Source organism: Microcaecilia unicolor, chromosome 5, assembly GCF_901765095.1.
Source record: "Microcaecilia unicolor chromosome 5, aMicUni1.1, whole genome shotgun sequence".
Lineage (NCBI taxonomy): Eukaryota > Metazoa > Chordata > Amphibia > Gymnophiona > Siphonopidae > Microcaecilia > Microcaecilia unicolor.
In genome coordinates, this window is record NC_044035.1 from 792669 (window position 1) to 856840 (window position 64172).

The window sequence follows — 64172 nt, forward strand, 5'->3', positions numbered from 1 at the left end:
TTAGAGGATCTCTGGAACCAAGAGGCACCATGTTGATTGTGATTTATGATTGTGACAAAACAGTGGGTTTGTAAAGCCTGTATTCATTATTAATTAACTGTATTATTTTTTGAAGTGTATTTCTCTAGTTTGGCCAGCAGGTGGTGCATGTTTTATGTTTAAAGCTGTTACAGGGAAATGACTGTTCCTTCTTTAGTTTAACACAAAGAGGCATATTTTCAAAGCACTTTGGGAGGCTAAGTTCCATAGGTTTCTATGGAACTTTGGGAGGCTAAGTGCTTTGAAAATGAGCTTGAAAGAGAAGTATCCTGCAGTGATATGACCAGCTACTTTAAATAAAATATTGTTCTGGGCTCTGATTGGCCCAGGAGCTCAAATTCAATCTGGAAATGCTGTATTTTTCTCCAGTCTCAGTTTGTAAGTAGAAAGAAAAAGACCTCTTTACTGAGACCCTGTGAGCAGCTATATTTCCTGTATTTCCCAGGCACTATCCAGGTAATGATAAAATATTTAGATAGTTTTATAATTGATCCTTATTCAGCTACCTGTTATTTTTCATCTGTTTTTACAGTTTAATATTTTTTATGACAATAAACCTTTTTTAATTTATTGACTCTGCTTGTCTGCACTACTAAGAATCCTGGTGGGTCTGTGAGTGCTTTCTAGGAACTGGGGCACCACTGGGAGTGTGGCCCTTGTAACCTAGAATTCACCAGGGAACTTGAGAGTGGGAGACTCGCCCAGAGGTGGTTGGGAGCTAGTCGGAGGGTGCTAGTGTAGGTCACAGCCCAGGTGCAGGTAGACCTGAGCTGTGCTGGGGATAGACCCTCTAAGTAACTGCAGGGATAGCCCCAGGTGGGTGGCTAAGCATTTCGTGACTATGACATTTCTGTTCAAATGTTTCTTCTGTTGTATTGGACCCTCCACCAAAAAATACCTTTAAGCACAATTTTTTTAAAGTGCTTCTGTAAATATGACCTAGTTTTGAGTCATATCTTGTGGCTGGAATGAAAGATTAGCCCAATTCCAAGAGTGAGATTTGTGTTGTTGTGAGATTCTTGGAGGAAAAATTAAATACTGTAGTTATCGATTGGGAACCCGGTGGCGTCTTCTGGTTGTTTTCTGCAGAGGAACTGTTGACTCCTTCATTTCCATTTTGGGGAGGTGCAAAAAAAGATGCTAGCAGAACAGACTGGTCAGTTGTAAGATTGCTTTCTGCACTAACTGTAGAGATTTTGTCATCGGAGGAGTTGCTTGAAGAATTAATGAAACCAACTTTCTTATTGGACTTTCGATTTCTTTTTGATCTACGATTCTTGTCCATCCAAGGGTACACGTATTTGATAAGAATTTAAAATGGTAGGCCATTATAGTTTTTGTAAGTTTATAGAGGTGCAAACTAATATTACAATTTATCTATGAATGTTATTATTTATTTTATTTTACTCTGAATAGCACTAAGGTATTCTGCTGGCACTTATGTGGGTGTGTGTGCACATATGTGTAACTCCCCTTGTGTAAGTTACATGGATATTTGCAGAATAGCACTTTAGATACCCTGTTGGCACTTATGTGTTTAATTGCTACTATTCTAAACATTTAGATGCAGAAATGTGGGCACTTAGGTTATAGATCTGCCTTTAATTGTGCTTTTGCATGTCTTCATACTGTACCTGGCTCTGGAGGGAAGCTGTGTTGTTATTATTCAGGTGACACCAAAACTAATATTCATTAAAGTTAAATATTAAAAGTATGATGTTAATTATGTTTATTTATAGGACACTTTTGGAGGGATGATGATTAGTGCATTCGTAATTACAATCTTGTATGACAGCTGTACGGCCCTGATATTCAGGTAGTGGGAGGTAGCTTGCCAGGCTGTTTCCAGTGACCGGCATTCAAAATCCGGGTGTATTTGGGCTGGTTTAAATTTAAACCAGCCAATATTCAACACTGAATGTTGGTGGATAGCTGGTTATTACACGCGATATAACCTACTGTCTGCTAAGCGATGTTCAGTGGGAGAAAGCTGGATATCTCCTGCTCAATATCACCATATAGCCAGTTAAGTACATTTAAGTGGCCTGGTGCCATTCCTGGCCGGTTAAATATTTTTAAATATTGGCCGGGGAGTATCTATTTGGAAAGTGCTACATGGAAATCATATGGATGGGGACTCATCTTAATTTTTCTGCCAGTTGCCTATTCAGCCCTAGCTATACTACAGGTTTCAGGATAACACAAAATACTAAAACTAGATGAATAGCTAAAAATTACAGAGTCAACAACATTTTGAAAGATAGCCTGACATAGTGTTTATTACCTTGAAAATACTTTGTGTAATATTCCTATGAATACAGCTTAGGAAACTATTTCAAACCTGGCACCAGAGAATTAAAGAAAAGGGGACAAGGTAACCATGTAACTTGATCTGAAGTATCTTTGTGAATTAAGTTCAGGTATATTTGAAAACACTGATTCCAATGCCTGACCTCACAGCTGAAAGTCTACTGAAGCTACATCAGTGTACTTCTGTCACGGCTTTACTGGTTTAAGTGTGCTAAATGTTCATCGTTGTAGTTGCTCCAGGAGAATATCAACAGCCTCTGCCAGGTTTGTAACATAGCCATCAGCTTTTACTTCTGGATGCTGCTCATCGCAGGGCCTGCAAAGGACAGAAAGGTACAACCTGACATTATGTAACAAGAAAGAATCATAAATCACTGAGAGAAAAGATCAATACAGAATATTATAGGAGAATAAAATTGATACTGAAGAGACTGCGTTAACAAGATGGAAATAAGATACAGCCCATTAATCAGATGGCAATTCCCACACCCTTGTATAGCTTTGGAATTGTAAACTGGTCTCTTAAAGATTGTGAAAAACTGGATGAACGAATAAGAAAATGTCTCTGTGTCCATGAGGTCACTTTTAAGAATCAATGTAAACTAAGACCATACATTCATGAAGCAAGAAAAGGGAAACAACACTTAACCTCCCAAATCAAATGAAAACACCTAAGGTGTTTTTTTATATATTATAATAAAACCCTAAGGAACGCATTACTTTTAAAGTATGCACATTAGTCCACCAAATCATTCACGGTGAAGCCCCAGCCTACATGTCTGATTTAATAGACTTACCACCAAGAAACGCCAAAAGATCATCCCAAACTTTCCTCAACCTCCACTTCCCTAATTGCAAGGGCTTGAAATACAAGACACTGCACGCGTCAACCTTTTCCTACATGAGCAAGCAGTACTGGAATTCACTGCCACGCAACCTGAAAACGATCTACGAGCAAACCACCTTCCGCAAAGTACTGAAGACCCATCTTTTTGAGAAAATTTACGGAAAGAACCAAAACACATAAAGCCCACACTCACTGTTCAATAATGCATCATTACAGCCACTCTGAATTCCCATCCCCTACCTCACCTTCTCATCTCCCGCAAACTCACCACACTCATACCTTACTCACAGAAAATGTATACCAAATGCTTTCCTGTTATTATATACCGCCCCTTTTCGTTTCCCGCTGGTTCCCTCCAATGTATTGCCCCTTTTAGTTTCCCGTTCTTTCCTTCCAATGTCTCAATGATCTTTTCCATTGTTATATTCCTTATTGTTACTAGACTTTGTCTCGCATAACACCTCATAATGTAATCCATAACTGAGTTGTAACAAACTGTACTTCCAGTTTTCATAACGTATTGTAAGCCACACTGAACCCGGTGGGAAAATGTGGGATACAAATGCAATAAATAAATAAATAACACAGTTATTTCAGATCCCCATCTCACTGATGAAATCCTACCATCTGTCCCGCCTAAGAATTCAAAAACTATGTGCCAACACTATGATAAATAATAGTTGTGCTCAGATAAGCATCCTATTAGACTTGCATAAAGCTTCTATTTTGTTACAATCTATATAACTATGTGCCATTCCATTGCATCCCCAGATCCAGAGACTTGTGGGTTATGTCCCTCAACCAGCAGGTGGAGATAGAGAGAACTCCAAAGTTTGCTATATGTGGACATGTGCAGCCAGCTTAACTTCAGTATTCTCTCTATCTAGCAGGTGGAGGGACATAATGTGCAGCTCTGCTGTTCTTTGGCTCCTATCCCGTTCCTTCGGGTGCTGTTGAGCCTTTAGTGGGGTTGAGGTGTTGTGAAGCTCTTTTGGGTTACACCTGGTGGTGCCAGATCCCTACTCTCCTCCCCCCGCCAGCCTCCCTAGTTTCCCTTCTGGGAGATTTGATTTGGATCTGTCTCTCCTGCCTCTTCTAAGGTAAAAAAAAAAAACCAAACAGCGCATTCAGCTGTGTTGCTGCAGATCCTTCCCTCAGTCCCTCAGACTCATAGGAGATACGCTGGGCAGGGACCATGTTCGTAGCAGGTGGGAGGCTTGGCAGCCATTTCTGTGAGGGCACGTCAGTCCCGTCAGAAACAGTGAAGCACTGTGGCACTCAGGCAACGTCCGGTGCCTGCGAAAATTGTGCAGGGCTCTCAGGCAAGCAGCGGGCGGACCCCCAGGATCGGCCAGCGGTGGGGGAATCGTTGGAAGCGACCGAAGCTCCGTTGGTGGGAAAGCCGCTTCATTCTGAGGCACGCGCCTCAGCTGGCGCCATTTTTTCCTTCACCTTGCAGCCGCAAGGTCCCGCGGCAGAGGGAACACAGCTTTATTTGACTGCAAGCGCTGCGGAGGTAGGAGGGTCGAGCCCTTCCTCTATGAGTGATCCGGGGAAAGTTTCCTTCTCCCCTGAGTTTGTGCTGCTTATGCACAAAGCATTTCTGTTGAAAGCAGCAGGGGGGAGTTCAGCAGACGCCATTTTGGCTAGCCAGCATAGCCCCCGGCATGATCTGCCTCAGAGGCCGCGTTTAGAGTTTTCAGGGACTAGAGACGAGTTGTCTGTCCAGTCTGATTTGGATGAGGCCCATTTTTCAGGAGACTTCTTTCAGGACGCACTTGAAGAGGGGGAGCTGCTGTCAGGGGATGGAGATGACCCTACATCAGCGTGGCTGTTCTGTAAGGAGCAGTTCCCTTCTCTGATTTTTTGGGCATTGGAAGTTTTGAATATTTCAGCCCCGGAGTCTGCGCCTCTGGTGGCGGCTGCACCCTCCATCATGTTGGGGACCAGAACCCCCTCTAAGTCCTTTCATATCCATGAGGCCATGAAGGTCCTCATTAAAGCACAGTGGGCTATGCCAGAAGCTAGCCTTAGAGTGGCGTGGGCCATGGCGAAGCTTTGTCCACTGCGGCATGATGATTTGGATTCCAGCCGTTTGCCAGCTGTGGATTCTTTAATCACTGCGGTTACAAAGAAGACCACATTGCCAGTGGAGGACGGCACGGCTCTGCGAGATCCTCAAGACAGGAAGCTGGAGTCTTCCGTGAAGGCGTCCTTTGAGGTAGCCGCGTTGGGCTTACAAGCCTCGGTCTGCGGATCTTACGCTGTGCGGGCTTGCCTTTCCTGGGTTCAAAAGGCTTCTTCGCCAGATGAGCCGATTGAATGCTTGCCGGCGTTAGAGTTGGGTCTAGTGTATCTGGCTGATGTCCTCTATGATAATCTTAGGGCTTCAGCCAAGGGAATTTCCTTGGTGGTTACGGCCTGTCGATGGATTTGGTTGAAGCATTGGGCAGCGGACGTCGCCTCTAAGTCCCACTTGGTGTGCTTGCCATTTTGGGGTAAGCTCCTATTTGGTGAGGATCTCGCTCAGATAGTGAAGGAGCTCGGAGATTCTAAAGGTCAGCGCCTGCCGGAGGACAGGAGTAAGACTACATCGAAATCAGTTCGCCCCTGTTTTCGGGAGGCCAGGCATTATAGACCTGGTTGGTCGGGTGTTTTTCAGAAGCCCCGTTTTCAACAGAAGCAGCAGCCCTTTCGGCCTGACCGCCGAGCAGTCTCCTCGGCTCCTCAAGGTCAGCAGGGCAATAGGGGGGGCCCAATGATGGGGCCTTGGCCCATTCCCTCCCTTCTATAGGGGGACGGCTGTCTTTTTGGGAGGAGTGGGCCAGGGTTACTTCAGATGAATGGGTCTTGGAAATTATTCGGGATGGCTACAAGCTCGAATTTGCCCGTCCATTGGCAGACTGTTTCCTAGAGTCGCCTTGCAAGTCTGCCTTAAAGCGAGCGGCAGTTCAGGAGACACTGTCCAAACTACGCTTGGAGGCAGTCATTCCCGTCCTTTCTGCCAAGGTCGGCCAGGGTCGTTACTCTATTTACTTTGTAGTGCCAAAAAAAGGCGGCTCTTTTCGCCCTATTCTAGATCTCAAGGTGGTCAACAGAGCGCTATGGGTACGGCATTTCCGGACCACCTGCCTCCACCTACCCTCCTCCTTCCTGTACACAATAATTGACTTGATTTGCTTACTTTATTTCTTGTCTATTAGATTGTAAGCTCTTTGCAGTTCCTGCTCATTCTTCTATGTTTGTGCAGCGCTGCGTATGCCTTGTAGCGCTATAGAAATGCTAAATAGTAGTAGTAGATCGAGGGCGGATAGGAACTCCCCTGGCTGAACTGCCGCCAAGACGGAACGCAAAGAGGCCTATTTACATATTCTCATTTGGCCGCCCCATCAACGCTTTCTACACTTTGCAGTATTGGGTCAGCATTATCAATTCCGGGCCATACCGCTTGGTCTGGCCACGGCGCCTTGCACCTTTTCCAAGGTTATGGTGGTAGTCGTGGCCTTCTTATGGGCCAGGGGGGTGCAAGTGCACCTGGCAGAGGCTGTTGATATTCTCCTGAAGCAACTACAACGATGAACATTTAGCACACTTAAACCAGTAAAGCCGTGACAGAAGTACACTGATGTAGCTTCAAGCAGCTGTGAGATCTTAAGAGTATTTACAGGCATTGGAATCAGTGTTTTCAAATATACCTGAACGACTGGCTCACCTGCACGCCATCCTGGGTAGAGTGTGCCCGAGCGACGGATATAGTTCTTTGCTGCGTTCTCTAGGTTGGGTGGTCAATCTTCAGAAGTGTCATCTGGTGCCGACCCAGACTCTGGAGTACCTGGGAGTGTTCTTTGATACCCGACAGGGCAGAGTTTTTCTTCCAGAGGTGCGCCGGCTGAAGCTTCATCGGCACCTTTCCTCTTTCCTCTTTCCTGCAGGCTCCTGTGCCAAAGGCCTGGGACTATGTGCAAGTCCTAGGGTCGATGGCGGCGACTTTGGATGTGGTACCGTGGGCCAGAGGTCATATGGGTGCCGTTGCAGTGGTCCCTGCTCAGCCGTTGGTCTCCCCTGTCCAAGGACTATGCAATTCGGATTCCTTGGACGGCGCAAGCTCGCTTTGCCATGCGATGGTGGCTCCTTTCGGAGAATCTTCAACTAGGTATGCCTCTCACAGCTCCAGATTGGTGGGTGGTGATGACCAATGCCAGCCTTTCGGGCTGGGGGGCTCACTGCCTCGGCCAGACGGCTCAGGGTGTCTGGTCTCCGCTGGAATCGGGATTGCCAATCAATCTCTTGGAGTTATGGGCGATTCGTCTAGCACTACAAGCCTTCGAGGCACTAGTTTGGAATCAGTCGATCTGAGTCCTGTGCGACAATGTGACAGCGGTGGCCTATGTCAACCGTCAGGGGGGGGGGGGGCACAAGAAGTGCTCAGTTGGCGACGGAAGCCTCTATCCTCTGCCTTTGGGTGGAGAAAATCTCTTTCTCTTGACAGCGGCTCACATCGTGGGAGTCCTGAATTTGCAGGCGGACTTTCTCAGTCGGAACTAGCTGGATGTGGGGGAGTGGGAGCTCTCCCGAGCAGCTTTCGAACAGATCACATCCCGTTGGAGGGTTCCAGTGATAGATCTGATGGCACGTTTCTCAAATGCCAAAGTGCCCATTTTTTCAGCATGGACAGGGAGTTCGGGGCAGAGGGAATCGATGCCCTACTTCAGCCGCGGCCGCAGGACCTACTGTACGTCTTTCCTCCGTGACCCACGATCGGCTGGGTGGTTGGCAGGATTGCGCGACATGGCTTTGTACATCTGCAGGACGAATTCTGGAGGAAAACCCTGCTGGCAGAACTGACAAGCCCCCATAGCCTGCTCTGCTGAAGAAAGTGGCTGAGCGCCTGGCTGATTCATTGGTACTGAAGTCAAAATGGCAGCGCTTCCCACCAAAACTGAAGCCGGCGTTTTCTCCACTCCAGCTGCATCCTTAACCGAGGCCGCCAATGCTGAAATTGAGAGAGCGGGACCTGCCTCCAACAGAACTTCCACGGCCGTACAATACTTGCAACTGATGCTCGCTCCCAGACTCCACCGCTGACACACAGCACAGCGGCGGTTTCTCTGCCAACGTGGCAAAATGCAACAGTGGCGCTTTTCTTTCTTTTCAACAGGAGCTCCAGTAATACTTAAAAGAAAGTTTAAGGCCAGCCGCACCGCCAGAAGGGAAGGGAGCTGCCTTGCTTGCACCTCTGTACAAACTAGACAAGAAATAGAACTCTTGGTTTTTTTTGTAAAGTGGCTGCCTCTCCCTGCCTCAACTGCTCTTCCCTTGAAGAGACTGAGGCAATAAATCAATGTACCACGCTGAACATAGGGAGGACTTGGGGGGAGGGACTGGGTTTGACACCCCGAGGCTCTGAGACCTTCGCGGGCCTCGGCCTCCATAAGCAGGCAAATGAACAGAAGAGATGCACAGAATGATCAGAAAGGAATAAAAGCCCACTACTCAGTTCAACAATTGTATATATTAAATATTGAAAAAAGAAGAAAGAGACTGAAGGGCTCACCACCTTCCACCTGCTGAAGAATGAGAATACTGGATCTGGGGCTAGCTGGCCAGGAATCCTATTGGCTCTCTCCAGAGTCAGAGTTCTCAGTCTCCACCTGCTGGAAGGCGTGCACAACCCATCAATCACATTCTGGGCCGGTCCGGAGGGACACTAAGAAACAGGTGCACTACAGAGATTGGAATACCTATGTCTATGCTATCGTGAACATATGTCATCGAACCTGCAGTGCCTGGTGCTTCATAATACAGAAACCTTTGCTACAATTAAAACCCTGCAGAGTTATGCTTATTCTAAATAAAGCCTTTTTCATGCTTGTGTCCCTGTTGGACAATCAGGACAAATACTCCAGGTCATGTCGACCCCCGTCCCCTAGGAGCCAGAATTCCGGGAATAACCCTCAGAATACAAATCAAAGTCATTCCTATGGCCTTGTTAGTCACAGCATCAAGATACAGCCAATCAACTATCTTATTTTGGGAGACGGTAGTGGAATCAGAAATGGTATAAAGAGAAACTGCCAAGGCTAAAGATTGGACTCTCTGCAGTTTTTATCTGATTCATCATACCTGATGATCATCACTGGAACACACCAGTGCCAACACTGCATGCGACTGCACCCTGCAGTTCCAATCATCCCCAAGACGAAGAGACTTGCCTCACTGCCCCAGTTATAAGTCATATTCTGTAATCACTTCCACCAGGGTACAGACAGGTGACACTTATTTTTGCGTATCTCAGGGTAAAGTGTGTGTTTATTCCAAATCTGATTAGCCGTTATTCTTGCATTTAATGTGACTTTTCTTCTGCACTCTTTCAGTTAAAACAATTGAAGACAATTCGTCCTTATTTTTATGAGAGCCAATTTGCGGTTTTAGTGCAAGCTTTAATCATTTCTCACTCGGATAATGCAGGTGGGGGGAAGAGGGGTTGGTGGTTGGGAGGCGAGGATAGTGGTGGGCAGACTTATACGGTCTGTAACAGAGCCGGGGATGGGAGGCGGGACTGGTGGTTGGGAGGCGGGGAATCCTGCTGGGCAGATTTATACGGTCTGTGCCCTGAAAAGACAGGTACAAATCAAGGTAAGGTATACACATATGAATTTATCTTGTTGGGCAGACTGGATGGACCATGCAGATCTTTTTCTGCCGTCATCTACTATGATACTATGTAATGCATTATACTCTATCACACCTTTTCCCACCAAGTTCCCCATACAGACATGCATGAGTTTGCAGATGGGTGAAGGGGACACATACTACCATGTTACTCTATAAGTGTGTACTTTTTCAGCTTGCAACTTTCTAGGAGAGAGTTTCCTACAACAGTAAGCAATCTCCTGCAAGTAGGAAGGAAAACCACGCACAAGGAGCAATATTACCAACCTGGGTTATAGAAGGGCGCTGAGGAGTTGCATGCATTCTGTTCAGTGGCAAAGCCAGAAGACAATTTTTGGGTGGACACTAGGGTTGCCAAATTTTTTAAAGAAAAAAACCCATCACCTGATGCACCCATGCCCTGAGTCATCCCATGCTCCACCCCTACCCTGCTCCCAATAACTTCAATGAGGGTAGCAGTGCAGGCCACACTGAAGCTAGAGGGAAGTCCAAAAAACTGCACACATCAGTCCCCATTGAGCCATGGTCCCCCAACACAGATATGCTTCCTCTGTATCAGGGCTTGTCAATTCTTTTGTGGCCACAACCCAAAAGAAAGAAGGCATATGCCAGGGATGGTGTTAGCGGACTAGTCAAATTTTTTTTTTCATCCCAGGCTCTGGTTTCTGCTTCCCTCTCTTCTCTTAACTTTCTCGCTAGGGTCTTCTGTCCATTTAACATTTCTTCTCTCTCCATGCCCACCATCCATCTTCCATCTCTGTGTCCTTATCTTTACCCATACAGCTTCTCTCCCCTCCCTCTTTCTCCCCGCCTGCATCTGGCTTGCCTGCCCTCCCTCCTTTACTCACTTGTGCTACTACTACTGTTGATCATTTCTATAGCGCTACAAGGCATACGCAGCGCTATACACCATACACAAAAAGAGACAGTTCCTGCTCAAAGAGCTTTCAATCTAGATAAGACAGGAAAACAGGCAGAACAATTAAGGGTACGGGAATAAAGAGGTAAGGATTTATTTATTTATTTAAGGATAAAGGACAGAGCAAGTGAGTAATGGTTAGGAGTCAAAAGCAGTGGTAAAGAGGTGGGCTTTAAGTCTGGACTTGAAAACGGTCAAAGACGGGGCTAGACGTACAGGCTCGGGAAGTCTATTCCAGGCGTGAGGTGCAGCAAGATAAAAGGAACGGAGTCTAGAATTAGCAGTAGAGGAGAAGGGTTGTGCTGTGGGTTTAAGTATTTTACTCCCTGTTCTTTCATCCCATGGCTTCTGTACCTCTTTCCTTTCCCTTCCCTCTCCCCTCCCACAAGTTCAGCACCTCTCTCCCTTCCAGCCAACCCCCCCCCCCCCCCCACGGGTCCAACACCTCTCTCCATTCCTTCCAGCTCCCCCCATCATGGATCCAACATCTCTCTCCCTTCCCTCAACCCCCCCCCCCCTCCCCAAGTCCAGCACTTCTCTCCAGCCTATCCCAATAGGTCTAGCACCTCTCTCCCTCCCTCCAGCGCCCCCATGGGTCCAGCACTCAGCCAGCCAGCCCCCCTCCCAGAAAGGCACCTCTGTCTTTTTTCTTCCCTACTTCTGTTGCTCCTTTCCCTCCTCTCCCACCATCAACCCGCAAGTCCAGCACTTCTGTTTTTTTCTCCTTGCTTCTGCCGTGGTGCTTCCAACTTAGAGTACTGGTGTGCGCTACCTGCGATTCACACGTATGGGTCTGGCTCCTGGGTTCCTTCTGCCACATCCTGCCCTAAACAGGAAGTTGCATCGGAGAGAGTAGGACGTGGAAAAGGGAACCCTGGAGCTGGCCTATGGGTATGAATTGCTGCCAGGTGGCGCAGGCCAATAATCTAAGTTGGAAGCACCGGAGCAGAAGCAAGGAGAAAAAAAACAGAAGTGCAGGACTCACGGAATGGAAGTGGGAGCGGAGGGACAGGGGTGGGAGCAGAGGGAGGGGAGTCAGCCAGGGATGTGGTATTATGTTGATTGGGGACCTTGGGTGCACCATTCCTGGGTGGGCCTTGCGCAAAAGTAGGTGTGGGTGGGCCTGGGCCCACCCGTGGCTACGCCCCTGATTCTGTTACACAAAATAACCAGCAAAAAAATCAGTTGGGCCGCTGGATGACTGAGGGGTAAAAGCGGCAATCTAGGAAGACAAAGACGTAGCGGAGAGAAACTTACTCACCGGAACTTCCCTGTCCGAACTAGCAGCGCTCCAATACCACACTGCTGGGCTCCTCCTACATCATTCACGATATCATCTCCAATCATCAGTGCCTGAGAAATATATAATGGATAATCACTGAAATTCGATTTTCTGACATTACTCCTAAGTCTACCACCCCACAACCTCAATTCATGTCCTCTAGTTTTACCACTTTCCCTTCTCTGGAAAATATTTGTTTCTATATTAACATCTTTCAAGTATTTAAACTTCTGGATCATATCTCCCCTGTCCCTCCACTCCTCTAGGGTATACATATTCAGGTCTTCCAGGCTCTTCTCATATGTTTTTTGGTGCAAGCCCCATATTCTTGACACCTTCCTCTGGACTGCTTCAAGATTTCTTACATGTTTAGCAAGATCCAGCCTCCAAACCTGAACACAAAACTCTTGGTAGGGCCTAACCAATGACTTGTACAGGGGCATCAACACTTCCTTTCTTCTGCTGGTTACACCTCTCTCTATACAGCCTAGCATCCTTCTAGCTATGGCCATCGCCTTGTCACACTGTTTTGCCACTTTCAGAACCTCAGATACTATCACCCCAAGATCCCTCTCCCTCTCACTGCCTAGCACATATGTCTGCCTTGGATTTCTACTCTCTAAGTGCATCACTTTGCATTAAATTTTAATTAATATCAAAACAGCTCTAGTAGTAATTCAAAAAAATATACTTTTAATTGTTATAATTACATTAAAACATATTTCTCTAATCGGTATCACTGACTTCTTGCCCTATGCTGCTCTAAACAATATTTACGATAACATTAGTAGCAACATTGAAAACAGCACTCATTTGAGCATTATATGTTTTACAATTATACAACTGTCTTAGTTAATATCAGATTATTTAGTCTCTGTTAGATACTCAGTGGACACCTCGCCTTCCACGTGGTCACTATGTTGAAATTAGTCAGTTGTATTAATCCAAAAATGTGTCGCTACTTCATTGACCATCCATGCTTGTGTTTCTCATTGTGCAGCATTATATGGGACTTAACGAAGTCAGGGAAAAACTCCTTTTCAACTTCTAATGTTTGCCATATATGCCGGTTCCCCAATGCTGATCCGCATTTCATAAGATCTTCCTCAGGAGGAACCACCGTTTTATCCTGTATTCAGCTCCATGCCGGATAAAGGCTCCCTTAGGCGTGGGCCTTGTGACGCCGCATACAGGATAAAACGGTGGTTCCTCCTGAGGAAGATCTTATGAAATGCGGATCAGCATTGGGGAACCGGCATATATGGCAAACATTAGAAGTTGAAAAGGAGTTTTTCCCTGACTTCGTTAAGTCCCATATAATGCTGCACAATGAGAAACACAAGCATGGATGGTCAATGAAGTAGCGACACATTTTTGGATTAATACAACTGACTAATTTCAACATAGTGACCACGTGGAAGGCGAGGTGTCCACTGAGTATCTAACAGAGACTAAATAATCTGATATTAACTAAGACAGTTGTATAATTGTAAAACATATAATGCTCAAATGAGTGCTGTTTTCAATGTTGCTACTAATGTTATCGTAAATATTGTTTAGAGCAGCATAGGGCAAGAAGTCAGTGATACCGATTAGAGAAATATGTTTTAATGTAATTATAACAATTAAAAGTATATTTTTTTGAATTACTACTAGAGCTGTTTTGATATTAATTGTAAACTTGGCTCTGGGATTTACAATATATTCCCTATTTAGATATATTGTTATTAAATTTTAATTGCCAAATGTTAGACCATTCTTCTAACTTCTGCAGATCCTTTTTCATGTTTTCCACTCCCTCTGGAGTGTCCACTCTGTTACAAATCTTTGTATCATCTGGAAAAAGGCAAACCTTACTTTCCTAACCTTTGGCAATGTCGCTCACAAATATATTGAACAGAATCGGCTCCAGCACCAATCCTTGAGGCACTCCACTACTCGCCTTTCCTTCCTCCGAGTGAATTCCGTTAACAACCACCCTCTGGCATCTGTCAACCAGTTCCTAATCCACCACTTTGGGTCTTAACTTCAGCCTGTCAAGTTTATATAAGAGCCTCCTATGAGGAACCATGTCAAAGGAATTGCTGAAATCTAAGTAGATTACATCTACTGGGATTCCCTAAAAGTCCTGTTTCAATAGTATCCTTCAAGGATACTCCACACCAAACCATGCACTCCTGGGCAACTATCGGCTTCCCTCCCCCCCCCAATTCTAGTTTAAAAGTTGCTCTATCTCCTTTTTAAAAGTTAACACCAGCAGCCTGATTTCATCCCAGTTAAAGTGGAGCCTATCCTTTCGGGGAGACTGTTCCGAAAAGATGGACTCCATCTTAACCGGGATGGAACCAGGTTGCTAGCGCTAACTTTTAAAAAGGAGATAGAGCAGCTTTTAAACTAAAATGGGGGGGGGGGGGGGGGGGGGGGGAGCCAACAGTCACCCAGGAGTGCATGGTTCAGCGTGGTGTACCCTTGAAGGATACTATTGAAACAGGGCATTTAGGGAATCCCAGTAGAGAGGTTTCAACAATACTGAAAGTAAGCCAGCAGGCTTATTTTCTAAAGAGAAGGGCACCCATCTTTCGACACAAATTGGGAGATGGGCGTCCTTCTCCCAGGGTCTCCCAAATCGGCATAATCGAAAGCCGATTTTGGGCGTCCTCAACTGCTTTCCGTCTCAGGGATGACCAAAGTTCATGGGGGCGTGTCGGAAGCATACCAAAGGTGCGACTGGGGCGTGCTTAACACATGGGCGTACTCGGCCGATAATGGAAAAAAGAAGGGCGTCCCTGACAAGCACTTGAACGACTTTACGTGGTCCATTGTTTCTTGCGACCAAGCCTCAAAAAGGTGCCCAAACTGACCAGATGACCACCGGAGGGAATCGGTGATGACCTCCCCTTACTCCCCCAGTGGTCAAAACCCCCTCCCACCCTAAAAAAAAACCTTCAAAAATATTTTTTGCCAGCCTCAAATGTCATACCCAGCTCCCTGACAGCAGCATGCAGGTCCCTGGAGCAGTTTTAGTGGGTACTGCAGTGCACTTCAGACAGGCGACCCAGGCCCATACCACCCCCTACCTGTTACATTTGTGGAGGAAACAGCGAGCCCTCCAAACTCCACCAGAAACCCACTGTACCCACATGTAGGTGCCCCCATTCACCCGTAAGGGCTATAGTAGTGTTCTACAGTTGTGGGGAGTGGGTTTTGGGGGGCTCAGCACCCAAGGTAAGGGAGCTATGCACCTGGGACCAATTTCTGAAGTCCACTGCAGTGCCCCCTAGGGTGCCCGGTTGGTGTTCTGGCATGTCAGGGAGACCAGTGCACTACGAATGCTGGCTCCTCCCACGACCAAATGGCTTGGATTTGGTCATTTCTGAGATGGGCGTCCTCGGGTTCCATTATCGCTGAAAACCATGGACGACCATCTCTAAGGTCGACCTAAATGTTGAGATTTGGGCATCCCCGACCATATTATCGAAACGAAAGATGGACGTCCATCTTGTTTCGATAATACGGGTTTCCCCGCTCCTTCGCAGGGATGTCCTGCAAGGACGTCCTCAGCAAAACTTGGGCGCCCTGTTTGATTATGCCCCTCCAGGTGTGCTGAATGAGAAAGCAGGATAAAGGATGCACATTATCCCCTTCAAATTCTCAGCAGCTTGTAGATCAAAGGAAAAAACACAATTTGAAGTGCCTGTATACAAATGCTAGAAGCCTAAAAAAAAAAAAATAGGACAGTTAGAATATATACAGTGGGGGAAATAAGTATTTGATCCCTTGCTGATTTTGTAAGTTTGCCCACTGACAAAGACATGAGCAGCCCATAATTGAAGGGTAGGTTATTGGTAACAGTGAGAGATAGCACATCACAAATTAAATCCGGAAAATCACATTGTGGAAAGTATATGAATTTATTTGCATTCTGCAGAGGGAAATAAGTATTTGATCCCTCTGGCAAACAAGACCTAATACTTGGTGGCAAAACCCTTGTTGGCAAGCACAGCGGTCAGACGTCTTCTGTAGTTGATGATGAGGTTTGCACACATGTCAGGAGGAATTTTGGTCCACTCCTCTTTGCAGATCATCTCTAAATCATTAAGAGTTCTGGGCTGTCGCTTGGCAACTCGCAGCTTCAGCTCCCTCCATAAGTTTTCAATGGGATTAAGGTCTGGTGACTGGCTAGGCCACTCCATGACCCTAATGTGCTTCTTCCTGAGCCACTCCTTTGTTGCCTTGGCTGTATGTTTTGGGTCATTGTCGTGCTGGAAGACCCAGCCACGACCCATTTTTAAGGCCCTGGCGGAGGGAAGGAGGTTGTCACTCAGAATTGTACGGTACATGGCCCCATCCATTCTCCCATTGATGCGGTGAAGTAGTCCTGTGCCCTTAGCAGAGAAACACCCCCAAAACATAACATTTCCACCTCCATGCTTGACAGTGGGGACGGTGTTCTTTGGGTCATAGGCAGCATTTCTCTTCCTCCAAACACGGCGAGTTGAGTTCATGCCAAAGAGCTCAATTTTGTCTCATCTGACCACAGCACCTTCTCCCAATCACTCTCGGCATCATCCAGGTGTTCACTGGCAAACTTCAGACGGGCCGTCACATGTGCCTTCCAGAGCAGGGGGACCTTGCGGGCACTGCAGGATTGCAATCCGTTATGTCGTAATGTGTTACCAATGGTTTTCGTGGTGACAGTGGTCCCAGCTGCCTTGAGATCATTGACAAGTTCCCCCCTTGTAGTTGTAGGCTGATTTCTAACCTTCCTCATGATCAAGGATACCCACGAGGGTGAGATTTTGCGTGGAGCCCCAGATCTTTGTCGATTGACAGTCATTTTGTACTTCTTCCATTTTCTTACTATGGCACCAACAGTTGTCTCCTTCTCGCCCAGCGTCTTACTGATGGTTTTGTAGCCCATTCCAGCCTTGTGCAGGTGTATGATCTTGTCCCTGACATCCTTAGACAGCTCCTTGCTCTTGGCCATTTTGTAGAGGTTAGAGTCTGACTGATTCACTGAGTCTGTGGACAGGTGTCTTTCATACAGGTGACCATTGCCGACAGCTGTCTGTCATGCAGGTAACGAGTTGATTTGGAGCATCTACCTGGTCTGTAGGGGCCAGATCTCTTACTGGTTGGTGGGGGATCAAATACTTATTTCCCTCTGCAGAATGCAAATAAATTCATATACTTTCCACAATGTGATTTTCCGGATTTAATTTGTGATATGCTATCTCTCACTGTTACCAATAACCTACCCTTCAATTATGGGCTGCTCATGTCTTTGTCAGTGGGCAAACTTACAAAATCAGCAAGGGATCAAATACTTATTTCCCCCACTGTAGCACTAAATAATGAGGTAGATATAATAGGCATCTCAGAGAATTGGTGGAAAGAGGACAATCAATGGGACACTGTGTTAACAGGTACAAATTGTACCGCAGTGATAGAGAGGATCGAATTGGAGGGGGGGGAGGTTGCGCTATATGTTAAAGAGAGAATTGAGTCAAATAAAATAAAATGTTCATTTTTATTACTGCTGTGTGTGCAAAATGGTGTTCTCTGTGCTGGGCGTGCAGAACAATGTTCTTTCCCCTATGACTCCCCATCATGAGATTTGCAGTAAAACACAGAAGCTGGTCTATGCAAGTGCTGACAAAGCTGAATTACCTTGGAGGCACGCAGGCACTGCTGATCAATTTATAATATAAAAGAAAAAAGGCTTTCTATGGTCCTTGGAACTTTACTCCGGACCTGATGAGGTGCCAGAATGCCTGTATGGCCAACCTGTAGCTAGAACACACAGCCAGTCAGGTTTTCAGGATAGCCACATTGAATATGCATGATAGCTTTGGATACAATGTGACGCCGATTTTTAAAAAGGGTTCCAGGGGTGATCCAGGAAATTACAGACTGGTAAGCCTGACGTCATTGCCAGGTAAAATAGTGGTAACTGTTCTAAAGAATAAAATTACAGAACACATACACAAACATGTTTTAATGGGAGAGGGTCAGCATGGGTTCAGCCACTGGAAGTCTTGCCTCACCAATCTGCTTCATTTCTTTGAAGGCATAAATAAACATGTGAATAAAGGTGAGCCAGGTGATGTAGAGTGGAGGAGTAGCCTAGTGGTTGGTGCAGCAGACTTTGATCCTGGAGAACTGGGTTCAATTCCCACTGCAGCTCCTTGTGACTTTGTAAACAAGTCCTAATTCCCTTCCCACCCCCCCACCCCCAGTATATCTAGATTTTCAGAAAGCTTTTGACCTAGTTCCTCATGAGAGACTCCTGAGAAAAGTCAAGGGATAGGAGGTAATGTCTTTTTGTGGATTAGGAAATGGTTATTGGACAGAAAACACAGGGTAGAGTTAAATGGCCATTTATCCCAATGAAGGAGGTAAATAGTGGAGTGCCGCAGGGATCTGTACTGAGATTGGTGCTATTTAATATAAACGATCTGGATATCATGAGTGAGGTGATTAAATTTGCAGATGACACAAAATTATTCAAGGCTGTTAAAACACATGTGGACTGTGAAAAATTGCAGGATGACTTTAGGAAATTGGAAGACTGGGCATCCAAATGGCAGATGAAATTTAATGAGGACAAATGCAACGTAATGCACATTGGGAACAATAATCCGAATCATAGTTACCTGATGCTTGAGTCCACCATGTGGGTCAGCATCCAAGAAAAAAGATCCAGGTGTTATTGTAGACAATATGCTGAACTTTTATGCCCAAAAACGCAAACAGGATGCTAGGCATTATTAGGAAAGGGATGCAAAATACAAGAATACTAGAATGCATCTGTGTTGCTTCATGGTGCAATCTCACCTTGCATATTGCATTCAGTTTTAGTCGCTGTATCTCAACAAAGATATAGCGGAATTAAAGGTTCAAAGAAGAGCAACCAAAATGATAAAGGGGAAAGGCTAAAGAGGTTAGGGCTCTTCAGCTTGGAAAAGAGACAGCTGAGGGGAGATATGATTGAGGTCTACAAAAACCAGAATGTTGTAGAATGAGTAGAAGTGAATCAACTTTTTACTCTTTCAGAAAGTATAAAGACTAGGAGACACTCAATGAAGTTACATGGAAATATTTGTTAAACAAACAAGAAGAAATATTTTTTTCAGTCAACGAATAGTTAAGCTCTGGAACTCGTTGCCGGGGGATGTGGTAACAGTGGTTACCATATCTGTGTTTAAAAAAGGTTTGGACAAGTTCCTGGGGGAAATGTCCATAGTCTGTTATTGAGATAGACATGGGGGAAGCCACTGTTTGCCCTGGGATTGGTAGCATGGAATATTGCTACTATTTGGGTTTCTTCCAGGTACTTTGACCTAGATTGGCCACTATTAGAAACAGGATACTGGGCTAGATGGCCCATTGGTCTGACCCAGTAGGGCTATTTTTATGTTCATTCTGGATATCCTGAAAACTGAGTTGAGAACCATATCAGCAGTCTCAGTAAGGGCTTTGAAAGGGATGTAAGTGTAAAGTGTTTTTAGATCCTAGTTGGATAAAAGTTACAAATAGTTATTGGATTAATACAGTGCAAGAAATCTTACCTCATGTGGCTCCACATCCATGTCTGCCAAAGCTGAGAGGAAAAATGCTTTTGATGGCTTCCCTACCACCTCAGCTTCAATATCACAGGCATACTAGAGGAAAAGAAACACACGAAAAGGTGTCACAAATTTATATAATTTAAAAGAAACATGAGAAAAAGGGGGAGTGACAGCAAGAGAGACTTAGAGACAGAAAAAAGAGCATCAGAAAAGTCCGGGAATGAAGAGAAAGCAGTATTGTACACATTACAACAGACACTGAAGCACCAATAACACAACTATTGGAAGATGCAAACTGGAAATGATAGCAAACTGTTCTGTACACAGATTTTTACAGACAGGCAGTGAATATAGAATTAAAGATTAAAACTTAGAAACAAAACACGTAGACAAAAATCTAAATTCTAGAAAGTCAAACTGCAGGCCATACAACACTTGGAAAACTGAAATTAATTTCCTCCTGTGCTGTGTAAAATACAAATATATAAAAGCACATTTCCAAAAGACGATACAGAAAAAACACATATAATTATAGTAACATTAGGGGTTCTCTCCTTAAGCATTTATACATTATAAATGTAAGAGTCAATATTCAGAGCTGTTTAAGCCGGCAGATATTCAGCAGAACTTAACCAAAGTGTGCCGCTACACTCTATTTTCAGAAGCGTCCAAATCTAGGAATTACTTTGGACTGAAAGCTAAATTTTGAGAACCAAATTAATGAATAAACCAGGAAGTCCTTTTTATCTCTTTGGCATTTAAGATCTACAAGGTCATCGCTGAGATCAACTAGTTTGAGAACAATTGCCCAGGCTATTTTACTACCTGATCTGGACTACTGCAACTCACTTTACTGCTCTTTAAAAATGAACCTGAGAGGGAACATGCGATGCCTTCTCCGTAAGAGGATGCTGAACAGCTGTTCTCTGTCTGCCGTGCCACAGAATTTCAAGTTTAACAGTACTTAGGCTCCCAAAGGTGTTCAGCATAGGTCGCAGAGATAATAAGCGTAAAGATGACATCTGCGATGGAACTCCTGCTAGACAAGCGACTGAGTCCCATTGACAGGGAACTAAGCCGAGACATTGCTTCTTTTCAAGCACACACGGGAGAGGTGGAAGATCGCGTTACTGTGGTGGAGGATACTCAAGCGCACCTCCTCAGACAACTGTTGGCCTTGGAAAAAAAAGTGGAAGACCTTGAAAATAGGTCTAGAAGAAGTAATTTGAGTCTGGTGGGATTCTCTGAATCCATCACAGGTAATGAACTTATTGGTTTTCTAGAGCGAAGGCTACAGTATTATGGGCCATTGCAAGTGGAGAAGGCACACCAATTGGGCCAATGTCCGACCACTACACCTGCCAGACCCAGAGTGGTGATACCGAAACTACTGAATTTTGCCCACAAAAATGCCATATTACAAGCTATACGTTCAGGAAAGACACTATCTTATGAGAACAAATGAATCCTTTGTTTTCAGGATTTCTCCATGAAAGTAGCATCCCAACACAAAGCCTTCAGTCATATTTGTTCTAAATTATTTCAACTTAACATCCGTTTCACGCTGCTCTACCCCGACAAGCTCCGGGTCACTTACAAGGGCTCTACTCAGTTTTATGACACAGTGGCAGAGGTGCAGGGTCTCCTGGCACACATAGCACCAGGGGAAGGCAGAGCATCAGAACAGGCTAGCATGACTGCACATAGGAACAAACCAGCGTGACTGACCGACTAGGTAGCGGTGCTGCAACAGTATCTGGCTGCGAGAACCATAGAGCACTATGGAGAGCCAGCTGCAGTGGTGCAGGACTTGCAACCTATGAATCCGGGTATTCCACTGTGCATTATTGATGGCAAGCTGCAGTGGGTCTTGAACCAGCAACCTCTGTGCTCTTCCAGCTGGCAGCCTAAACCACCAAGCCATCCCTACACATTGAAGCTGCTCTGTAACAGGGAATAGCTGTCATAAGTACATAAGTATTGCCATACTGGGACAGACGGAAGGCCCATCAAGCCCAGCATCCTGTTTCCAATCCAGATCATAAGTACCTGGCAAGATCCCAAAGCAGTGCAATACATTTTATGGATTTTCCCCAAGTCCATTTTAATAATGGCTTATGAGCTTTTCTTTTAGGAAGCTAGCCAAACATTTTTTTAAACCCTGCTATGTGAACTGCTTTTACTACATTCTCTGGCAACGAATTCCAGAGTTTTATTACACATTGAGCGAAGAAATAGTTCTCCAATTTGTTTTAAATTTACTACTTGGTAGCTTCATTGTGTGCCCCCTAGTCCTAGTATTTTTGGAAACAGTAAACAATCGATTCGCATCTACCAGTTCCATTCAATTCATTATTTTATAGACCTCTATCATATCTCCCCTCAGCCATCTCTTCTCCAAGCTAAAGAGTACTAACCTCTTTAGACTTTCCTCATTGGAAAGTCATCCCAACCCCTTTATCATTTTCGTTGCCCTTCTCTGCACCTTTTCTAATTCCACCATATCTTTTTTGAGATGTGGCGACCAATATTTAAGGTGCAGTCGCACCATGGAGCAATACAAAGGCATTATAGCATCCTCATTTTTGTTTTCTATTCCTTTCCTAATAACACCTAATATACCGTTTGCTTTCTTAGCCACTACTGCACATTGAGCAGAGAGTTTCATCGTATCATCAACGATGACACCTAGATCCCTTTCCTAGTTGGTGACTCCTAATGTGGAACCCTGCATTACATAGCTATAGTTCAGGTTCCTCTTTCCAACATGGATCACTTTGCACTTGCTCACATTAAATACCATCTGCCATTTAGATGCCCAGTCTCCCAGTTTCGTAAGGTGCTCTTGTGATTTAACAATTTTGAATAGCTTTCTGTCATCAGCAAATTTAATTACCTCACTAGTTACTCCCATCTCTAGATCATTTATAAATATGTTAAAAAGCAACGATTCTAGCGGAACCCCACTATATTTATTTGTTGCATTTGTATCCCACATTTCCCCACCTATTTAAAGGCTCAATGTGGCTGCCCTTCTCCATTAAGAATACTGACCATTTAGCCCTACTCTCTGCTTTCTATCCTTTAACCACTTTTTAATCCACAATAGGACACTACCTCCTGTCCCATGACTCTCCAATTTCCTCTGGAGTCTTTCATGAGGTACTTTGTCAAACGCCTTCTGAAAATCCAGATACACAATATCAACCGGCTCACCTTTATTCACATGTTTGTTCACCCCTTCAAAGAAATGTAATAGATTAGTGAGGCAAGATTTTCCTTCACTAAATCCATGTTGACTTTTGGGCTCATTTTCGAAAGAGAAGGACGCCCATCTTTTGACATAAATCGGAAGATGGACGTCCTTCTCCCAGGGTCGTCCAAATCGAAAGCCGATTTTGGACGTCCCCAACTGCTTTCCATCGCAGGGACGGTCAAAGTTCAAGGGAGTGTATCGGAGGTGTAGCGAAGGCGGAACTTGAGCGTGCCTAACACTTGGATGTCCTCGACCCATAATCGAAAGAATCGAAAGAAACAAGTACGTCCCTGACGAACACTTGGATGACTTTACCTGGCTGTGTTTTTCTTATGACCAAGGCACAAAAAGGTGCCCAAACTGACTAGATGACCACCGGAGAGAATCGGGGATGACCTCCCCTTACTCCCCCAGTGGTCAATAACCCCCTCTCACATTCAAAAAATATATTTCAAAATATTGATTGCCAGCCTCAGATGTCATACTCAGCTCCATCACAGCAGTTTGCAGGTCCTTGGAGCAGTTTTAGTGAGTGCACTTCAGGCAGGCGGACCCAGGCCCATCCCCCCCACCTGTTACGTTTGTGGAGGAAACAGCGAGCCCTTCAAAACCCACCAAAAACCCACATCTAGGTGCCCCCTTCACCCGTAAGGGCTATGGTAGTGGTGTACAGTTGTGGGTAGTGGGTTTTGGGGGGCTTAGCACACAAGGTAAGGGAGCTATGTACCTGGGAGCAATTTATGAAGTCCACTGCAGTGCCCCCTAGGGTGCCCGGCTGGTGTCCTGGCATGTCAGGGGGACCACTGCACTACAGATGCTGGCTCCTTCCATGACCACATGGATTGCATTTGGTCGTTTTTGACATGGACGTCCTTGGTTTCAATTATCGCCGAAAATCAGAAACGACCAAGTCTAGGGATGACCAAATTTCAGGATTTGGGCGTCCCCGAGCGTATTATCGAAATGAAAGATGGATATCCATCTTGTTTCGAAAATACGGGTTTCCCCACCCCTGGATCAGGACGTTTTGTGAGGACGTCCTCATCAAAACTTGGACATCCCTTTCGAAAATGCCCCTCTTTGTCTCATTAATTCATGCTTTTGAATATATTCCATAAATTTGTTCTTTATAATAGTCTCTACCATTTTGCCCAGCACCAACGTCAGGCTCATCGGTCTATAATTTCCCGGATCACCTATGGAACCTTTTTCAAAAATTGGTGTTACATTGACCACCCTCCAATCTTCTTGTACTATGCTTGATTTTAAAGATAAAACACATATTACTAACAATAGTTATGAAAGTTCATTTTTCAATTCTATTAGTACTCTGGGATGAATACCATCTAGTCCAGATGATTTGCTACTCTTCAGTTTGCGTCATTACATCCTCCAGGTTTATAGAGATTTCATTCAGTTTCTCTAACTCGCAGGTATCTCGCAGCTTTGAATACCATTTCTGGCACCGGTATCTCTCCCAAATCTTCCTCGGTGAAGACCGAAGCAAAGAATTCATTTAATCTCTCCGCTATGGCTTTGTCTTCCCTGAGTGTCCCTTTTCCCCTTGGTCATGTAGCGGTCCAACTGATTTTTGGTTAGGTAGAATTAGGACACTCACATTAGTTTCCAAACTTTGTTGCAACTACGGGAGAGAAGGATTGAGGACGCATTGGGCTATGGGAATATTCTTTAAAAACATTACAGTTAGGAGAGAAAGGACTGCAGGAGAGGAGGGGGGGGGGGTGCTCCCTCATCAATTTTATCTTTAAGCAAGAGATTGGCTGACCAGATTTAGGCAGGTAGCACTGAACATGAGAACAGAACAACACTGTTAGCTGTTTAAAGTTTTTATTCCCCCCCAACCTAGTTTCTATTCCTCTTGCTGGCTATCATTAACTGTCCACTAGCTGTCCAGTGAAACCTAGGAGCTAAACTTTGCTGGTTAGCTTGCTCAATTTTCAAAGACTTTGATCTAGCTAGCTATGAGGGTAATTTAAAAACTTTTTACATACACAAATCAGAATTTTATATGCAGAAATGGCTTCTTTTAAAATGTCCAGAATACATGCAGGTAAATGGGAAAAACATACATCCTATATACACATAAATTCATGCAAACTAAATACATATGTTCACATCTCTACGATTCCCTAATGTGTCTGTACACACGAACCTTATTCTACCACAACATTACTGTATTTGTTCATTCAGGACTTGGCGAATGCCTTCACGGTACTATGTAAGCCACATTGAGCCTGCAAATAGGTGGGAAAATGTGGGATACAAATGTAACAAATAAATAAATAAAATAAATGATTAGCATTTACACATACTTATGTGCAAACATGTAAAAATAAGCCAGGAAATCTGTGTGCAGAGGTGTAAATGAGTATGAATGATTTTTGGGGAGTAATTTTCAAAGAGAAAGTATTCACATATTTTCCTTTTGAAAATTGATATAACTTCTGCATATATTTATTACATTTGTACCCCGCGCTTTCCCACTCATGGCAGGCTCAATGCGGCTTATATGGGGCAATGGAGGATTAAGTGACTTGCCCAGAGTCACAAAGAGCTGCCTGTGCCAGAAGTGGGAATCGAACTCAGTTCCTCAGGACCAAAGCCCACCACCCTAACCACTAGGCCACTCCTCCACTCCACACAATCTGCCACACAAGGAGGGCAACCCATTATAAAATAACGCTTTGAGGCCTTATATAGCTGGCTGGATCCCTTTGAAAACTGACTTGTGTTAATATATGGTCACAGAAATACTGTCTGTGGTCCTTATGTTATCATACTCTGTGTGGCCTGGTATATCCATCACAAACATACCTCTAAAGCCTTCATGTAGACTCCAACATCCAGTTTCAGACCATCCGTTTCTTTGTAGTAACGTCTAGAAATAAAAGGGAGACCAGTCTCTGGAGTGAACAGATTGTTAAGAAAGTGTCTAATAGTTAATGAACAATAGCAAACACTTAATACACAGAGATCTAGAAAGCATTGACCATTTTTCTGGTGTATTTTATGCTAACGGTGTGACCATGATTTGTGTTGCTATGTCATCACTTTGACTAGTGAAATTGGACTTCTCCCCTTTTATTGTACACTGTACACTGCATCATGATGAGTGAATCCAGTCACTTTAAGAAAATAAGGGAAAAAAAGGTCATTACATGTTATGTTTAACAAATGTAGAAAGCTTGCAGCACATGGTTCATGGAATTATTTGCTATCTTTCTGCATGTAATGCACATGTGTGTTTGGGAGGGGGTGGATATGTTATTTATTCTTGATATAATGCTACTACATCAAAGCAATTCACAACTCAGTTATCAGATGTCACGGCTCGGGGTAGGTGAGCCCTTGGGCCGCAGTCGGGTTTACTCTGCCTACCCAACCAGAAGATTATGTGGGCCCTGGCTGGTGGAAGGCGAGTCATGCACTGGCAAAGACTAGACCAGACAGTAGCTCTTAAAAGAGCCCTTAGGGTTGCCCTGACAATTCAGAGCAGAGTGTGGTTCTTGAGAGCCCTTTGGGGCTGGCCCAACGGAGTTGAGACCAAGGGATCCAAAGACCTGGAGCTCAAGACAGCTGGAGGCCCAAGGGCCGGACGACCAGGCTGGAAAAAAGATGCGGACTGAAACAAGGCTGGAATTAGGCTGAAGACTCCGACAGAACAAGGAGGAACAAGGTTAAAGCCACGAACTGGAACACAATTGTAACAGGATGGGAGAGACAGACTGGAACAAGGTTGAAGACTCTGACTGGAACAAGGCTGCAAGTCACACTAGACCAGGCTAGGTGACTCATTGCAAAGGCACTGGAAGAGAGTCAGGAAGTGATGACATCACTGGATGACTGACTGCGTGACCAAAGAACTGGATAAAGGACATGCGCTAGATGTAATCTACTTGGATTTCAGCAAAGCCTTTGATACGGTCCCACACAGAATAAGCTGAAAGGGCTGAACTTAGGACCATAAGTGGTGAACTGGATAGGAAACTGGTTGACTGACAGGTGGTAAATGGAAACCACTCAGAGGAAAGGAAGGTGAGCAGTGGAGTTCCTCAGGGGTTGGTGCTGGGGCCTATTCTGTTTAATATATTTGTGAAAGATATTGCTGAAGGGATGGAAGAAAATGTTTGCCTTTTTGCAGATGACACGAAAATAGCCAATAGAGTGGATACCCTGGAGGGAGTAGACATGATGAGAAGGGAGCTCCAAAAGTCAGAAGAATGGTTGAGGGTCTGGCAGTTAAAATTTAATATATCAATTACTCACACCTGGGGTATCTTCTCTTAATCCAGTTTCGTGTATTCAAAACTGATCTATTATTAAGAAACCGTTGTACTATTCTTTTTTTGTATTTTTTTATATGCTCTTATAATTAATATAAAACAATCTATGTGCTCTAGGTTATCCCTAAGTAACTTTAAACTAAACTGTGAGCAGTGCTCAGTTATACAGATACCAGTCACCCCGTGTAATTGGTGAGTCTTTTTTTTTTTGTTTACAAGAAGTCTTTATTAAACCAAATATCAATACAATACAGCTTCATATTGGTTGGGTACAATGCGCTTCTGCTGTGGATAGTAGAAAAAGAATAAACACCTACCCAGCACGCTACATTTACATTGTAACTTTCCCATAGGTAACTTCTGAATTGTTTTTTATTTATTTTTTATTTATGTTAATTGTTTTATATTACATGTATTGATTAACTGGAACTTAAATGAACAATGGGAATCCCTAGCCCCCAACCCCGCCAACAACCCACCCTCCCTGACCTTCCCATACCCCTGCTCCTTGACCCTATAGTCCGAATGTAACAGTTCATCTTTCGTTTGACCTGTAAAGCTTACTTTCTCAAAAAGTATTCCCATATAGACTGCCATCTGTGCAGCTGATGTTTTCTGTCGGCCATCAGCCGCTCCATTTCACATATGTATGTCAACTTGTTTTCCCACTTCTTAATGGGAGGAACCCCCTTCTGCTTCCAATGTGCTGCGATTACTACTCTAGCAGCCCCCACCGCCTGCCGCAACAGAGCTTGGTGATGTGGTTTTAAGCCATGCATGTCTGCAGAGAACAAGAAAACCTTGGGGGTCCACGGAACCACACACCCCACACAACTCTGTAGTCGGTGGTGTACTGATTTCCAAAACGCCCGAATCTTCACACATCCCCACCACACATGCCCCATAGTCCCCTTATGGCCACACCCTCTCCAGCACAGGCCCAATGTGGTCGGAAAGATGCGCTGGAGACGATCCGGCGTAAGGTACCACCGAAACAGAACCTTCAACGCATTCTCTTTAAGGGGGACATGAACAGACACACCACTCGCTGCTCTTTCTATTCACTCCCACTCGGGTCCACCCAGAGACACTCCTAGTTCCCGCTCCCAACTGGACCTATGCTGGGTGTAGCTGGAAACCTGTGCATTGACACTTTTGTATAAGCGTCCTATCAAGCCTCTTGATGAAACAAATTTAAAACAAATCTCCTCCACTTCCAGTCTTTGCCTCTGTATTACCTGACCCACCGCCTTCGTTTTAAGGAAATGGGTAAGTTGCTGATAGGCATACGTGTCCCCCTCTCTAACTGAATATGTGGATTGCAGTGTGGCAAAAGACATCAGCGAACCGTTCTCTAACAATTGTCCCCAAGTCCTCAAACCCTCCCTATACCACCTCCTGAAGGGCCCAGCTACTGTCCCTGGCTTAAACAACGGGTTAAAGGCTATGGGTGACATCTGGGTTAGCACACAATGACCCTGGGGAAATAGGCTATCCCAATAGTGGAATGTGACACATATGGACGGACACACCTCCTCACCCAGCTGCCGAAACTGCCTAGGCAGCCACATGAGGGCCCCCAACGGCGTGGACCCCAAAGAGTGTTGTTCCAGGTGCACCCATTGTCTATCAGGGTATTCTTGGTACCATTCAATGGCGGCTCTTCCCTGACTAGCCCTATAATACCAATTAAGGTTAGGGACCCCCATCCCCCCCCCCTTTTCTTGTCTTGATAAAGCAGCTGACGAGCTAGCCTCGGACGCTTGCCTGCCCAGACGAAGCGCATTACTGAGTCCTGTAAGGAAGCAAGGAATCGCCTGGGCATCATCACAGGCAGGGCCTGAAATTGGTGAGTCTTTAATCAACTTTACATCATCGCACTGCGACCCTCCCTGCCTCCATTTTCCTAAAATAAAGAATGTTCTTACTCTATTTATGATTTTCCACAAGCATAAGTGCCAATACACTTATCTGTCAATGGGGGCCGTGGTTGCCGTAACCTATTGCATGGTGTCAAATATCATCCAGGGTAGACAGTATTCATGCTGGTGTATCCGTGCTTTTTTAAAATCACTTGAATACTCTTATATTTCAGAGTCCTTATATCTTTCTTCTTATCATATTTCCCTCTTTTCTTCCCAACACAAGTATCCCCTAGCTGGCAGATGAAGGGACCCAGGAGCACTATCATCTCAAAAAACCCCAAATTGGGGTTACCAGCACACCCCTAGCTCAATCGTCAGCCAACAAAGCGGGAACATGAGCTAGCCCGCCATCACCAACAGGAGCTGCACATCCATCCACCATCCGCTATGAGACAGAGAAAATACTGAGACATAAGACATAAGCTTCGCCACACTGGGACAGACCAAGAGGCTCATTTTCAAAGCACTTAGCCTCCCAAAGTTCCATAGAAACCTATGGAACTTAGCCTCCCAAAGTGCTTTGAAAATATGCCTCTAAAGGTCCATCTAGCCCAGCACCCTGTCTCCGACAGTGGCCAATCCAGGTCACAATCACCCGACAAGATCTACAGAGCAAAGCATTTTGTACTGCTTGTCCCAGGAATAGTGGATTTTTCCCTACGTCCATTTAATAACTTTCTATGGCCTTTTCCTTCAGGAAGCCGTCCAAACCTTTCTTAAACTCTGCTAAGCTAACCGCCTTAACCACATTCTCCGGCAACAAATTCCAGAGTCGAATTACACGCCGAGTAAAGAAATTTTTCTCTTATTTGTTTTAAACTTACTGCACTCCAGCTTCATTGCATGCTCCCTTGTCCTAGTATTTTTGGAAAGCGTAAACAGACGCTCCATATCTATTTGTTCCACTTCACTCATTATTTTATATACCTCTATCATATCATTCCAGGCTGCACGATATCCTTAAGAGGTGCAGTGCTTGGAACTATTTTCTCTGTCTCCTTCCACTTGTGGATGGACATAACCCATTGGTCTGGACTGGTCTGGTTTTTGATGACAAGGAGTAGGTTTTTCCCACCTATCCTAAGGTGGCTTACTCTTAGCATCCATAGCGCCCCCTTCTGTAAGGTGGCTTAATTCTGATATCTGTGAGAAAGTGCTCTTCAGTTTACCATCCACTCCTTCTCACACCCATATAAAAAATGGCTTTTCAGTTGTCTGTTTCAACCTCTGCCAGCAGCCCAGCTTGACCAAATAAAAACTGGTTAATTGGCAACCCTAAAGTTTACCCTTGGATTTTTGTTTCCTAAATGTGGCCAAGAGTCTACTTTTTTCTGGAATAACATAGGGTCAATATAGGTGGTAATTATATTTACAAGGTGCCCCCACCAGTGTACAATTTTACACCTGATGCAAAGGTAAAAATGTGTGAGTATACATATGTACACTGCAACACTGAACATCTACACACAGTGCATGTAGGGGTGGACTGACCATTCAAGGGCCGAGAGGCTCTACGAGGTCCAGAGGCTCTGCCCGGTTGCCCACTTCAGCCCCCACGGGGCCCTGGTGGTCTAATAGTCGCTGCTGCTATTCTCTCTGGTTGCAGCGCTGTATTTACAAAATGGCTGCAGACTCCCACGGTAGTGTCACGAGAGGCGAGACTACTGTGGGAAGTCTTGGCAGCCATTTTGTAAACATGGCACTGCGCCAGGCAGAATAGAGGCAACGGGTGGGCAGGAAAGAGGGGAATTTATTTCCTGCCCCTGAAGAAGCCACTAGACCACCAGGGGCCTTCAAGGTAAGGGAGGACAGCGGCAACACGGTGAGAGGGAGGCAGCACGGCGGGGGTGGGGGCAGTGGGGGCAGTGGCAGCAGCATGGCAGGGGGCCCAGAGTACTCTGAGTCCACTCCTGAGCAAGGCTGAAGACACATGCGTAAGAGCCATTTCTGCCTGGAAAGCATGTTTTCCAGACAGAAAATGATTTATTGAAGTCCAGACTCCATCCTTTTCATGTAAATGACAACCTTATATACATAAATAGTTTTGAAAATAGTCCATTTGATAGCTTACCCTTTTCCTAGGGAGAAAAGAATTGGAGTTTCTAATCCAATCAGAACTTGGAACGCTTTGTTAAGATTTTCGTAGGAGAAATTATTAGCAGCATCACCAAGAACCACACAGTTTGGGTTCGACTTATCAACTGAATCAAATTCAGGAGCAAGTGCTGAAAATAAAAGACTTACAGGTTACACATTTTTAACTCATCGGACAAACCTAGTCAATTTGTGTCTAATATGGAAAAAAAGAGTATGTCTTGATATAAAGGTACATTTTATATCAAATGCATGTTCAGAGGGCTCTATATAGGAAAAATCTGTAGGAAACTTTTGAAATCAGCTGGTAACCTTTTAAGCCAAAATTAAACACATGCACGTTTATAGCTCAGCACAAAGTAGGCCCATTTTCCCTTCTGCTAGCCCACTCCCCAAACCATTCTCCAAATTCTTCCTATACTCTTGTCCTTCACTCCCTTCTCTAAGCTCTCCTCTTCTACCACCTCCTATCCTTTCTAGACTTCGTCCCTGCCAGACAGCATAGCAAACATTTCAGAGCTCATAGTCCCATACACCAAGAGATTATTATAGCCAATATGGGGGTAATTTTATAAAGCTTTTGCATGAAGAAAAGAGTTCTTACCAAATTGCCTAAGGGTACACATGCGTAAAACATAGGCATACACAGAATAAGTGACTTCATCCGAGGGCATGGCCACTTCAGTCAGAAACTCTGTGCAGCTAGGCCTTATAGTATAATCAAACAACAGCTATCTCACCCCAAAAAGACAAGAACTGGAGGGGCTACTAGTTGGAGATCTACCTCTTCATAAAGGCGGTTAATAAATCCCAATAAATAAAATAAATACATAAGTGGAAAACTGATTTGCACCAATTTTAATTAGGGAAGCCCCGGTAGTGGGGACCACGTGGCAAGCGATGGCACAGCTAAAGGGAACATATGAGTGACCTCATCTGGGAGGTGGATATGGAGGTGAGCAGTGGACTCACCTCCATATCCAGAGAGGAGTTAAAATGCTGATTCCAGAATATTAAAACAGTTTTGGCAGAAGTGAAGAAGGAAACTCTTGGTACAGCGACAGAACTGCAGACGGAGATACCTGGGTAGCTGCATGGAGGACATGGACAGTTGTTTAGAGGAGAAAGAGGAAAGGGAAATGGGACTTGATATACAGTGTGCTTTTAGACACGGTGTCCAGCGGCGCACCTGAAGCAACTCGGTTAATGGTAGTGCAGGTTTATAGGCTTATAGAGTTTAACGAAGTCTCACGGCTGCTAATTTTATTTATTAGTTCATTGTAAGCCGCTTTGGGGCTGCAACACTGTGGCAAAAGGCGGGGTATAAATGGCCTAAAAATAAATAAATAATGTTATCATGAATCTTTTACTTTTTTGCCTACTAGTATAAAAGTCCTGTTTCGGTAGGCAATGAAACAGGTGCTAGCAAGGTAATCCCCCCCCCTGCAGCGTCCTTCCTGTCTCCCCTGCCCCCCCTGCAGCCACCCATCTGGTCTCAGGACCCCCTCCCCACCAACCCTCCTCTGCCCCTGCAGCCACCCCAGCATGTGCAGCGGCCCTCCTCTCTCCCCTGCTCCCCCTGCAGCCACCCATGTCCAGCGACTCTCCTCTCCCCCTGCAGCCACCCATGTCCAGCAACCCTCCTCTCCCCCTGCCCCCCCTGCAGCCACCCATGTCCAGCAACCCTCCTCTTCCCCTGCCCCCCCCTTCAGCCACCCATGTCCAACGACCCTCCTCTCCTTTCCCCTTGCCCCCCCTGTAGGCACCCATGTCCAGCGACCCACCTCTCTCCCCTGCCCCCCCTGCAGCCACCCATGTCCAGCGACCCTCCCCTCCCCCCTCGGTGCATCACCCAAGCCCCTACCTCCCCCCCTCGGGCACATCAACCCCCTCGCCATCCGCAGCCGCCAATACTAACGCTGTCCGGCCGCTGCTGCGTCTCCTGTTGAGCAGCAGCGGCCGGTACAAAAAGGAAAAAGCCAAAAAAATGATTTTAAACCTGAAACACGGCTCCGTAGACAGCCATCTGGCATTGGCTGTCATCTCTGCAGCTGCTCCTCCTCTCCCCTCTGACATCGCTACGCTCCTCCGGGGTTTTCCTGCAGGGGCAGAGACGTGGAGGGGAGAGGAGGAGCGGCTGCAGTGATGACAGCCAATGCCAGATGGCTGTCTACGGAGCCGCGTTTCAGGTTAAAAATCTTTTTGTGGCTTTTTTATTTTTGTACCAGCCGCTGCTGCTCCACAGGAGAAGCAGCAGCGGCCAGACAGCGTTAGTATTGGCGGCTGCAGGTGGCGAGGGAGTTGATGTGCCCGAGGGGGGGGGGGGGTAGGGGCTTTGGTGATGCGCCAGGGGGAGGGTCTTGGGTGATGCGTCGAGGGGGGGGGGGCACTGAGAGCTGATTGGTAGGCAGGAGTTCTTTTAACGTTATTACAGCTGAATGTTGGAATGTAATTGTATTTTACATGCATTGCCTGTCACCTATTATTTCTCTGTGATTACTCTGTGACCTCTGATGTGAATTACTTAGAGAGGTCACACTGCTATGCAACTTCCTGTGGGGGTTAGACACAGCAGATGCAGCACATGGAGCACATGGAGCTCATGATCTCTCCTAACCTGAGAGGATCTATGGTGGTGTGAGCATCCATTACCATCTAAGCACATGGAAGGAGCTGATAATACAAATGTATAGTAATATGTATATATAAGCCTGTCTGATTATAATCTAACTACAAACTGTGAGTAAACAGATGTTTTGTTACTTCAACTTTAAAGTGACTCAGCAGTGAATTATTCAGGGGTGAATGAGAGAGAGATGAAGAAAGAAATTAACATTTCTAAAGCTGAAGCTGTGTGTACTAAAATCTGCTAATTATTTACTACAAATAATCCAACAAAAGGGTTATGGGCCCAGGGCCAGGAATTGAAAAAGAAGAGAAATATTACCAGGCAGAAAAAAAGGCCACATTTTTCTCTTAAGTTTTAAAGGAAAGATTCAGTCTGTCTCTCTCTCCCCCCCCACACAGCAGACAGAAGGCTAAGAAAATGGCTGAGGGAAGAAATTCACCATTGTTCTATTCTCTCAAGGTGCCTAAATTAACTGAGTTTAATTATCGGCAGTGGGAACTAAGATTCATATGTCTCCTTTGAGCAAAAGGATTAAATATATGCTTAGACCAAGACAGAACAGCTGAAAATATGGCTGAATGGGACAATGCAAACTATTATGTGAAGTGCATGCTTTTGGAAGCTCTCTCAGAGAAACAAGCCATATTAGTGGAGGGAAAAGATACACCAAAGGACATTTTATATAAACTGAGAACTATGTATGCAACTACATATGCAAAGCAGCAACCAATTTGGCTGGCAGAGTTGAATGAAACCAAATTAAGGGATAAAAGTAAATGTAATGATCACATTATGCATCTTATGTCTTCATTTCAAAAGTTAGAACTTTCAGGAATTCCCATGTGTGATGCATTGAAAAGAGCATTTCTTTTTACCTCACTATCAAAGAAGTTTGATGTTTTTAGGTCTGTAAATGAGGCCATTGAAGGGCAATCTTTTGAACAGGCAACATCAAAACTAAGGCAGGAATGCATAATAAATGATTCTGAGGAGATGTGTTCTCAAAGTCAGTCAGAGAGAAATGAAACAAATTTCTTGGCAAAGAACAGAGGAAGGCGGAGCTATGGGAAAACTCCACCCAAGGGCAAGCTGATTTGCTACTCATGTGGAAAGGAGGGACATGTATCTAAATGGTGTAAGGAAACACAAAACACTCCCTCTAGCTCACCTAAGCCAATGGAACTAAAGAATTTTCAAACCAGGAAATGTATGAAGGACAAAGATAAACACAAGGGCTTTCTAATGGCAGAAAAATCTTTGACTATGGTAAATAATAATTCAAATGAAAGTACTTGGATTTTGGATTCAGGGAGCACATGCCATTTAACCAATTGTAAAGATTTCTTTCAGGAAATGTGTCCAGAGGAAGGTATTCTTAAAACTGCAAACGCAGGGACTGCTAAGATCCAAGCAAAAGGTATTGGATTCTTAAAATGCAAAGTGTCTAATGAAGTTAAAGAAATTCCTGTAAGTGATGTCTTGTATATTCCCCAAGCAGTTTGCAATATGCTTAGTGTATCTACATTAGATAAGAAGGGATTTGTGATTCATTTTGAAAACAGTAAGTGCACAATCTCTAAAAATGATGAAGTGTATGCTGAAGCTTTTATGCATAATGATGTTTATAAGCTGAACATTTCAGGTGAAGCCTCACATATGGCGCAAGTAAGGAAGAATGATGGTAAATGTAGTCTGGAAATCTGGCACCGCCGCCTGGGACATCGTGATTCTAAGGTGATCCAGGATCTTTACAGTAAGCAACTAGCCACCGGCATTCAGATAAGTGCAGATGCTGGTAAAATGGAGAAATGCATAGACTGTGTTACTCAAAAAGGTGTGAGACCCTCATTTCCTGCATACACAGGAAATAGGAGTAATAAAGTGCTGGACTTAATACACAGTGACTTATGTGGACCGTTTAATATCCCATCATTGGGAAATAACAGATTTGTGCTAATATTCTTGGATGATTTCTCTAGATATTGTGTGGCCTATTTGCTGAAAGAGAAAAGTCAAGTCACAGACATGCTGAAGAAATACGTAGCCATGGTGAGCAATAAATTTGAAAGAAAACCAAAGGTTCTTCAGACCGACAATGGTGGTGAGTTCACTTCACAAAGCATGCGCACATTTCTAGAACAAGAAGGCATTCAACATATCACAACAGTAGCTTATACACCAGAGCAAAATTCTGTTGCAGAGAGAAAATTTAGGTCACTTGTGGAAATGACCAGATGTATGCTGTCAGATAGCAATCTCTCTAAAAGACTATGGGGGGAAGCCATTCTCACAGCAGTGTACCTACAAAACAGAATGCCAACTAAAGGCGCTGAGCGCACACCACATGAGACATGGCATGGTAGGAAGCCAAACCTGTCACATATAAGAACATTTGGAAGTACAGCATATGCTCATGTACCAAAGCAAAGAAGGCATAAGCTGGATTCCACAACAGAAAGGGGCATTTTAGTTGGCTATGCTCCAGGACACAAAGGATATAGAATTTTGAATCTGAAAACTGGCATTGTTGGCATAAGACATGTTACATATTTTGATGAAAACAAAAGGGTTGATAAAGGCTGGATTATCCCAGATGAGCCTTATCATCCAGAATATGAAACTAGAACCATAATAGACATGCCAGTGTATATAAATGCCATACCAAGGCAGATGTCTGAAAGCAACTCACCTGTATCTAACGAGGAACAGGCAGAGGAAGCAGACACAGAAAGGATCATTGAAGAAGACAGTACAGTTGGAGAAGGGGAATCAATTGGAGAAGAACTCTCAGATATAGAGGATGCAGAAAGGTCAGACCAACCTGTTGTCAGACGCTCATCCAGGGAAAACAAAGGTGTTCCACCCCCAAGACTGTCTTACTTAACAAAGTCAGCAGAAGCTCAAGAGCCCTTAACATGGGATGAGATTGAGAAAATGCCAGCAGAAGAAGCTGCTAAATGGCATAAAGCTGCACAAGAAGAAATTGATGCATTGGATAAAAATAATACTTGGATTCTTACAAAATTACCTCCTGGCAAGAAAGCTATAGGATGCAAATGGGTATTCAAGTTAAAAAGGAATGCACAAGGAAAAGTGGAAAGGTATAAAGCCAGATTAGTCGCAAAGGGATATCTTCAAAAATATGGAGAAGATTTTGATGAAGTGTTTGCACCTGTAGTGAAACACACGACAATCAGAACACTTCTGAGCATTGCAGTCTCAAAAGGCATGCAAGTCAACCACATTGATGTGAAAACAGCATTTCTTCACGGAGATATAACTGAAGACTTGTACATGGAACAACCAACAGGTTTCATAAATACAAAACAAAGACAGCTAGTGTGTAAATTAAACAAAGGTCTTTGTGGATTAAAGCAAAGTGCAGAATGTTGGAATGAAAAATTGCATGAAATATTGACAAATTTAGGATTTAAGCAAGGTGAAGCAGATAAATGTTTGTACACTAGGTGCACAAATGGACAATATGCATACATTTTAGCTTTTGTTGATGATCTGCTCATTGCAAGCAAAAGTGAGCAAGAGTACAAGGACATTGTAAAGTGTTTAAACCTCAATGTTGAGATAAAAGAACTTGGTAATGTGTCATACTATCTTGGTATAGAAATTGAGAAACAAAATGATGGTTCTTATCTTCTAAGCCAGAAGCAGAAAATAAATGAGCTTATTGAAAGTTTAGGTATGCAAGATGCCCAAGTTGTAAGCACTCCCATGATCACTGATTTTCTGAAGGATGAAACAGTAAGAGAACCTTTACCAGATAACATCCAATATAGATCAGCCATAGGTAAGCTTTTATATCTAGCTACCACATACAGGGCTGATATAGCAAATGCAGTAGGAATTTTGAGCAGAAGGGTCAGCTCACCTACCAAATCAGATTGGACTGCAGTTAAAAGGATGGTAAGGTATTTAAAGGGTACCATTGATTGTAAATTAAAGATTTCAGCCAATAGTAATCCAAAACTAATATGTTACTGTGATTCAGATTGGGCAGGGGATCATTCTGATTATAAATCCACAAGTGGATATGTGTTTATGTATGGAAATGTACAAATTTCATGGGCCAGTCATAAACAAAGTATTGTGAGTTTGTCTTCTACAGAAGCTGAATATGTGGCCGTATCGGAAGCGTGCAGAGAACTGATGTGGATTGAAAAACTTATGCTGGATTTCGGAATAGCTGAACAGAGACCAATCCAGATAATGGAAGATAATCAGAGCTGCATCCGACTGTCACAGAATGACAAGGTTCAGTCACGCACCAAGCACATCGCAACGAAATACCACAACGTGCGAGAGTTGGCGAAAGAAGGGGTCATCAGTCTACACTATTGTCACACCAGTGAGATGACAGCTGACATCATGACCAAACCGTTACCCAGAGAACATTTTGTGAATCTGCGTATAAAGCTTGGACTTTGTATGAATAAATAATTGCATGACAGTTATGCATGAGAAGGGGTTTGTTGGAATGTAATTGTATTTTACATGCATTGCCTGTCACCTATTATTTCTCTGTGATTACTCTGTGACCTCTGATGTGAATTACTTAGAGAGGTCACACTGCTATGCAACTTCCTGTGGGGGTTAGACACAGCAGATGCAGCACATGGAGCACATGGAGCTCATGATCTCTCCTAACCTGAGAGGATCTATGGTGGTGTGAGCATCCATTACCATCTAAGCACATGGAAGGAGCTGATAATACAAATGTATAGTAATATGTATATATAAGCCTGTCTGATTATAATCTAACTACAAACTGTGAGTAAACAGATGTTTTGTTACTTCAACTTTAAAGTGACTCAGCAGTGAATTATTCAGGGGTGAATGAGAGAGAGATGAAGAAAGAAATTAACATTTCTAAAGCTGAAGCTGTGTGTACTAAAATCTGCTAATTATTTACTACAAATAATCCAACACTGAAGACGTCAGTATTCTATTACTGAAACTGAAAAAAAAATTGTATGCTTCATGACTATCCTGCTTATGTATTTACTCATTCTCCACTTTCTATTATTCTGTAGTTAGTGTCATTCTTGAATAACTTACTACTTTTTGGTAGTTTTCCCTCTGAAATGGGCCATATCGTATTGATCCCAATACCTAAATCTAAAAACTTAGATTTGTCCCTTCCATCTAGCTTTAGGCCTGTAGCCAGTATACTGTTATTGACCAAGCTGATGGAGACTCTTGTTAGTAAACAACTATCTTAATTTACTGAGTCATTTTCCTGATTACATCCATCTCAATTCAGCTTTTGAGTTCAACATTGTACGGAATCCCTTTTGCTTGTTTTGAAATCTGTTGTACGTGGAGGGGCATAATCGAACGCAAACGCCTATCTCCATGGGCGTTTATCTCCGAGAATGGGTCTGTGAAAGGGCGGACTGAACCGTATTTTCGAAAAAGATGGACATCTATCTTTAGTTTCGAAAATACGGTTTGTGCCAGGCAAATGCATTGGATATGGGCGTTTTTTGAGCTGGGCGTTTTCATTTTTCAGCGATAATCGAAACCAAAGCGGCCCAGCTCAAAAACGAACAAATCCAAGGCTTTGGGTCGTGGGAGGGGCCAGGATTCGTAGTGAGCATTTACCACAAGCTAGTGGAATCACGGAGCCCAATAGCCCAAAGCACATTCCTGCACATACCCATCAAGCATTGCTGATGTAATTCTGCAGTGTGCATAACAGAAAAGGGTGTCAAACTCACCTGAGACCCACATCAGAACCAGGGAAAGGCTGACAGAGGATAGAACACTTTCTGCTGTGATGGAGGTGAGTTCGGCATTTGAGGCTGGCATAGAGGCTGGAAAAACAGTTTTTAAAGTGGGGTTTTTTTTTTGGTGGGAGGGGGTTAGTGACCACTGGGGGAGTCCGAGGAGGTCATCCCCGATTCCCTCCAGTGGTCATCTGGGCAGTTGGGGCACTTTTTTGGGACTTGTTCGTGAAAAAAAAGGGTAAAAAAAAAGTGACCCAAAATCGCGGTAAACACACCTTTTTTTTCGATTATCAGCTAAAGACGCCCATCTCTCCTCGGCTGATAACCACGCCCCAGTCCTTCCTTCACCACGCCTCCGACACGCCCCCGTCAACATTACCCGTTTCCGCGACGGATTGCGGTTGGAACCGCCCAAAATCAGCTTTTGATTATACCGATTTGGGCGCCCAGGGGAGAAAGACGCCCATCTCCCGATTTGGGTCAAAATATTGGCGTTTTTCTCTTTCGATTATGAGGCGGATAGTTTTCTAAGCAAAGACTACGCAAAACAGAGGAATTCAGTAAGTGGCTTGAGTCTTGGTGTAAAGCAGACGGTTTTAGATACATAGGAGAATGGGGTAATATGTGGAAAAATAACAGGCTGTACTGTAATGATGGGCTACATCTTTCTGTGACAGGAAAAAAGATCCTTGAGGAGAAATTCAGACAGTACGTTTCTAGACATTTAAATTAGAGGGTGGGGGTGACAAAAGCAAACAGGGGATTTCGGAAAGTCACCCCCAAAATAAACATGATGGCAGAGGGAAAGGTCATGTAAATACAGAAAACCACCTAAACTCACTAAGCACATGGAAAGCTATGAGTACAAATGCTCGTAGTCAACGTAAAAAGGTTCAAGACTTGCAATCTCTGTGTAAAGCTCCCAGCCACGGAGGAGCGTGATAGGGCTCCCACAGCCTGTATCCTGCCCTGCTTGATCGATGCTAGATCTAGTGCTCACGAATGAAGGAAGTGTTTCCAATATCCGGGTGGGTGCCCACGTATGTAATAGTTATCATAACACCATATGGTTTGATATAAGGGTGAAGGCGGAGTGTGGACGCACAAAACTCAAAGTACTGGGTTTCAGACGTACTGATTTTAGTAAAATGGGGGAATACCTGAAGAAGGAGCTGTTGGAAGGCATAGGAGAAGTGGAAAATCAGTGGTCAAAGCTAAAGACTGCTATAAATATGGCAACTGATCTTTATGCTGCCAAACCCAGTCCCCACCCACCCTGGCGGTCTAGCGGTTCCCACCCACCTCCATACCTCGTTGTAGGAGAAGGAAGCAGCAGATGCCCCCTCCCCGTACCACATTGTAGGAGGAGGAAGCAGCACTCCCTCCTCTTCCAGCAGCCTGCCCAGCACATCCCAGGATAAACTGGACAGAGCACTGCTCCCTCCTCCTACAACAAGGTACGGAGGGGGGACCGCTAGACCACCAGGGCAGGTGGGGACCGGGTTTGGCAGCCCACTTGGGCCACCACAGATTTTATTTTGTGTGTGTGTGGGGGGGGGGGGGGGGGGAGCGGGGGGGAGCGGGGGGGGGGGGGGGCTGGAGATCTACCAGACCTCCAGCCTCTGTTGCTGTCCCGGGGGAGTGCTAATGTAAACCCCCTAGTGGTGGAGCGGGTAATTACAATATGTAAAGAAATAAATATATAGGAACTAGTGGAACCCAGCCCGTTTCCTCAACAATGAAACGGGCCCTAGAATGGCTCTCTTGTAAGTGATTTTTTTGTCTCTCCCCTCCATGTCCAGCGATTCTTCCCTTCCCTCCCATCCCATCCATATCCATCGATTGTGCTCTTCTCTGCTCTGCCCTGCCCTCACCTCGATGTGCCGCGATTCTCTCTTCCTTTGTACCTCATCGTTTTCTGGCTGGTTTCCCTTCCGTTGGTAACATCCTGATGTTAGCTTGCTTCCAGCGTTCCCTTCCCTTTCACTGTTCCGCCCTCTGACGTCATTACATTTTGACGCAAGGACGGGCAGTGAGGGGGAATAGAACGCTGGAGGCTGGCTGACATCATGAGATGTTACGAGCCCAGGCAGCCAGACAGCGATGGAACATTGGAGGTGCAAATTATTATATAGGATGTCACGGTTTCAAATAGGGTTCCCAAATAAACTCCACACAACCAAGGGATTTGACAAGAAAAATATTAAATATTTTATTAAATAGTAAAGTAAATAGAAACACTTGGTTATGTTCCTTAATGTTGGTACCATAATGCAAGGTGTTAAATACTTTGTGATAAGTTACAAAGGCAATAAGATGTTTAAAACTACAATTACAGTTACCAAGACCCCGACCCCACAGATAAGCAAGGGAAATTCCTATCTAGCCCTCCCAAAACATGACCCCTTTTCTTTTATTTTGTTATACACCCTCTACTCAAACTGATGGACTGCTAAACTAAACCTCCTAAAGGTAGGCCCTTAACTGCAGGCACTCACAGTGCTCGAGGCTTAGGCTGGGCAGCTCCTTCCCCAGGGCAGGCTCGCTTAGGTGTGGACACTTGAACCAGTAGGCTTCTGTGCTGGATCCTCCTGAGGCAGACACTCACGCTGCCAGACACTCTAAAACCAGTTCCTTTGGAGTCTGGGCACTCAGTGCAGGGGGGGGGGGGGGGGGGGGGGGGGGGAGGGGTCTCTCTGTCCCTCTCTTTGTGGGGCATCTTCCCTTTCCGGATAGGCCTCTTCTTTACAAGACCGGCTTTCTCCTCTCTGGACAGGCAAGCACACAGACGGAGGGATAAGCTGGGTGGACTTCTCTGGGATTCAGGGCCCTTGCCACGCTGCTCTCTATTCAGCTCTGCAGTGCTGCCAACACGTTTCAGCTCCCCAGTGTGGTCCCTCTTCCTCCTCTGCCTGAAGAATGGCCTCTGTGGCTACTGCTCGCCTGTTCCCCTGCAGCTCAGCTCCTCTTTTGCCCCCGGCTCGCTTTAGACTCTCTTCTCCTCCTCCTCTGTTCCTGTCTGCTTTGGTACCCGGCCCCACCAGTTCTTTCTCCATCCGGGGCTCTTCTCTTCCAGCCAGCAGCACACTCCTGCTTGGGCTTGATCTTCTTCTTCTCCTCCAGCCTGTAGCTGCCTCTCTTGCCTAAGCTTGCCCTTCTCTGCCCCTGCTTGCAGCACACTCCTGCCTGGATCTGATCTCTCTTCTCCTCTCAGAGCATGCTTTCAAACTTCTCTCTTTGCCCAGGCTTGCCTTTCTCTTTCCCAGGTTGTCTCTCGGCTACTATTCTTTTTCTGCTGTTCCACCCCTCCTGTCCCCTGGACTGGCTTGAAATTTGCGTCAGTCAGGGTTGCCAGGTGGAAAATTTTTTTCCAGCCCAATCGAGCCCAAAAAACAGCCCAAAACCCGCCCAAACACAAACCCCGCCCCTGACACCCCCCCCCCCCGCGTCATCACCCCCGCCCCCGCCGTCATCAACCCCGCCCCCGCCGTCACGGCCCCGCCTCCCACGTCACCGGCCCCGCCTCCCCGTCATCGGCCCCCGCCTCTCACGTCATCGGCCCCGCCTCCCCATCATCGGCCCCGCCTCTCACGTCATCGGCCCCGCCTCCCCGTCATCGGCCCCGCCTCCCACATCATCGGCCCCGCCTCCCACGTCACTAACCCCGCCCAAAACGCCATTAACCCCACCCAAAAACGTCACTAACCCCGCCCCCCCGCGGCCGAAAAAACCGCCCTGAAGGCCAAAAACAGCCCAAAAAACCGCAACCCGCCGCGGGCAAAAATTTCCCGCGGCGGGTCGCGGAAAACCGCCCAATTGGGCGGTAAAACCGCCCACCTGGCAACACTGGCGCCAGTCTATGAGTCAGTCTGCCTCCTGCCTCCTCATTGGTCCAAATTCATGCCTTCACCAGATCCTGGCTCCTATTGGCCACCTTCCACACTGCCCCTCAGGCTCCCAGCTTTCCCTGGGGCCTCAGACAGCCAATCAGGAAACTTATAACATTTTTTTTTTAATTTGTACGAAGTCTTTATTGCTCAAATAAAAAGAAAGTCAATACAATAGCTCTGTGCACAACAATAACATTCCTCTGTTGCATAGATTATACCAACACTGAAAACATTTTCCAATGATTAACATTTTATAGTTAAAACTTCAACAAAGAAAGTCAGAGCACACCTCTGGCATCTATGGGCAACTGAGTTCTTAGTTTTATAACAGTGCTGGAGCATTTTGAACACTTTAAACATTTTAAGTAAACGGTGTCAGTGCTGTTTCTGGGTTGCCCTGAGCCCTCTGTACCTCCCTGTCCTCTGCAAGATGCCCCCCTCTCAGGGAAAGGGGGACGGGACGGGACAAGGTAAAGGCTTCTTTTTTTTCTATATTTACACTAACAATGGCAGGGGTCTGGGGGTCCAATGGACCACCCCAGGGCACAGTGACAGCCCAGGCTGCCTGACTCTGACGGGAGGGGGTGTGGGGGCGGGAACAGAGCCTTAACCCTAACGACAGCTCTGTGCTCTGATCATAGGGGTGGAATACTACAGAGCTTATTTAAACATAATTTTATTGAGCTCTCTGATGTTCCTGCGCTCTCACGCTGGACACCCTTTGATCATGGCTGATATGTAAATGCAGGAGCTAGTCCGGCGCTAGTGGTCTCTAGCGTCCACATTTACGTTTGATTATCTGGGCCTGTGTTTCACTGCTTCTCCATTAGAAATGCATTGAGTTATTTTTATGGGACCTCATTTCTCCTGAACTCCCAGTCCAATCTGGCCTATTTTCAACCTCTGCCTTTGTACCAGCTCTTCCTCCATGCCAAATCTGGTTCTGTTTATCAAATTTTCAGAGAATTATTTTACCCAAAAACATTCTCAACCCCATATGTATCATTCTTTCCAACGCATCGGATTGAACAGGATAACAAACTGTTTCAACACTACTGACTTATCACATCTCTCCTTTCCTGGTAGCATCTTTCAGTTTTGCAGCTCCCACTGTAAAGAGTGCATTCAGAACAACATATCTCAATGTCTAGAGATAGAACAAGCAGCTAGGATTAGTTTCAAAGAATTAAAAAGTACTGACCATCATGCACCAGTAGATATGGACGCAGTCCTCGCTCTTGCAAAATCCGGCATGCTGCAGGGGCTGGTGCAATCACTTCCTTCTCACTCACATCAAAGCCCAGCTGCTGCAGCTTCTGCACAAACTTAGCTCGTGTTGCCTGCGTCTCATTGGTGCAAAACCGCAGCTTAAGTCCTGATTGCTTGATCCTGTAAAAAAGCATAAGATTATTAAACTACATGAGCATAGTAAAATTAGTCCTTACCTGATAATTTTCTTTCCATTAGTCCCAACAGATCAATCCAGAGACTTGTGGGTTATTTCCCTCTACCAGCAGGTGGAGATAGAGAGAACTTCAGAGGTTTACTATATGTGGTCATGTGAAGCCACCTTAACTTCAGTATTATTGTGATAAAGTCACCTCCAGGATAGTTGGGTTAAGGCAGTCTGAAATACAAGTCCCAGAAGGCATTGCAGGCAAGGAGCCAGGGGGTGAGATGAGGAACCCGGACTGGACTCCTAGCTGCAATAGGGGAACACATGGCTGTAAGCTGGCAGGATGTGTAGATGGGCTGCCACTAGAGGGAAAGAGAGTTAGGAAACCCTGTGTGCAAGAGCTCGTCATTAGTCTAATGCTCAACTCAGCTGGTATGGGTGTGGGGGAAGCTAATGGAAGGAGAATGATTGTTTGTGAGAGGAGAAGCCAGGGATTGATTAGGCAAGTGGGAAGGAATCCTAGGAGAGAAGCAGAAGGAGAGAAGCAGTTGCAGGCTGAAAACCCTTGGGCAAGAGAGGTCCCTAAAGTACTGAAGCAGGCTGAAATCCCTTGGGTGTGAGGAAGTCCCAAAAGTATTTGCAGGCTGAAAATCCTTGGGTAAGAGAGGTCCCTAAAGTATTGAATCTAGCAGTGAAGCAGATGCAGGGGGGAATCCCTTGGGTATGAGAAGTCCCTAAAGTACTGAACCCTCCTGAAGGTAAAGAAAGTAGAAGGTGGAGACTGCTGCTTTGTGATTTAACTGTGATGATAAACTGAAATAACTGCTTCTATTTGGAATTGAACTACTGTTTATTGGGCACTGGATAAAGAGCCTAGACTGGAGCTGACTGTGAGCCTGTATTGAATCCTGGTATGTGCTGATAGCCTGCTGCTTAAAGGGGACTATTTGCCACACACTTTCAGGTGGCTTATATGTGCTTAAGATTGAAGGTGAATGCTGCTGTTGGACGCCGTGGGATTTAAACTGTGAGCATAGAGGATTCCCTCTGCACCATCTTTGTATGAACACTGACCGCGACTTAGTTTTTTAAGTCATTTTGAGTCTTCAATTTAAATGTGGTTTAGCGCCCTTCCTGAAGCAGCCTTTTAATAGGCGAAACAAGGCGCACTTGTTGGAGGGTTGTATATCCTGTTGGATGTACAATAATGCAACGCAAGACTGCAACATCACCTCTTTGAGAACACTACAAGTTACCTTTCTGGTTTTGGACATTCCACGCCCTGCAGCTAAGTACCGAAGATTGGTTTTTAGTTACAGTAATGTTCTGCTGGGCTTGTTAGGGGATCTAGTTCAATAAGGGCAGCTTGGGAGCTTTAAGGTTCAGGGGTGGTGGTAATAGGCAGTTTTCTTTGTCTCCGGACCTAGTTCTCTTTAGTTTGGTGCTTGGTGAGCTCCACATTACTTTTGGGTAAGGGACAGGAGGAGGTTTTTAAATCACTCGTTTTTTTCTCACTCAGAGTGAGTTTTTTTGCGTGTGATTGGTTTTCCTCTTTTTTCGTCCCTTACGGAACCTATGATAAAAACAGACCCCTATAATGGTAGTGGCAGCTCTATATTGAAATTATTATTATTATTATTAACATTTGTATAGTGCTACCAGACGCACGCAGCGCTGAACACCTGACATAGAGAGACAGTCCCTGCTCAATAGAGCTTACAATTCTCCCTATCTGGGGATTTGAGGTTCCATTTGTTAGTTTGAATCTATTGTGTGGAGACACCCGCAAACTAAGTGTGCAAACTCTTTGGATTTATAGTATTATTTCAGTTTGCATTTCCCTGTTCTTCAATTGAGATACTAATCAAGGTCAGGTATACACATAAAGTAGCACATATGAGTTTATCTTGTTGGGCAGACTGGATGGACCTCGCAGGTCTTTCTCTGCCGTCATCTACTATGTTACCATGTTTACATTATTTGATCACACTGATTGTAATTCACAACGTCATTTATGGTATTTTATGGCCATGCGACCTCTGGTATATTAGGCAGACCCGGAGGAGGGTTAAATTTTGTATAGCACACCACCTTAGTAATTTGAGGGATCAGCGGGCTGAAGCTCCATTAGTTAATCATTGGATGTCTGCACATCATCAAGTGTCCAATTTAAAATTTGTAGTGTTGTATCAGCTACATTTCCTCCAGGGAGGAAACATTTCACAGTTACTCACTCGTAAGGAGCAGCACTTCATTTTTTATTGGAGAACAGTTGAGCCTTTGGGTCTCAACAAGTAAGCTGATTGGTCTGCTGATTAGGGAGGAGATTTAACTCAACTGTTTGTACCCATGCGTTGGCGTTTTTGTGCAGCCGACTCCATAGTGCAGGCAGTGTTGAAGGTGCTATGTACTGCCTAGTGGCTGATGATAGATAATTGCAATGTTAAGGTACGGAATTTGTTAATTTTTTTATTTTAGAAGTGGGTATGTGAGGATCCCTGTTATGTGGGGTGTTGTATGGTTGTTTGATGTTTTTCAGTCTCAAACACCGAGGACACGGATTGTGAAACATGGATCGTGTCGGGTCTAGAGAGAAAGTGGCAAATTGCATTAGCAAACAAGAAAACAAAAAGAAGGACGAAAAAACTCACATACAACAAAAGCAATGGACAAAAACGTGACAGGAAAGACAGACTGCATTTATTAATGATAATGGAAAAAATGACAGATAAACGTAGGGGAAAATATAAGCCCAATGCAGAGGAATGGCTACATTTGGAGGGGATCTTGCAAAGGGTAGAGGGAGAGTGAGGAATTCAGGTACTAGCATGGGTGAAGAGGAGGGGCGGGGGGAGAGAGGGTGGGAGGGAGGGTAGAACGGGTTTGGGGGAGGGGGGAGGAAGAGGGAGTAGGGGGGGATGGTGGAATAAAAGGAAGGGGAAAAATGATTGTTGTCAAGGCTTGAGTGTTGTTGTCTTTGAATAATATAGGAGAATTGATCTCCATGGTTTTGTATTGTTGATGATTTAATAAAAAGTTTTGCAAATTAAAAAAAAAAGTGAGGACAGCTCAAGGAGGATGTCAGGAAGTCTTTAATATCAACAGCTAAAAAACGACCCGACACGGCGTTTACTGCTTTGATGTCATAGACTGCAACACAAACATTTTTTCAATCCACGGAAGCCACACAGCTATAGTCCTCTTGGTTAAGCTATCAGCCACAACACAAGAGATTCAATAGGCCCCTGATGCAGGCCTTGGTGCCGAAACACGGCCGTGCCAGGTCGTTTTTTAGCTCTTGATATTAAAGACTTCCTGACATCCTCCTTGAGCTGTCCTCACTTTTTTGTCCATTGCAATTGGATTAGCAACCAACGTTCTGTTTGTTGAATGGGAGGCGGAAGACGCAGAGTCACCAGCCCTGTGCCGTGTTCCTGGTACAATTTTGCTGTGGATTGAGCAAGTGTTCCAGCTTCAGCTGACTGATGCACTGTTTTGTGATTTTAATGCTCGATACAGTGACATGGGTATTAAATTTATAGACAGTTATTGCATTTTGCACTGAGGGATTTTATCCAACAGACTTGTTTTAGAACTTTTGGGGTTTGGGATTTTTTTGAATTTTACGAATACCATCATGGCAGAGAAGGTGTAAGCTTGGACTGTATCTATCATAAGGAAAGTTTTTAATAAGTGTAGTGAGAGATGTTCTAATGCATAACTTTGTTAATAAAAGTATGAGATTATTTTGTATTTGAATAATAATTATTTGATGTAAATAATGTATATTCACTGTAGATATCCTGAAAACCTGTCTGGCACTGTTATATAACCCACAAACTGTGGGGGATTATAACGGGGGGGGGGGGGGGGGGAAGATGGAGAGGGGGTTAATGTCACTGACTTGTGCTCAGCCTTCTCAATGGTACCTCCGTAGCCCACCCCCACTCAGCGTCATTCCTGGTGGTTGTATCCAAGGAGGTTTAATAGACAGGAGATGAAGTGACATCAGAACGCTGAAACCAATTAGGTCAGTCTCCCCTTCCTAGTGCAGCTGTCATCCCCGTTCATGCAAAACAAAGCAAGCAAACCTATGAGCAGCTGCATCCACCTTGTTGTTCTTTATTGTTGATAGCATTTTTATTTAATCTCACTTATATTTTCAAACATGCCAGCTTGTGCAGCATATGGCTGTACACTGAGGAAGTATAATAATGGAATAACTTTTCATAGGTAGAGTAGTAATTGGTTATAAATCTTAATCAGTGATCAGTTGGAGGGGCTGGTTACAGGGACACCCTAGCACGTGTTATATTTGTGCAGAGATTTTTTTTTCTCCTGGTAATGGGCCACTAAAACAGACATCATGTTATGAGAATCAGGTGCTCAACATTCAGAGTTTCTGTCTATGTATTTATTTATGACATTCATATTCCACATTTAACGTGTATTAGGTTGAAACCAGGGCGAGTTTGAAAGCTTTTTTTTTTCTTGTGGTTTGTGGGAACTTGCTCCTTCTGTTTTGAAGAATGCAGTGATATATTATAAAAATGCACTTAATATTGTTTATTACTATTATTTACTACTGGTTGATATACAGCAGAAGTTAACCAAGTCAACTTCATGCTTTGTAATATAATTTTTAATAGCATTTTCTCAGTTATTACCCAAATATAAATAAAATTATGTTAATTATACGACCGTGTCTGCTTCTTATGGTAGTTAGGATAACCTGGTCCTGGAGTTAACCAAGGCAGTCAGGATTGTCAGGATATTGACAATGAATATTCATGAGAGAGATTTGCATACAGTGGAGGCAGTGTTTCTTATGAAATGATTTGAGTCCAACTGATCTGTACATCTGTTGTGGTATTTTGGCAGGTGGAAACAGTCAGGTGGGCTTATAGGGAGGGAGGGGAGTATGGGACGGAAAGGGTTCTTGGCGTATGTTCTCTGCAAAAAGGTTTATTGTGCCATGTTGGATGGTTTACTGTTTTTTCTTGTTCTGCATGAAGCTTATCAACCAACATGTTTTGCTGTTAATAGATGATTAAAACATAAAAAATAAGTTTTGGATGTTATTGAATTCTCATTCCCCCCCCCCCCCCCCAAACCCACCTCCCCGCTCCCCCCGTTTTCTATTTCTGTTGATGGCTCTCTCATTCTCCCTGTCTCCTCAGCTCGAAACCTTGGGGTCATCATTGACTCTTCTCTCTCCTTCTCTGCTCATATCCAGCAGATTGCCAAGACCTGTCGTTTCTTTCTTTACAACATCCGTAAAATCCGCCCCTTTCTTTCCGAGCACTCTACCAAAACCCTCATCCACACCCTTGTCACCTCTCGTTTAGACTACTGCAATCTGCTTCTTGCTGGCCTCCCACTTAGTCACCTCTCCCCCCTCCAGTCGGTTCAAAACTCTGCTGCCCGTCTCGTCTTCCGCCAGGGTCGCTTTACTCATACTACCCCTCTCCTCAAGACCCTTCACTGGCTCCCTATCCGTTTTCGCATCCTGTTCAAACTTCTTCTACTAACCTATAAATGTACTCACTCTGCTGCTCCCCAGTATCTCTCCACACTCGTCCTTCCCTACACCCTTCCCGTGCACTCCGCTCCATGGATAAATCCTTATCTGTTCCCTTCTCCACTACTGCCAACTCCAGACTTCGCGCCTTCTGTCTCGCTGCACCCTACGCCTGGAATAAACTTCCTGAGCCCCTACGCTTTGCCCCATCCTTGGCCACCTTTAAATCTAGACTGATAGCCCACCTCTTTAACATTGCTTTTGACTCGTAACCACTTGTAACCACTCGCCTGCACCTACCCTCCTCTCTTCCTTCCCGTTCACATTAATTGATTTGATTTGCTTACTTTATTTATTTTTTGTCTATTAGATTGTAAGCTCTTTGAGCAGGGACTGTCTTTCTTCTAGGTTTGTGCAGCGCTGCGTATGCCTTGTAGCGCTATAGAAATGCTAAATAGTAGTAGTAGTAGTATTCTGTCTCACTGTATTTCCAGTTTTGGCACAGTATAAGCAATCACAAGAACAAAATATAAGAAAACCAATTTAGCCCATTTAGTTATGTTTCAACAAATGAGAGATCTGTTTGACAGAAGATATTTTTATTATTTTGACTTATAAACCACTTGTCCCTGAAACATGCTCAAACCACAGAATAATCCATTTGTGTTTCTAAAAGGTAAACTTCAACTAAACAGTTGAAGATGTGATTTCATATGCCCCAGTGAAAGGAGAGTTTAATTCTACTTCCATTTAATTTCAATATATTCCATCATCTTTATAACACCAGGCTGGCTCAATCCGTCCTCCTTTTTCTGGAGCCACATGGTAACCCTATCCCAAGGCAGATTACAACAACATTTAAGATGAACCCATCAGGAAACAGACTGAAATTTGGCCAACTGTATTGTACACAGTGTATTTATTTCGTTTTTAGTGTAGAAAATGAGCACAAAATACAGAGTTTAAAATTGCTGTTTCTACCAGCTATAATAATTTTATGAGCTGTTTTAGTGATATTCAATTGTTATTTCATGATAGTTATATCTACATATGGGACGCTTTCAAATAAATTAAAAAGCTGTCCAATAAGTAAAAAAAAAAGTTTTGTTCTGCACCTTTTAAGGCACTGCCTATCCAATTGAAACAGCTTTAGACTTGCTAAAGGTGGACCAACAATTAAAAAACAAAACAAAACCCTACAATGTGGATGCAGCAGCTCATTGGTTTGTTTGCTTTGTTTTGAGTGAACGGGGATGACGGCTGCGATGGGAAGGGGAAACGTATATCGTCCTAACTGGCTTCCTTTCTTACAGTGGACTAGATAGGCGCACTTCCACTCCTGTCTATTAAACCTCCTTATCACTGACCTTTGCACAGCCTCCTCAATGACACCCCCGTAGCCCCGCCCCCTCTTCGCGTTATACCCAGGGGGTAGTGTCACTGACCTACGCACAGCCTGCACAGACCCTGCAATAGCGCTCCCCAGTCCTTCCTCCCCACCGCTGTCGTAGAGAACGCCGCTAACGTCAAGCAGGAGCCCGCGCAGGCCTCGCGCTCCAACAGCCCAGGTCGCCATAAGAACAGGTGCTCGAGACACTGATTCCCCCAGGACCTTGGAGAAGCTGCTCCTATTGGTGGCCTTGAACATTGCGTCCAACCAGAGGAGAGGAAGGCGGGAGCTGTCATTGTGTGATTGGCCAATCTGAAGTTTGTGTAGTCGCTAGCGGGTCCGAGCGAGGCTTTTAGGCTGCAGCTGTGCTGTGCTGTGCTGTGCTGCAGCAGTGCATTGAAACCGCTTGAGGGGCAGTGTGCGAGCTCTGCGGTTAGGGTGAACTGTGGGGTATTGGTAACGTCAGTAGAAGGAGACCCACACACATAATTACTCATGTTTCAAAAACATTAAAGGAACAGTTTTATAAACGAGGAGCCTATGTACATTCACATAATGCAAACGTTAATAATTTTATTGGCATGACGGTTTCTCACGTGTTGCTTCCATCTTCAGCAGACAGATGTGGTTAGTCCACTTTTAAAGGTAATCAATAGCAATAAAACATAGAAAAGAAAAGACACCTTTTTGTTGCTAAAATAACACCGTTACTGCAAAGCTGCCAAGTTACCCAGTCTAGAAGCGATACTTCTTGTCCACCCCTGGTTTTTGAAATTACAGCCCTGCTTTAACCACTGAAATGCGAGCTGCAATTCTCAGAAGTCAGGTAAGAGTCTTCTCTGAAAGCCAGAGCTAGGCTTCCTGTAAGGTTAGATTGAGAACAGGAGACGGCAAGACGCGAGCCTATCTGAAGCCAATAGTCAGAGCTTGCCGCCATATTGGTACACCCAAAACGATAGCAAAAGCTTATTAGAAATAATGAACTGCCTAGGTGTGGTCCATCTGTAAAAACTCTATAAAGCTGTTCCAGTTGGATAAGAGATGGAGGATAAGAGATTTTATTTATTATTATGGATTTAGCACACACCTTTTTCAGTAGTAGCTCAAGGGTGAGTTACTTACTTTCAGGTACACTCGATAGTTCCCTGTCCCAGGAGGGCTCACAATCTAGGTTTGTACCTGAGGCAATGGAAGGTTAATTATCTAACTTGCCCAAGATCACAAGGAGGAGTAGTGGGATTGGAACCAGCTACCTCTGGATGTCAAGACAGGTGCTCTAACCACTTGTCCACGTCTCCATTTTATTTGAAAGTGGCCCATATCTTTTACATTATGAAGTAAAAGTGAATATCACTAAAGCAGCTTAAAAATTATTGTAGCTGGTAGAAATAGCAGTTATTTAATTGATACCCCACATTATCCCAGCAATGTGGCTAACAATACAGTTATTAAAGGCTGTACACAAAACAACGCCAATACTATTACGTACAATATTACAGAGAGTAAAAAACACTACATTGCAGGGGTCAGATGGGGAAACTACTACTTAGCATTTCTATAGCGCTGCCAGGGTTACGCAGCGCTGTACAAGTTTAAACATGGGGAAGGACAGCCCCTGCTCAGGAGAGCTTACAATCTAAAGGTTACGAACTATGTAGTCAGTGGAGGTATCATGAATGGGGAAGGTGGTTAGGCGCCAAAAGCAAGGGAGAAGAGATGGGCTTTGAGTAAGGACTTGAAAATGGGCAGGGAGGGCGCATAGCGTATGGGCTCGGGAAGTCTGTTCCAGGCATAAGGTGATGCGAGGCAGAAGGGGCGGAGTCTGGAGTTAGCGGTGGTGGAGAAGGGTACAGCTAGGAGTGATTTGTCCTGAGAGCGGAGGTTACGGGTGGGAACATACGGGGAGAGGAGGGTAGAGAGATAATGGGGGGCTGCAGATTGAGTGCACTTGAAGGTCAATAGGAGAAGCTTGACCTGTATACGGTAACGGATCGGGAGCCAGTGAAGCGACTTGAGGAGAGGGGTGATATGAGAGTATCGGTTCACGCGGTAGATAAGACGTGCGGCGGAATTTTGGACAGATCAGCCTAAACAGGAAGATCAGAGACTACTTTCACAAATCTGCCAAAGAAGGTCTTTAGCTGTTTTCGAAATATCATGTAATCACGTTGACCATGGACAGATTTAGGTAAGGAGCAACTTAGAAATGAGATATAGTGAAATTAGAATAGGTACAGAGAAGGGCAATGAAAGTGATAAAGGGGATGGGACAACTTCCCTATGAGGAAAGACTAAAGCGGCTAGGGCTCTTCAGGTTGGAGAAAAGGCGGCTGAGGGGAGATATGATACAGGTCTATAAAATAATGAGTGGAGTTGAACAGGTAGACGTGAAGCATCTCTGTATGCTTTCCAAAAATACTAGGATTAGGGGCATGCGAAGAAGCTACAAAGTTGTAAATTTAAAACAAATCGGAGAAAATGTTTTTTCACTCAACGTGTAATTAAACTCCGGAATTCGTTGCCAGAGAATGTGGTAAAGGCGGTTAGCTTAGCAGAGTTTAAAAAAGGTTTGGACGACTTCCTAAAGAAAAAGTCCATAGACCATTATTAAATTGGACTTGGGGAAAATCCACCATCTCTGCGATAAGCAGTATAAAATGTTTTGTAGCTTTTTGGGGATCTTGCCAGGTATTTGTGACCTGGATTGGCCACTGTTGGAGACAGGATGCTAGACTTGATGGACCTTTGGTCTGTCCCAGTGTGGCAATACTTATGTACTTACGAAAAGGTACAGAGAAGGGCGACAAAAATGATAAAGGGGATGGGACGACTTCCCTATGAGGAAAGGCTTGGAGAAAAGACGGCTGAGGGGAGATATAATAGAGGTCTATAAGATAATGAGTAGAGTGAAACGGGTAGACGTGAATCACTTGTTTACTCTTTCCAAAAATACTAGGACTAGGGGGTACGCAATGTAGCTACAAAGTAGTACATTTAAAACAAATCAGAGAAAGTTTTTCTTCGCTCAACGTGTAAACTGTGAACTTCGTTTCCAGACAATGTAGGAAAAACAGCAGGTTTTAAAAAAGGTTTGGATAACTTCCTAAAAATGAAGTCCATAAACCATTATTAAGATGGGGAAAATCCATTGCTTATTTCCAGGATAAGCAGCATAAAATATATTGTACTGTTTTGGGATCTTGCCGGGTACTTCTGACTACTACTTAACACTTCTATAGTGCTACAAGGCATACGCAGCGCTGTACACCATACACATAAAAACAGTCCCTGCTCATAGAGCTCACAATCTAAATAAGACACATAACAGACAGAACAACTAAGGGATAAGGGGAATTAAAGAGGAGGGGATAAAAAGTACAGGCAAGTGAGCAGTGGTTAGGACTCAAAAGCAGCGTCAAAGAGGTGGGCTTTTAGCTTGGCCTTGAAAACGGCCTAAGACTGGGCTAGACGTACATGCTCGGGAAGTCTATTCCAGGCGTGTGGTGCAGAGAGATAGAAGGAATGGAGTCTGGAATTATCAGTAGAGGAGAAGGGGACAGACAAGAGAGATTTGTCAACAGAACGGAGTGCCCGAGGGGGGGTGTAGGGAGAGACAAGAGTGGAGAGGTACTGGGGAGCAGCAGAATGAATACATTTGTAGGTCAGTAAGAGAAGTTTGAATTGAATGCGGAAACGGATAGGGAGCCAGTGAAGTGACTTGAGGAGAGGGCTAATGTGAGCATAGCGATTTTGGCAGAAAATGAGTCGTGCAGCAGAGTTTTGGACTGATTGAAGAGGAGAGAGATGGCTAAGTGGGAGGCAGGTTGCAATAGTCTAGGCGAGAGGTGATAAGAGTGTGAATGAGGGTTCTGGTAGAGTGCTCAGAGATGAAGGGACGGATTTTGCTGATGTTATAGAGAAAGAAACGACAGGTTTTGGCAATCTGCTGAATGTGAGCAGAGAAGGAGAGAGAGGAGTCGAAGGTGACCCCAAGGTTACGAGCTGATGAGACAGGGAGAATGAGAGTGCCATCCACAGAAATAGAGAAAGGGGGGAGAGGAGAGGTGGGTTTAGGGGGAAAGATGAGAAGCTCGGTCTTGGCCATGTTAAGCTTCAGATGACGTTGAGACATCCAGGCAGCGATATCAGACAGGCAGGCTGAAACATTGGTCTGGATGCTGGTTGAGATTTCGGGAGTAGAGAGGTAGATCTGGGAGTCGTCAGCGTAGAGATGGTATTGAAAGCCATGGGATGATATCAGAGAGCCAAGGCAGGAAGTGTAGATGGAGAACAGGAGAGGACCAAGAACAGAATCCTGAGGTACTCCAATTGGTAGTGGGATAGAAGTGGAAGAGGATGCACCAGCCAGAGTGTACACTAAAGGTGCGAAGCGAGAGGTAGGAGGAGAACCAGGAAAGAACAGAGCCCTGGAATCCAAGTGAAGACAATTAGGCTCATTTTCAAAGCACTTAGCCTCCCAAAGTTCCATAGAAACCTATGGAACTTAGCCTCCCAAAGTGCTTTGAAAATATGCCTCAATGTATCAAGGAGTAAGCTGTGATCAACAGTGTCAAAAGCCATGGATAGATCGAGAAGGATGAGGATAGAATAGAGACCTTTGGATTTGGCCAGTAACTTGTGACTTGGCTTGACCACTTGGGAAACAGGATGCTGGGCTTGATGGACCTTCATTCTGTCCCAGTATGGCAAAACTTATGTTCTTAAGTTAATATTTACCAGCCTGATAAGCAAATCTCACTTCAAGAACTGACTTATATGCAATTTTCTTGCTGCTTGGATAGTGTAACTATAAATAGAACAGCATTATGTGTATTTTGTGCTAAGTTTTCTACACTGTTCTACAGAATACAGTAACACATGGCCAGATTTCAGTGAGATTATCCTGTTTCTTAATGGGTTCATCTTAACTGTTGTTGTAATCTGTCTTGGGAAGCCTGGTGTTATAAAAATGGAGTATATTGATATTAAATGGAAGTAAAATTAAACTCTCGGGGCACATGGAATCACATCTTCACCTCATCTCTTTTGTAGAAGTTTAAATTTTAGATAGACAAATGGTTTATTCTATTTTGAGCTTGTTTCAGGGACAAGTGGTTTTATATATCAGAATAATAAAAATAAAGAGTTTGTTTCATGCATATCTCTCACTTGTTGAAACAAAACTAAATGGGCTATAAGCCCCTAATGCAGTCCATTGATTTTCTTATATTTGAGTACAATAAATCAAAAACGATTCTTACAATATATTCAGCAGAAAGACTACAAGAAGGGAGGAAAAAGCATCAAAGAGCTCCAGACAGAAAATGTCTATAGAGTTTCACGTTTCATTTACATTTTCTATCTGGCCTTACAGACAAGCCATCTAAACGGCTTACAATCAAGTAGCAATTAGAGGGAGAAAAAAATATAAACGAACATTATAAAATAGACAGAAAGTGAAGGAATCGTGTGGAACTCCATTATTGATAGGACAGTGGGGAAGGGAAAGAACAGTAGGTAGGTCTCATAAGGGAGGCCCTGGGAAATCTTCAGATGAGCAAAATGGAGTTTATCAGTAAGCATTATTAAACAAAAAGGTCTTGAGGGCTGATTTAAACTGTGGCAGCAAGGTTAGTGATCTCATTGAGGGGGAGGACAATGAATTCCATACTTGAGGCCCTTGCCCAGAAAATATCGATGCCCTCGTGTGCTCATGGACAATTTTTTTTTATAGGGATAATCACTTGATTTTTCCCAAAGGACCTGAGAGTTCAAGAAGGGATATATTGTATGAGATGGTGGAAAAGGTAGGTGGGTGGTTCTGAAGAAAGGGTTTTAAAAACTAGAAGAAGCATTTTGTATGAGATTCAGTGAGAGATAGGGAGCCAGTTTGCAGCCTTCAATAGGGATGTGATATGATCGAAACAGCCAGCTTTGTCAATAATTTGGAATGCGGTATTTTGTACTAGAAGGCAGTGAAGATCTTTAAATGGATACCTTTGTATAAAGAGTTGCATAGTCCAGTTGTGTGATTACTAGTGAATGAATTAGGATGTTTAAAGCTGATGCTTTCAGAAGGGGCTGTATTGATCTAATGAGGCACAATCTGTAGAATGAATTCTTAACAGCTTGGGCAGTTTGTGCTTATCATCAGTGTGTTTAAGGTAAGCCCATCTCTGGACATCCTCTAGTTGTTTGCTTCATGAGAGGTTTGCTTTTGTCAAAGCCCCCTGTCAAACCTTCACCAGTGTCATGGGATCTCAACGTCGTTCTCACCCAGCTGATGAAAGCTCCTTTTGAGCCACTGAATTCCTGCCATCTGAAGTACTTGACCTGGAAGATCATTTTCTTGGTGGCTGTTACTTCAGCTCGTAGAGTCAGTGAGCTTCAGGCCTTAGTAGTGGATGTATCTTATACTAAGTTTCATCACAACACAGTAGTCCTCTGCACTCACCCTAAGTTGCTGCCAAAAGTGGTGTCAGAGTTCCATCTGAACCAGTCGATTGTCTTGCCAACATTCGTTCTCTGACCTCATGCCCATCCTGGCGAAAGCAGCTTGCACACCTTGGATTGCAAGAGAACATTGGCTTACTACTTGGAACGGACAAAGCCCCACAGACAGTCCGCCCAGCTTTTTGTTTCTTTTGATCCCAACAGTATGGGGGTCACCATCGGGAAACACACCATTTCTAATTTGTTGGCTGATTGCATTTCATTCACTGTGCTGGTCATAGAGGGTCATGTCACAGTTCATAGTCAGAGCCATGGTTGCGTCAGTAAGCCCACTTCAGGTCAACCTCCATTGAAGAAATTTGCAAGACTGTGATGAGGTCTTCAGTCCACACATTCACATCACACTACTGCCTTGAGCAGGATACCTGATGCAACAGGCGGGCAGACAGTGTTGCAGAATGCAACTCCACCCTCCTAGGCCCATTTTATTCTGTTCCAGGCTGCACTCTCACTCAGTTTGTATTTAGTTTCAGGTTAATCTGAGTTATGTCCTCACCTTTGCGAGGCCTAGTTGACCAATGTTTGTTGTTTTTGGTGAGCCTAGATGCTAGGGATTTCCCACTTGTTAGAATTATAAGCCTGCTTGTCCTCAGAGAAAGCACAGACACTTACCTGTAGCAGGTGTTCTCTGAGGACAGCAGGGTTTATATTCTCACAATCCCTCCCACCTGCACTTGGAGTTGTCTCCTTCACAGTTTTTTACTTTATTGTTTTGCTGTAGTATGAAACTGAGGAGACCATGCTCCACATACGCTCTCGTTAGACTTCGGTAAATTCCGGACCGGGCGACACAAGTCGGCATCACCCACTTGTGAGAATATAACACCTGCTGTCCTTGGAGAATACCTGCCAAAGGTAAGTACTTGCGCTTTCCTTGCATAAAGCACTGCTTTACATTCAGAAATCTTTTTTAAATTGTCCTCTTAGCTGATATATGATGCAAATCCATCCTCTCTTTTACCTTGACTGTGTTCATGAATGAAGGAATATCCCTGTGGGCAAAACTGTGAAACCACAAAGCTTTCCAGTTTTGATGAGAAACATTAAATTCAGTTCTGAATCATATCAGGGATGATTAATAACTTATTACAAATGGACTTAGCAATAAACAAAACACAGTTTAATTCTTTTACATTCTTTTATGACATCCACAAGCCTGAACACACACACTTCCCTCATCCATTCCTTCTTGAAACAAAGAATTTGACACTCGGGCTCTGTGATTAAATTCTCTTATACCATCTTCTCCTAACTTGTATGGTTTACACTAAGAGACAATTTTAACCACTAGCCTCTAATAATACTATCCGTTCAGCCCATAACAACGGGCTAGTTTTTTTTTTCCTATGCCCCCCCTCCTCCCCGGGTCCACCAACCCTGCTCTCTCCCCTGCCCTCCCCCCAGCGTGTTTCCCTCAGTTCCGCCCCCTCCTTCCCTCCCTGCTCCCTCCTCCTCCGATTTCCACGCCCATGTCCAAGCCCTCCTCCCTATTGGGCTATACTGCTGGTGGAGGCGGGGCTTGGACTTCTACACTCTTAGCGTTCTGAGTGACTATACTGCACATTTGCAGGTGAGTCGGTCACTTGCCGTTTATATGTTTGATGATCAATACCTTCCAATATTAACATCATGCAGAAATAAAAATCCACTAGTCAACAGTCTGTTTTTTAAATTCTGGTCCTGGCACTTAAGTCATTTATGTATGTTCAGTACTGCTATACATACAGTCAGTAGCACAGAATATACATATGACTGCTGAGCTATCTGTATAGCTTTTTGCTGGCATAGATTAAACTGCTCATACAAACAGACAGTGGCTCATTATCATCAGCTGACCATATAGTTCCCTGGAATACTGATGCTCTGTTGTTGCTTTACCCCAACATTATTTGGAGAGAGTGCTGGGGTGAATATAAGAATATTCAGCAGCATATACTCCCTTATGCTATAACAGGACGGCTAAATTCAAACGCCATTTGCTATTTGCATGTGTATGGGTAACTTACATGTGCACCTAACCACTATTCTAAATTTACATGCTCAAACGGCTTAGCTGTGAATGCAAGGTGGGTGTTTATATGGGAAGGGTATGGGTGTGTCCTAGGTGTGACCAACATTTACGTGGGCTACTTATAGAAAACTGTTATGTCATAGGTGCTTCTCCACCACCGCCAACTCCAGGCTCCGCCCTTTCTGCCTCGCCTCACCCCATGCGTGGAACAAACTCCCCGAGCCCATACGCCAGGCCCCCTCCCTGCCCATCTTCAAATCACTGCTTACAGCCCACCCCTTCAATGTCGCATTTGGCACCTTACCACTACACCTCTACCCAGGAAATCTAGACCGCCCCAACTTAAGACATTTCGTTCTTTAGATTGTAAGCTCCTTTGAGCAGGGACCGTCCTTCTTTGTTTAATTTGTACAGCGCTGCGTAACCCTAGTAACGCTCTAGAAATGTTTAGTAGTAGTATTTAGGTGCACCTATTTATACCAACCATAGACCTGGTGTAAATACACGCCTACATTTAGGCACAACAGTGTCGATTCACACTAGTACTCTATCCACCCCAACTGGTTTTAGAACTCACTATAGTACTGAAATAGCTCTCCTTTGTCTCACAACCTACTTCTACTCTCATTTAGACCAGGATAATACAGCCTTGTTAATCTTGTTAAACCTTTCGTGTGCATTTGATTTAGTTGACCATACTTATTAGTAGATTAGAGGCAATTGGCACTACAGGTAAGGTTTTGGAATGACTTTGCTACTGTTTTCAGGTCAGGGTGGGCATTATTCATTAGCAAGAATCCTCATCTGTTGCTTCCTTTCCTCAAAATGGTGTTCCTTGTGGCTCACTTTTAGCCCCTGTGCTATTCAGAATTTATATATGGCTCCTCTTGTCATTTTAATTCTGTCTGCAGAATGGACCTTGTTCATCTACCAGATGCCATTCTGATTTTGGTACGATTTGAGCTGCAAAACATTCAATATATATGTAACCTAAATAATACATTTCTGCTTTTACTGCTCATCATGAGTGCTCCTCAGCTGCCTACCAAAAAGGAAGAACCCCCGCTGCCATCACTAGCTTTCCTACATGTAGAAGCTAGGGAAAGAGGAAACTCCGCCCCCTCGATTGTCATCTTGACGCTGCGGGTACTTTGGAACAGCCATCTTCCAAGCTAGGAACCATAGTTCCTCATCATGAGTGCTCCACAGCTGCCTACCAAAAAGGAAGAACCCCCACCGCCATCACTTGCTTTCTTTCACGCTGAAGCTAGGAAAAGAGGAAGCTGCATCCCCTCAATTGTCATCTGACACCACGGGTACTTAACTGTTGCTCCTAATGGTGCACCACCATTTGGTGCATCACCTAAGGCATGAGCCAAAGGCACGCGCCTATCTACAGCAACTTGAGCAGCATTGGATAGTAGTGACCTGGTCATAGTAAGCACGCCAGATCATTGGACCCCGAACCCTCCAAGAAGCACAATCGCTCACTGCATACCCTGCCCTAAAACATAAGAAGTCCAGAAGCTGATGTTCTTAATACATGCCCTCCCCTAACAAGTAAGAAGCCCAGAAACTGGTGTTCTCGATGATTGAGCCTAAGGGTCAACATCAGCAAGGTCTCTAGCTCCCTAAAACTGACCCTCAAAAAGGTACAAACCATGTTAGTTGTGATGTGTCTAGTGGTTTCTAGTATTAACTCACCTAACTGCAACAGCATAACGGTTGACTACAGCAACTTTGTCCGCCTTGGGACAGGATCTCCCTTAACACCAAGGTCGGTTCTTGTCTGGCTATGATCCTGTGATCCAAATCTTCTTACTCGCTCTTACCCTGATTCTCCCATGTCCTTTAAACATGCAGTGGCTTCTCCTTCTTTGCCTGACCCTCCTGATCACTATCAGCAACAACACACACACAACCACAGCATACCCAGCAAGATTTCTGTGATTTACAACACCTTCAGGAAGCCAAGAGGCAGAAAACAGCTGGACTTGTTGCCTACTCACTGAAGTCAATGTACAGACACCACCTACCATAACGTAACCTCACCTACTGGCTGTGAACATGCCACTATCCCTCTGATAAAGCGAGACCTTTAACCTGGTCTTAGCATACAGCAGACAAACAAAATGTAAAGCAATAGGAAAGCGAGAAAAAAAAATCCAGTAGTCAATCTAAGTTTTTATGTAGTCAAAAAGGCTTTGACAAACAGATGTGTTTTTAGCAGCTGTTTGAACTTCTGAATGTCTTCACATGGTCTCAGGTCTCTGGGTAGAGCATTCCACATGGATAGGGCAGCGATGGAGAAGGCTCGCAGTTTTGTCTCTACATAATTGTATGATTTCGCGGGGGGGGGGGGGGGGGGGGTAAATAGAGCTGATGGGACGTCTCAGATCTTAGTGCTGTTTGTATGAGTGTAGGGTATTTCGAAAGTACACTGGAACATTCCCAAATATACGTTGATGAGTCAGAACCAAGGTCTTGAATTGAACTCTGTATGTCACAGGAAGTCAGTGTAATATTTTAAAATGTTGGAGTAATGTGTTCCGCTGTTGAGATTCCAGTGATTAGTCATGCAGCTACGTTTGGATGACCTGCAGAGCTTGGATTCGGTATGATGATATTCCAAGAAAGTAGAGAGTTGCAATAATCAGTCTTTGTCAATACCAAGCTCTTTACAATCATCCGAAAATCATATGGTGTTACCATATCTTTCAGCTTGCTCAACAGGTGCAGCTGAAAGGAGGCAGAGATCACATGGTCTGTATGTTTTTGCATTGTTAGACTGGTATCTAGGAAGATGCCTAAACTATATATATATGGCTTCACAGCCACTTTTTCACCCTGATATTCAAACATTGCTGAGTCCAGGGTCTTACCTACAAACATTATTTCTGTCTTTGTAACATTCAATGACATTTTGGTCTTCAGTACCCTCGGATGTATATGCCATCTGACCCCATCAACAATTTTGACAAACACGTTCTTGTATAAAAATGCTACAGCTATGAGCCTTGGTCCCCTGTCTAGACTTTGGTTCAGGCTCTAAAATGAGGGAAAAGCTTACAGGCCTGTGTGGCTCTTGCTTGAACTCCCAGTGTTGGAGCACTGCAGAGAACAACAGGAAACACAAGGGTGGGGGTCCAAAGGACAGAGTGACATTGTGGTCAGCCATGGTCTTGCTTAAGATTTGTGGTCAAGCGAGCTAAAGACAAAACCATGTTAGCAAGATAAAAGCTACTTATTAGCATGAGCCAATCAGTGGTAACCATGACATTAGCATAGATCCAATCAGGTATATCTACTGTCATATTATCCATATCCTGAGGGCACCTATAAAAATCAGAGTATTTCCTGGTTTAAGCTAGAGAGAAGGGTTGCCACTCTCTCTCTCCAAGGGAAACCAATGTGACCAGCAGGATTGACAAATTACCGAATTGCTTTCCCTTGGAGAGAGAGAGTGGCAACCCTTCTCTCTAGTTTAAACCAGGAAATACTGTTCTGTTAGCTGGTCTGTTTATACTGTGTGGGACAGCCCTGAGCTGCTTCTCTGTGAGGCTTCCCTTTAACCCTTTGTGTTTGTGTGTGGTTCTTGTTTAACCTGTGTGAATTACTCTTTTGTTAGCTATTCCATTTAGGCTATGTGACACAGCCCTGAGCCATCTCTCTATGTGGTTTCCCTTTATCCCTTTTCTTGTTGGAGTCTGATGTTTGTATCTGAGTGAAAGGCTCTTCTGTTTAGCTGTGGTTTCTAGCATAGCCCTGAGCTCTCTCTCTCTGTGTGCTTGCTGTTTTGAGACGGTGTGTGAGCTACTTTTTGTTTGACTGTGTGCTGGGCACAATGTGTATTGTTTCT

The 64172-nt window shown here is 44.5% G+C and overlaps 1 protein-coding gene across 1 annotated transcript; it reads right to left on the reverse strand.

The window, feature by feature from the left end:
* Positions 1-2289: 2289 nt before the first annotated feature.
* Positions 2290-51999, reverse strand: LHPP (phospholysine phosphohistidine inorganic pyrophosphate phosphatase). The gene is made up of 7 exons (XM_030204740.1): positions 51845-51999; positions 44684-44871; positions 31197-31350; positions 25732-25795; positions 19641-19733; positions 12049-12140; positions 2290-2665 (listed from the first exon to the last, which is right to left on the reverse strand). The coding sequence occupies exons 1-7, from the start codon at positions 51973-51975 to the stop codon at positions 2569-2571; spliced, it is 819 nt and encodes a 272-aa protein (XP_030060600.1). The 5' UTR covers positions 51976-51999; the 3' UTR covers positions 2290-2568.
* Positions 52000-64172: the final 12173 nt, after the last annotated feature.

Coding starts and splice junctions, on each gene's coding strand:
- LHPP (XM_030204740.1), bottom strand. CDS start 51,975: ATGGCGACCTGGGCTGTTGGAGCGCGAGGCCTGCGCGGGCTCCTGCTT. Junction 25,796..31,196: donor CTTTTCTCCCTAGGAAAAGG/GTAAGCTATCAA, acceptor TTTTATTTCTAG/ACGTTACTACAAAGAAACGG. Junction 19,734..25,731: donor TCTACATGAAGGCTTTAGAG/GTATGTTTGTGA, acceptor CTTTTCCTCTAG/TATGCCTGTGATATTGAAGC.